The sequence below is a fragment of the Aristolochia californica genome, unplaced genomic scaffold, assembly GCF_029961685.1.
Source record: "Aristolochia californica isolate CCGP_79_NKW_82.1479 unplaced genomic scaffold, dmAriCali1.0.hap1 SCAF_3, whole genome shotgun sequence".
NCBI lineage: Eukaryota > Viridiplantae > Streptophyta > Magnoliopsida > Piperales > Aristolochiaceae > Aristolochia > Aristolochia californica.
Window position 1 is genome coordinate 42,770,551 of NW_027181992.1, and position 72,089 is coordinate 42,842,639.

General features: G+C 37.9%; 1 protein-coding gene and 1 long non-coding RNA gene across 3 annotated transcripts; one reads left to right on the plus strand and one right to left on the minus strand.

Annotated features, from left to right (window-relative positions):
- Positions 1 to 30,303: 30,303 nt before the first annotated feature.
- Positions 30,304 to 31,209, minus strand: LOC137960508 (uncharacterized). Its single transcript, XR_011114177.1, has 2 exons — positions 30,849 to 31,209; positions 30,304 to 30,749 (listed from the first exon to the last, which is right to left on the minus strand). It is a non-coding gene; the product is annotated as an uncharacterized lncRNA (long non-coding RNA).
- Positions 31,210 to 65,308: 34,099 nt separating this feature from the next.
- Positions 65,309 to 67,051, plus strand: LOC137960133 (LRR receptor-like serine/threonine-protein kinase ERECTA). 2 transcript variants are annotated; one of them, XM_068807636.1, is made up of 2 exons: positions 65,309 to 65,562; positions 65,696 to 67,051. In XM_068807636.1, the coding sequence occupies exon 2, from the start codon at positions 65,712 to 65,714 to the stop codon at positions 66,774 to 66,776; it is 1,065 nt and encodes a 354-aa protein (XP_068663737.1). In that variant the 5' UTR covers positions 65,309 to 65,562; positions 65,696 to 65,711; the 3' UTR covers positions 66,777 to 67,051. The 2 variants fall into 2 exon arrangements, with proteins under 2 accessions (XP_068663737.1, XP_068663736.1); XM_068807635.1 differs by having other exon boundaries at positions 65,309 to 67,051.
- The last annotated feature ends 5,038 nt before the right edge of the window (positions 67,052 to 72,089 follow it).

Here is a 72,089-nt window from a genome sequence, read left to right on the forward strand (position 1 = left end):
CTCGACTCGACTCTCAAATTGAAATTTGAAAGCCATCGGTTTCAAAGCTCACGTCGGTGTTAACTCCGCAGGCAGACCTGCCATGACAAGAAGTTAGAAGCGCTGCTGTTTCCCAATTTCGAGTTCAATAATGGCAGCCATGACAGGGAAGGCTCCAATAATCGTCCAATCTCCGATCCCACAACTGAACCTTGTTTGCATGTCTATCCTGTTATATGTCATGATGCTGCTGCTGTTTTGACGTGGGTGACTAATCCACCCTGACGTGAAAAGACGGCGGCTCCACAGCCACCGGCACTCACAGCAAACTCTTCACAATCAAACGTCCTCAACTTCCAAAGGATCTTGATGTCCAGTGAATCGAGTGGAGATAAATAAATTTGACTTGTGACTCATCTGTGAGGAGGGACCGTTACATGAAATATCACCGACTCGTGCCAAGATGGAGCTGTTGGGTGGACCCATCTCTAATCTGGAATATTCCTGTCTAAAATTCGCTATATGGCCCCACCTACAAAGAGATTTGGCCCTTTGTAGGCTAACCTAGAGAGGTCTCTTGATCCTTCATCGAAACCCATGTCCCATTATCACTTGGGCTCACTCGGTACAATAAGTAAACAATGTCGATCTACAACAATTCGGTTTTGTGAAAAGTTTGGTTTTCTTCTTTTCTATTTCTTTTCTTCTACTTATGAATCTATGATTTTGAGGCTACAGAGAGAAATTCCTTCTCAATGTTCAATTTTGTGAAAGGTTTGGTTTTCTTCTTTTATGTTTCTTTTCTTCTTTACGGTGTTGCTTTACTATGTTTTATTCATAACTAAACTTAGCGCATGTATTGTGATTGTGCTTGACTTATGATTAAACTTAGCGCATGTATGATGTATCGATGCTTTGATTAAACTTAGCGCATGTATGATGTATCGATGCTTTAATTAAACTTACCATATATATGATGTATTGATGCTCTGACTAACTAAGCCTGTGTATGATGTATCGATACTCTAATTAAACTTAGCATGTTTATCATCTTTTAAACTTAGCACTTGATGCACATCTCTTAGTTGGACCTCTGACTTTGAAAGCTTGCTTTATCTTCTTCAGTGGTAGCTTCCAATTGTTAAAATAGGACATCTAAAAGCATAAAAGAAAGACCAATCAAGAATCATTCAACCCATAAGAAAGATGTTGATTTTATAAACTTTTGGTATTAGGCTCAATTGCATTCTTTAAAATTTCCCTATTGAAGCAAGGTCACTACACAATACTGGATATGCCAAAACCGCGCTCCCATTCAACAGGTCTTTTTATGCTTACATTAAAATAATAAAGGTAATGGAACCAAAGCACCTAACGTTTTATTTCATGAGATTTTTTAGTGGCACAATATATTAATCAGAAGGAAGAAGAAAATATTTTTCACCATATACAAAGATGGAGACGAGCTCAATTTATAGCTTACAAAGAGAGTAACCAAAGAGAAGATAAACATTACAAGATAAGCAATACAGTGAGGATAAGAGTTATCCTAGAGATACTTATCCTTTAAGATTATGTTATCCTTTATATCTATATTGGCCCTACAAGATGGAACTCCAAGAGGAGAGTCTAATCTTGGTCTTCAAGAGGAGGAAGAGTGTCCGCAGAAACTGTTTGGTGAGATCATCAGCCAACTCATCAACAAAGGAGACATTAGTAACCCGAAGAACGCCATTCTAAACTTGTTCGCGAATGAAGTGGTAATCCAAAGCAACATGTTTTATGCGAGAGTGAAATACTAGATTGGAGCACAAATTTATAGCACCGACATTGTCACAATAAAGCATTGGTTGTTGTGGAAAAAACACCAAGTTTAGTGAGAAGGTAGTAGACCCAACGAATCTCAACTATAACAATAGAGTGATATTCTGCCTCAATAGAGGAGCGAGCCACAATAGGATAATACCATGATCCAAAGTCCCACTAATCACTTGATAACATCCCGATGGTCAATAGTAGGGCAATGCATAAACTAAGACAACTTATTTACTGCATGGGCGATGTCAGGGCGCATAAGACACAAGTATTGGAGACTACCAATAACAATTCAATATTTAGATGGATCAAAGAGTGTCGTGCTAGAATGAAATATGAGTGTAGATGTTGTGGCAAGAGGCGTAGTTATAGGCTTTGTATTTGTTATGCGTGTGCGAGTAAGTAGATAAAAAATATATCAGCGTTGAGACAAAAGTAAGCTGCAAGAATGAGAAACAACTTCAATATTGAGAAAGTAAGTCAAGGAACCAAGATCTTTAAGTGAACAGTGTTGACCTAAAAGGTGGATGAACGTTACAATAGTTTGATCATTGTCTCCTATAATAATGATGTTACCCACATACACCAGAATATACAGCATAGGTGTACCTGTGTGAGAGATAAATAGAGAGGAGTCTGCATGAGAGTTGGTAAAGCAAGAGATGATAAAAAAAACTGGTGCAACTCATGATACCAACCATGTGGGGCTTGCTTGAGACTGTAGATAGCCTTACGAAGTTTGCATACATGGTGGGGATCATCATGATTAATGAAGGTTAGTGATTGTACCATAAAAACATCCTCAGACAGGGTACCTTAGAGAAATGCATTATTGACATCAAGTTGCTAAAGTTACCAGCCACGACTTATGGCAGGGCTAAGAACAATGCCAATAGTGGTAGGCTTGACAATGAGACTAAAGGTGTCATGATAATCAACCCCACGACGCTGATGAAATCCTTTGGAAACTAAGGGAGCCTTGTACCAGTCAATAGAGCCATCAAATAGACATTTAGAATGAAAAATCCATTTGCAACCAACCAGATTCTGTGAGGGATCTGAGGGAACAAGTTCCAATGTCCCATTCCAAACAAGAGCATCATACTCATCGGACATAGCCTGACGCCATATGGGATTGTTGAGAGCTTGAGTCATATTTTCAGGTTCACAATCGACTGATGTAGGAAGCTTGGCTATGAGGTTTAATTTTTGGATGGGCTTGTAAATATTGTTCTTGGATCTAGTGACAATAACACAATGAGGGGAGGAAGTAGGTAAAGATGATGGGTGTGGGTCGGCCGATGAGGGAGGTGTTTGAGTGGGGTTTAGAGTTGGAGTGGGATTAGGTGCTAGGTCTTGAATGGAGCTTGCAGAGGGCACAAGAATCGAAGTTGTGGGTGATGTGTCGATGACAGAAAGTAAGGACACAGAGGAACACTAGTGGGAGAGTGAGTCAAACGAAGGACGATCGAGGTGAGACTGAAATTTAGTGAAGGGGAAGATAGACTCAAGTAATTTAACATGATGTGAAGCATAATGACAAGAGATAGTGGGTTCAAGACATAAATAGGCACTTTGAGTGATAGAGTACCCAAGAAAGACACAAGGAGAGAAACATGAAGTGAGTTTGAGAGAGGAGTATGGCCTGAGCCACAGATAACAGAGAAAACCAAAACTTCGGAGTTTAGAGTAGTTAGAAGTAGTGCCAAAAAAATTGTCATTTGGGAAAAGAAGATTAAATGTGTGAGTAGGTAGACGGTTTATGAGATAGACAATAGTGGAGACTAGTAAAATAGAGGTATGATGCATGAGAAAGAAGAGACATACCTATTTCGACAATATAACGAGGTGAGACTAAAGTATAGTGAAGGGGAAGATAGACTCAAGTAATTTAACATGATGTGAAGCATATAGATAAGAGGTAGTGGGTTCAAGACATAAATAGGCACTTTGAGTGATAGAGGACCCAAGAAAGACACAAGGAGAGAAACATGAAGTGAGTTTGTGGGAGGAGTATGGTCTGAGCCATAGGTAACAGAGACAACCAAAACTTCGGAGTTTAGAGTAGTTAGAAGGAGTGCCAAAAAAATTGGCGTATGGGGAAAGAAGATTAAGCGTGTGAGTAGGTAGATGGTTGATGAGATAGACAGCAGTGGAGACTAGTAAAATAGAGGTATGATGCATGAGAAAGAAGAAACATACCTGTTTCAACAATATAACGAGGTGAGACTGAAGTGTAGAGAAGGGGAAGATAAACTCACGTAATTTAACATGATGTGAAGCATAAAGACAAGAGGTAGTAGGTTCAAGACATAAATAGGCACTTTGAGTGATAGAGTACCCAAGAAAGACACAAGGAGAGAAACATGAAGTGAGTTTGTGGGAGGAGTGTGGCCTGAGCCACAGATAACAGAGACAACCAAAACTTCAGAGTTTAGAGTAGTTAGAAGGAGTGCCAAAAAATTTGGCGTATGGGGAAAGAAGATTAAGCATGTGAGTAGGTAGACGGTTGATGAGATAGACAGCAGTGGAGACTAGTAAAATAGAGTAATGATGCATGAGAAAGAAGCGCCATACCTGTTTTGACAATATAACGATGATGTTGTTCAAAAATATCCATTGTATTCGGGTGTATGTGGAGGGGACGCGAGAAGAGAAAAGGGGAAATAGCTCTCCCCCCCCCCCCCCAGCGCCCTAGTAATAGAGTGTTTTAATCCATTTACCAAAGAAGTTTCAACAAGATATTTAAATAAGACAAATGTATCAAACATATGAGATTTTTATTTGAGAGGGTAAAACCGGATATACTTTGTAAAGTGATCAATAAAAATGACACAATATTTGATATCATCAATAGAATAAATAGGAAAAGTTCAAACGTCCGAAAAAAATAATCTCAAAAGGGGAAGAAGAGACAAGAGGAGTGGGAGAATGATAATTTGTGACTCTTAGTGCATTGACAAGAATTGTGATTGAAAGTAAATTTCAGATGAGGCCATAAATCTAACTGAAAAGTAGAAACAATGTGCCTTAGAATTGGAGAGGATGGATGACCTAAGCGATGATGTCATGCAGACAAAGTGGTCTTGACACTGGAAAAAGGCTACTAATGGTGAAGATTGGGTTGAGGATGACATCCACTTGTATACACCATTCTTAGTTTGACCTAGTAAAAGCGTTGCCCTCGTGCGAAAATCCTTCACAAGAAAATAAGCAGGTAAAAATTCAATAGAAGTATGATTAGATTGATAGAACTGAGAGATAGAAATAAAATTCTTTTGCATAATAGGAACATATAGAATATTATTTCAAAAATGTGTGGGAGGGTGTAGAGAGATATTTAGAACCAGTATGAATAATAGAGAGACCCGTGTCATTACCAATCACAATGTCTTCAGTGTCGTCATAAGGAGTGTGAACAAAGAGCTTACTCAAGTCGGTTGTAACATGGTGCGATGAGCCACTATCCAGGAGTCAAGAAGAATCAGCATAAGAGGTGGTGGTTGCAAGATGTGATTGTAGTAGTCATTGTGCCGAATGGCGTGGTTGCCATTGAAGAGTTGAGTGAGCAGTTGGCAATGGTGACAATTGTGGATACATCTGACAAAAGACAGGACATTGTAAAACAATGTGTCCCAGGACACCGGTGGCAGCGTCCGAGGTAGGTTCTGGACCGGGGTTGACCCTCAGCCATGAGCACAAACTGGAAAACAAGGAAAGAATAAGTTCATGTTGACAAGTTGGAAGACCATCAAGACAAATATGTTGGACCTCATAAATCAAACTAGAACTTGCAGAGTTGTCGAAGTAGATGGGAGGGCAGTGTCGCTCTTCTTTTTTCGCATGTGTGAGAATCAAACATAGGGTTCACTCGGAAGATGCGTGCATCGTTTGGTTTTGCCCATTGGTGGAGTCTCACTGGGACTGTGAGAGGAAGGCATCGAAAGCTTAGTTGGTGGGTCAATAGCAGTCGACGGTGGCTTTTGGAGGCTCCACCTCTTTGATACCATTTTTAATAATCAAAAGGAAGAAGAAAATATTTTTCAGTGTATACATTGATGGAGACAAACTCAATTTATAGCATACAGAGATAGTAACCAAAGAGAAAATAAATATTACAAGATAAGCATTACAATGAGGATAAGAATTATCCTGGAGATATGTATTCTTTAAGATTACATTTTATCCTTTATCTCCAATGTTCATCTTCTAATCCTTTTTTTTAATATTTTTTCTCTTATCTCAAACCCTCTATACCATTAGCTATTTGGTCCTCCATAAAAGGAGAGAAAGTTAAATTTTAAGGAAAAACAAAGTAAATTTTTTATAAGAGAATAAAATGGAATCTTAGCACAATTAATTCTTTTTTCAACAGAACCTAGTTTTTTCTTATAGGACATTCATCTAAGGTGAAACTCATTGAATGCTTTTGAACTTGCATTTAACTTGTTTTGTAATTTATCTTTTCTTTCTCAACTATCAATTCAGTGAAGCCATATATGAGATTTTAAAGAAAAAAATTTGAATACCTAATAAGTAGCTTACTTTCTTGTACTTGAGAAGCTAAGTGTTACAGGGCTTTTAGTTGGGTGATTGTTGAATTTATGGAAAAGAGAAATACTTCATTGACTTATTATAATCAAAGTACATGGACCTCTATTTATAATAGAGGAAGGTAGTAGAGTCCAATTATAATAAAACTACCTTTGTCCCAATTACACCCAAACTCTAATACTTAAGGATAAGCCTTAGCATAATTAAATAACTCAATATAAATAAAAACAAGCATAACTCAAACTAGAACTCTTCTAGGATATGACCATAAGATAAAGATGCCAACTCGTGGTTATCTTTGTGAGTCCTTGATCTTCCTACTAGCTTGTCGTAATCATGGTGGGTCTTACTTCTTATGTCCTAGGGCCCATCTTGTGGTCTTCCTTGGTCGTGTGAGCTTGGGCCTATCTTCTAACAGTGATCACATAGTGTCCTTGTGAAAGAATTTTTTTAAATCTAATCCTTTCCTAAGATTTATGTCTTCTACCTGTCTTAGCTCCTGTAACTTAGCCTTCAGAGTATAAATCTAATCTAATGTTGTTGTCAGCTTCTTTTGTTGTCAACATTAATAAAAAAAGGATACTAACAAACACCTAATCAATGTTTATCAATAAGCTATAGAACATATTGTTACGATATGTTAAAATATATATTAAATGTAATTTATGTTCATAATTGTTGTATACTTTGGGTTATGTATATAGGGTTATTAGATTAGGATTAATGGGATGGGTGGTATTGTATTGAGCCCATGGGCCATTTTGTAACAGGAAAACCTAAATCTTAAATACATAATGAAAGGGGGAATAACCCCAACGGAAACATTTTTCCTTCGTCGCTCGTGTTCTTCGTGTTTGCTGTGAAACCAGAGAGCTCAACGCTCTCTCTCATTGGTGTTTTGGATTGTTCCGTCAGTCCCGTGAGTTTCATTAGATCATTCGTTCCAGTTAGATCATTTATTTGTCATGGTATCAGAGCTAGATTTGTCCAAAGATTGACCGCCCGAAGCATTTCTGTCCGACGACTCTGTTTTCGGCAGCGCTTTCGAGGGTTGTCGAAAAATCTCGTCGGGCGGTTTCGTTGCCGGGAAGGAGGTTCTCGCCAGAAAGGGGAAACGAAAGGGGCTTTTTCGGGGGTTGTCAGAAAATCTTGTAGGAGCTCGGAACTTTTGTCAGAAAAGCTCCACCGGCGGTTCCGTTGCCGGAGAAGCTACAACGGGTGGTTCCGTTGTCGGGATGGGGGTTCTCAACGGGAAACACACCGGAAGGGGAAAAGAAAGGTACGATTTTTTTTCCCGTCTGTTCGATTAAGAGGAATTTTTTGGCATAAGGTTGTTATGCAATTTGAGAAACTTTGGGAGCTGATTTGTAATTTCTTAAGGTTTTGGGGTCAATTTAGAATTTCTGATATTTTGGGGCCAAATCTAGAATTTCGGAAAGTGTGGGAGTATATTTAGAATTTCTGAAGGTGTGGGGGGTGTATTTCGAATTTCTGAAGGTGTGGTGGTATATTTCGAATTTCTGATAATTTGGGGGCAAATCTTGAATTTTTGAAAGTGTAGGGGTCAATTTGGAATTTCCAAAAAGTGAGAGTATACTTGGAATTTCTTTTGATATTACGGGGGCAAATCTTGTATTTCTTTTGCTAGATCTGATCTTATCATGTCAACAGACAAGTTAGATTTCTATCCTATTCGGTTCACGGGCAAGAACTACGGTGCTTGAGAATTTCAATTCCGGTTATTCATTCAAGGAAAGGGTTTATGGGGACATATTGATGGAAGTGATCCAGCATCTGGCGATGCTGATGCATTGTCAAAATGGATCATCCTGGATGCTAGAGTCATGACTTGGATACTTGGATCCATTGAGCCTCACCTAGTCCTTAATCTGGGGCCCTACAAAACTGCAGTATGTGGAATTACCTCCACAAGGTTTATTGTCAAACCAGCATGGCCCGTTGATTTCAAGTTGAATATGAAATGGCAAATTTCACCCAAGGCAGTCGTTCCATTGAAGAATATTTCTCGGGCTTCCAAAATCTATGGGCTGACTACACTGACATTGTTTATGAGGATGTTCCTGCTGCTGCTCTCTCTACTGTGCAAGCCGTGCATGAAACCAGTAAAATGGATCAATTCTTGATGAAGCTCCATCCAAAATTTGAGGTTGCTCGATCACATCTGATGAATCGTCATCCAGTGCCGTCACTAGATGCTTGTTTGGGTGAACTTCTCCTGGAGGAGCAGCGGCTTGCTACTCAAGCTGACATGGAACCTCGAGTTCAGGCTGATATCTCGGCTCCTGTAGCTTATGTAGCACAAGGAAGAAATAATGGTCGGGACACCAGTTCTGTTCAGTGCTTCCACTGCAAGGCTTATGATCACTTTGTTCGGGACTGCCCCAAGAGGTCATGTTGCTACTGCAAGAAGCCCGATCATCACATCGCCATTTGTCCTACACGTCCTGAAAGGAGGAGGAATACCGCTTATCATGCCTCCACCGGTACTTCTAGTTTTGCAGCATTGCCGCCAGTTCAACCACACTCACTCCTGAAATGGTGCAACAAATGATCATATCTGTCGTTTCTACATTTGGTATCTCAGGTAAGCAGAAACTCTCTACTCACTCATGGTATTTTGATTCTGGTGCTTCTAACCACATGACCAACAATGTTGTATCTCTTTCGAATGTCCGAAAGTATGATGGCAACCTGCACATCAACACTGCTGATGGCAACACTCGCCTATCAGTGCTATTGGTGATCTCTCTCTGTCATTAGCTGATGTCTTTGTGTCTCCTGACCTCTCAACAAACCTTCTGTCTGTTGGTCAATAGGTCGATAAAAACTGTACTGTTCAGTTTTCTCGCTCTGGCTATGTTGTGTAGGATCAAGCGTCAGGGAAGGTAATCGCGAAGGGGCCTAAAGTGGGCAGGCTATTTCCACTTAAAGTCTTTTTATCCATTGTTATTCCACGTTCTCCTATACTTTCTTTTGCTTGTAATGTTGTTAGATCTGGCACTAAGATGTGGCATAGACGTTTAGGCCACCCAAACTCGGTTGAATTCCTTACATTATTTAAATTGGGTTTATTAGACAATCAAGACTGCACTTCTCATGATACTTATTTTGACTGTTCATCATGTAAACTTGGCAAAAGTAAAACTTTACCATTTCCGCATCATGCCTCACATGTCTCCCACTATTTTGACCTTATTCATAGTGATGTCTAGGGCATTGCTCCTGTTGTTTTGCATGCACAAATTACGTACTTTGTCACCTTTATTCATGACTTTAGTCAATTTACATGGGTCTACTTCTTACGGTCTAAATATGAAATTTTGTCATTTTTAAGAGGTTTCTTGCACTCATTGAAACATAGTTTTTTACTCACCTTAAAGTACTACGTTCTGACTTTGGAGGTGAGTACATGTCGGATGAATTCCAGGAATTCTTCAAAGCAAAGACATTATCTCTCAACGTTCTTGTCATTCGACACCCCAACAAAATGGTGTTGCTTAGCGCAAAAATCATCACCTTCTTGATATGCTCTGCACCCTTCTCATTGAATCATCCGGTCCTCCTAGGTTTTGGTGTGAAGCTCTCTCTACCTTCGTTCATTTAATCAACTGCATGCCCTCGCCTATCTTGCATCATGTCTCTCCCTTCATTAAATTATTTGGTTATTCTCCATCCTACACTGATCTTCGGACGTTCGGTTGTGTTTGTTTTGTGCATTTACCTGATCATGAACGGCATAAACTTTAGCCCAATCAGTTATGTGTGCATTTTTTGGGTATTCCAGTTCTCAAAAGGGCTATGTCTGCTATGATCCCCTGGCGCGCCGAGTCTGTGTTTCTCGGAATGTGGTCTTCTTTGAAAATCAATATTTCTTTCCATCTCAAGTTACTCTACCGTCTGCCTCTCTATCTAGTTTGTTGAGCTTTGATGAGCCTCACCCCACTGCCTCGTTGCCCTCTCCTCATCCTGACATGGCGCTTACTCCTGATTCTCCCTCTGCTCCTGCTCTATCCCTGTTCGTAGATCCACGCGTCATTCTTACCCTCCTGCCCGGTATGGTTTTCCATCCCCTGTATCTCTGGTAGCTACTTTGTCTTCTATTTCCATTCATTCTAGCTATAAACAGGCTATGACACATGAATGTTGGCAAAAGGCAATGCAAACTGAACTCCAAGCTCTAGAGGAGAATCACACTTGGGACATTGTGGCTTGCCCCCCTACTATTCGGGCTCTTAGAAGTAAGTGAGTCTTCTCTGTCAAGCTGCGGTTAGATGGATCATTGGATCGGTACAAAACCCGCAATGTGCGCCTGGGGAATAGGCAGAAATATGGGATTCATTATGAGGAAACTTTTGCCCCAGTTGCCAAGATGACTACAGTTTGTACTATCTTAGCCATTGCAGCATCTCAATCCTGGCTACTGCATCAGGTGGATGTGAAGAATTTCTGTTTCCACAGTGATCTGCAGGAAGATATCTACATAAAGCTTCCCTCAGGTATGTCTACATCCTCTCCTGATCTTGTCTGCAAGCGACATCGTCCTTTGTATAGGCTTAAACAAGCCCCTCGGGTTGGTTTGAGAAGTTTCGCGGCACACTCATCCTCCACCGATTTACCCAGAGTCAGTATGATTCATCTCTCTTCTATCATAAGTCTATCGTGGGCATGGTCATTCTCTTGGTTTATGTGGGTGACATCATCATTATTGGCACTGACTCTTGACTGATTACCAAGCTTCAAAAGGTGTTGCATGTCACTTTTCATATGAAGGATCTTGGACAACTCACATACTTTTTAGGGCTAGAGGTACATCACACACCCAAAGGTATTTTCTTAAACTAGCATAAGTATATTCAAGATTTTATTACTCTCGCTGGGTTGGAGGACACATCTTCGGTGTCTACCCCTGTGGAGGTCGATGTTAAATATCGGAAAGATGAAGGGACTCTCCTTGATGATCCGACTATCTATCGATGACTAGTCAGGAGTCTCATATACTTGACTACTACTCGCCCGGACATTTCCTATGTTGTTCATAAGGTCATTCGGTTTATGTCATCTCCTCAGCACCTTCATCTTGCAGTAGTTCGGCGCATCATCCGTTATCTACGCGTCTCCCCTGCTCATGGGTTATTCTTTCCTACCAACTCCGCTCTACGTCTGGTTGCCTACAGTGATACTGATTGGGCAGGGTGCCCCGTGTTACGGTTCCGGATCTGACACAAGAATTCTTTGGGAGGATCTGGGGTCTGCCACGAGTTACGAGTCTTCCATGCATTACTGTAGGGATAGTAGGAAGACATGGGGAAGACGAAAATGAAAGATCAAGCCTAAGGGAAGCTTGAAAACCCTAGAGCTCGTTGAGGAGAACTCTAAGCCTCTTTATGCTAGATTTAACCTAATTCTTAATACTTCAATGCTTGTATTTCTTATTACTCTTACCCCTTAAATAGGGTTCACCCAATTAGGGTTTACAATAAAATATTCTAAAAATACCCCTATAAATACAATATTTCAAAAATACCCCAATAAATAAAATATTCCAAAAATACCCCTATGGCCTAAAACTGAAATAAAATATGAAGTAAATTAAAGAAAACACTAAAATAATAATTTTATTGCGTGTATAACATTACACCGCCTTGGAAGACAAGCTTGTCCTCAAGCTCGGAAGTAGTGTCTATATGCCGACGTCTCCACCAGTGCCAAAGTAGCATCCGCGATAGCTATGACCCCCCCTCTGTTTGCCTTTTTTTTTTTTTTTTTTTTTTTTTTTGGGCCGGTCCGAGTTAACCTGGGTTGACACAGTTCAGGAACCCCGGTCCGGCGTGCGACTCAGCAGACCGGGCCTATTAAATTTTCCTAAGTTAGAAAAATTTAATCTGGACTCGTCTTCTTCCTTCGGCAGCTCCAGAACTTTGCGGCCAGCGGATCCTTTCCTCACGGCACCGACGAAGGCCGGCGACGGACGTCTCCTTCCTCTCTCCCGGCACAAACATAGTCGCCTGATTCTCCGGTGGCGAATTGCAGCCCGTCGGGGCTTCGCCGCCTAGATAGTTTCTGAGACAGAGGGCTCTCAGAAACTTGTGAATCGTCGTTGCTTAGCCTCCCGGAACCGAGATCCCTTGCGAAAAAGTCGCTTACGGCGCCGACGAACTATCCTGCTTCACCGGTGGCGACGAGAAGCCCATTGGGGTTTTGCCGCTAGGAGCATTGCCAAGACAGAGGACCTCTGTTTCTCAGCCCCTAGGAATAGAGACGCCTTGCGGAATCTCCTGTTTCTCCGGTGACGAAAAGAAGTCCGCTGAGGCGTCGCCGCTTGGAATTTTTTCGAGACAGAGGGCTCTCGAAAAGTTCGCCGACGGACCCGAGGGACGCGACTGAGTCGCCTGCTACTCTGGTGGCGAATCACACCCCTTGGAGGCGAATCGTAGCCCTTGGAGGCATTTCAGGAGTTTTGAGCTTGCTCGGAGATTTTGAGTGCCGTCGGAATTTCCAGTGCCGCCGTTTTTGGAATTTCGGAATCCCCAAATTCTGATGTCGTCGCCACTGGAGTTCCTGGCCCTTGGCCTTTCTGCTCGTCCGAGAGCTGCCTCTTCTACACATATGCCGTAATCGGAGATTTCAGGTCGTATGACCTTTTTGCGGGAGCAAGTGGCTCCCTTGCCGAACGTTCAATGGAATATTCATACCATGCTCTAATTTCTCCCAGTTATTTGCATGTTTTTTTCATTGAATCGCATACCTTGTCCAGAATAATAATTTCTTTTTGGGATAGAGAATAACCCATTGTGTTCCTACTCTGATACCAGTTGTTACGGTCCCTGATCTGACACAAGGATTCTTTGGGAGGATCTGGGGTCTGCCACGGGTTACGAGTCTTCCATGCATTACTGTAGGGATAGTAGGAAGACATGGGGAAGACGAAAACGAAAGATCAATCCTAAGGGAAGCTTGAAAACCCTAGAGCTTGTTGAGGAGAACTTTAAGCCTCTTTACGCTAGATTTAACCTAATTCTTAATACTTCAATGCTTGTATTTCTCATTACTCTTACCCCTTAAATAGGGTTCACCCTATTAGGGTTTACAATAAAATATTCTAAAAATACCCCTATAAATAAATTATTCCAAAAATACCCCTATGGCTTAAAACTGAAATAAAATAAATTAAATTAAAAAAACACTAAAATAATAATGTTATTGAGTACATAACACCCCGATACCTATTGCTCTACTACAGGCTGGTGTATGTTTTAGGGGAAGCACTCATTTCTTGGAAATGTAAGAAATAAGATCGGGTGTCCACGTCATCTACCAAGGCCGAGTATCGTGTTATGTCTACTGCGTGTTCTAAAGTTATTTGGCTCCGCGGTCTTCTTGCTAAACTCCAGTTTCCTCAGCCCTCATCTACACCGCTTTATGAAGATAATACAAGTGCTATCCAGATTGCAGCCAATCCGATTTTTCATGATCGTACCAAGCATATTGAGGTTGACTGTCACTCCATCCGCGACACTTTGGAGCGCCGGGTAATATCTCTTTCGTACATTTCTTCGGATCTTCAAGTGGCCAATGTCTTCACCAAAGCATTGTCTCAATCCCGACATATTTTTTTGGTTGGCAAATTGTTGCTGGTTGACTCACCATCATCAATTTGAGGGGGGATGTTAGGATATGTTAAAATGTATATTAAATGTAATTTATGTTCATAATTATTGTATACGTTGGGTTATGTACATAGGGTTATTAGATTAGGCTTAATGGGATGAGTGGTATTGTATTGGGCCCATGGGCCATTTTGTAACAGGAAAACCTAAATCTTAAATACATAATAAAATGGGGAAAAACCCCAACGGAAACATTTTCCTTCGTCGCTCATGTTCTTCGTGTTCGCCGTGAAACCAAAGAGCTCAACGTTCTCTCTCGTTGGTGTTTTGGATTGTTCCTTCAGTCCCATGAGTTTCATTAGATCGTTCGTTCCCATCAGATCGTTTATTTGTCACATATTTCCTAAAACTTCCTTTATTCTCTGATTTGTGAGAATTTGATTTGAGCTAAACTAAAACAAAGGAGCTAAAGTCATCAAAAGATGATGGGACAAGGAACTATACAGTCTCATGTTGGAGGCTCATGATGTCTCTAATTTAATATGAGATTCTACATCTTGTGTAAGATGCACTCAATCAACCTATATTGAAATTGTGGACTCCTTTATGGATCCATGTTATCACATCATAAGGTAGCTTAGAAGGGTTTCATGTGAGATATAAGGTCCCACAATAAAAGTGGTGGACCTCTAATTTTCATAAGGGTCAGTCCATCTCCCATATAAGACTCACACTTAAACATGGGTCTATTATTTTAGTTGAGTAGTAGAATTAGTACATCTCCCAGAGTGAATCAACACAGAAACTCTCCAGGTAAATCATGAAATTTGTTGATAATTAATATATATATATATATATATATATATATATATAAAAATCATTATAAACAAAAAGACAGAGAATAAACTACATATATTTGGAATTGTCTTTGTTGTTCATATTGCTATTTTTAGTTATGTTTTTATTGGTATTTTATTTTTTGTAGAAGTAGCGAGTAGGAATGTCAACATCATCTAATCATTTGACATCTATAGTTAACACTAGTTCTAGTGTGGCCACATATAATGCATCAACTCCACTAGAGTATTGTCCCCCTCACACTACTAATGCATTGGAAGGGAGCCTAGATGAATGAGGAAGAAGGTGATTCTATCCAAAGTGTTAAATTTATGGAAAAGAGAAATACTTCATTAACTTATTATAATCAGAGTACATGAACCTCTATTTATAATAGAGGAAGGTAGTAGAGTCCAATTATAATAAAACTACCTTTGTCCCAATTATACCCAAACTCTAAGACTTAAAGATAAGCTCTAGCATAATTAAATAAGTCAATATAGATAAAAGAAAAACATAACTCAAACTAGAACTCTTCTAGAACGTGACCATAAGATAAAGATGTTTTTGTGAGTCCTTCTTTATCGTCCAACTTATGTGATAAGGATGTTAGCTCGTGGTAATCATGGTGGGTCATACTTCTTATAGGCTTGGGCCCATCTTATGGGTCTTCCTTGGTCGTGTGGGCTAGAGCCCATCTTCCAACACTCCCCCTCAAGCTGGGGGTGATAAAATATCATGAACTCCTAGTTTGCTGCAAATGATGTATAAAATCTTTGTATAAAATGGCACATCTTCCAATATGCCTTCATCTTCCAACACTCCCCCTCACGTTGTTGCGTCCTTCCATGAGGCCCTATTGGCATAATATAAGTGAGAGTAAAAATCACTCCTAATCGGTAAGACATTGCTCCATACTCCAGTCCTAATGCTGGATGTAGGTCACACTTCGTCTTCTGTAGGTAGTGTGTCTATTGGCATTGCTCTGAAATGTCCACCTCCATGTCCCTCCACAGGACAACGACTCTCAAGTGGTAGGAGTAATAAAAGCTATTATAGGGGGGCTGGTGGGTTTATTTATAATGGTGTCCCAATTCGAACATCGACTCTCATGGTATCCCAACTGTGATATTTTTTAGAGTTAAATTAATCATGTTGTCCCAATCTAGGCCCCGAATCTCATGATGTCCCAATTGTGATATTTTTTTAGAGTCAAATAAATTATGGTGTGAGAAAAATTACTAAGGCCACCTCTTCTTCAATAATAATGTCTCATCCAAAGAGACATAATAGCAGCAACTATAATGTAACACAACCATCTTCCAACACATATAACAAGAATAAAATTAATTAACCTTGTAGAAGGACGATATAAATATTTTTTCTTACTTGCATAAGCTTCATCTTTTGTGCTCCCCCTTTCTTGAATATTTTGGTCACATAAACGTATCCACAACATATGGAATAAAATACCTCTTTCTTGTACGTCTTCTACTTCCCCCTCAAGGTAGGAGGTAACGGCAGTGATCCCAACTTGAACCAAATATCATAGATGTAGCAATAAGTCCAAATAATAGAGATGTATAAATAAGCCCTCAAACCAGGGAGAAGTGAGATATTTTTCTGATATATCAACTCAAAAAGTGACGCAAAATAATGCGCATAAATTCAGATTTTTCAATGCAACAGAATACATTTGATTCTTCCAATGCGAATATATATTTAAATATAGATCAGATAGATATGGAGTTTTCTCCTTCTAAAACTAGACTTAAATACCTTTCATCCAAGTATAGCTTCTCTTCATAAAATATAATTATCAGAAGATAAATAATCTGATAGATTTCGGTCTCTATCATCTGGCCGAACTAAGCATTTTTTCTCCTTTTTTTCCAGTATGACCATTGACTCTTCCAAGATCAATATCTCCTTATAAAAAATTCAGATCGAGAATTGGTTGATTAAAATAGACTTACATATCTTTCATTTGATATATAATTTTCCATATAAAGTTTGGTTCTTGATAGCATAAAATACTTCGGAAGTTGAAGCGTACTGCTGTTGCACGAACCTTTTTTCAACCTGACCTTCGATACTTCAAATATCGATTTCTCTTTGTAGATAAATCCGATTGAAAATTGGTTGAATATATAAGAGAATAGACTTACATATATTTATTTTTATTTATATATATATATATATCTCCATATCAAGTCGCATTCTTGATGGCATAAAATATTTCGGAATTTGAAGCTATATGCTGCTACTCGAATCTCTTTTGCAATCTGACTTTTGCTCATTCAAATATAGATTTCTTTTTGAACATAACTCCGATTGAAAAAAAATTCCTAGGAAAGTAAACTCAAATATATTTTTGTCAATATATAATTTGCAATATGGAAATCTCAATATGGAGGTGAAAAATACAAAGCAAACTACGGGTGTTGGGACTGAAAAAAATAACTACGAATCTAGACTTAACGTTTAGGATTTAGAGAAAAGAATTTCATTATCTCTGTGGGTTGACCAAGTCAACTCACAGAACCTGCTTTGATACCATGTTAAATTTATGAAAAAGAGAAACACTTCATTGACTTCATTAACTTATTATAATCAGAGTACATGAACCTCTATTTATAATAGAGGAAGGTAGTAGAGTCCAATTACAACAAAACTACCTTTATCCCAATTACACCCAAACTCTAACACTTAAAGATAAGCTCTAGCATAATTAAATAACTCGATATAGATAAAAGACAAACATAACTCAACTAAAAATCTCATAGGACGTGACCATAAAATAAAGATGTCTTTGTGAGTCCTTCTTGATCTTCCAACTTATGTGATAAGTATGCCAGCTCGTGGTAATTATGGTGGGTCCTACTTCTTATGGGCTTGGGCCCATATTGTAGGTCTTCCTTGGTTGTATTGCCTATCTTATCATACTCTTAGATATGTGGGTTTTCCTTGATCGTGTGGGCTGGAGCCCATCTTCCAACACAAAGTACAAAAAGACAAAAAAAAAAGGCCTCATGTGTGGTTGGAATTCAAAGAAATTTCACTTCTAGATGGTACAAAAAGGTTCAATGTGTCCATTGTAAATCCAATTTGAGTATTATTAATAATAGAGTGACCTTACATATGAGTCAAAATGTGAAACATTGTCTTAGTAGAAAAGTGACAATACTAAAGCAAAAATCATATACTGTTAACTAGTGGTGTCTAATGATGATCACAATTCATTTGACCTTCCTTTTATTGATTTTGGAGGCAAACATGATCAAACTAAAATGAGCACGCTTATTACTCATTAGATTCTTATGTATGAGCATCCCCAAATATAGATTGTAGAAAAATATCCCATAAGACTATTAAGAAGGAGTGTGTGGAGGTGTATGAGGTAGAGAAAAAAAATTAAAAACTTTATTGAAAGAAATCAACAATATTAGTCTTACTACGAAACTTTGGAAATTTAAAAATCATAAAATCGAATATATAGTTATTACTGGGCATTTCATTGATATTAATCGGAAGCTACAAAATGAGTCATTGAGTTTTGTGCATGTTCCTCCTCCTTGTTGTGGTGTTAACATAGTAGATGTTATTTACAAGTGTTTGAAATATTGGAAAATTGGAAATAAATTATTTAGTATCTCAATTGATAATATTGCATATAATAATGTTTGCTTGAAAGTTTTGAAAATGATTTTTCAAGAAATAGGAAATTTGTTTATGGTGGGAAGTTGTTTCATGTGCATTGTTGTGCTCATTTTTTAAATTAATTAGTCCAAAATGGTCTTTGTGAACTTAAGGATATCATTGAGAATGTATGTGAGAGTGTCAAATTCATTAATCAGTCTGAGGCAAGACTTGGTACTTTTTTTTAAAATTTTACAACAATTACAGTTAGGTACAAAAAGGTTGGTCATTGATTATCCAACTTGTTGGAACTCTATTTATGACATGTTGTCTTATGCATTAAAATTCATAGATACATTTCTTATATTTCACGATAAAGAGCCAACTTATGATTGTTTACCATTTTTTTATGAATTAGAAAAGGTTGAAATTTGTGCCAGATTCTAGAAGTTTTTAATGCAATCACTAATATCATTTATTGGAGTGCACCCTACCTCTAATTTGCACCAGAGTGAGATTTGGAGTAAAATAAGTTTTAAATTTTCATTAGAATTTGGTTAATAAAATGAAAGAGAAATTTGAGAAGTTATGGGCTGAATGCAATTTGTTGATAGTTGTTGTTTCAGTTTTGGATCCAAGGGTCAAATTAAGACTAATTAAAATGTGTTTTCTAGATATATGTTTTGAGGTGGAAGCTAGAATGAATATAAACTTAGTTTGTCAGACCTTATTTAAAATTTATGATGAATATATAGTCATGTGTCATATGAAAATTAGTCATGAAGAGACCATTGAGATATATTTTGAGGTGGACGCTAGAATGAATCTAAACTTAGTTTGTTAGACCTTATTTAAAATTTATGATGAATATATAGCCATGTGTAATATGAAAATTAGTAATGAAGATACCATTGAGATATATTTTGAGGTGGAATCTAGAATGAATATAAATTTAGTTTGTCGGACCTTATTTAAAATTTATGATGAATATATAGCCATGTGTAATATAAAATTAGTAATGAAGAACCCGTTTCGTGTGTTAGTTCTTCAGGTGTTTCCACAAGTTGTAGGTCACATTCTTCATTAATTTCAGGTTTGTCAAAGTTGATGACTTATGTGAAACAAGTGGAAGTAGTGAATTCACAAAAGTCAAAATTGGATAATTATCTTGAAGAAGGTGTGTATATTTGTGAGGAAATTTCACAATATGATTTTGATATTTTAGAATGGTGAAAAGTGGGTAACTTAAAATTTCAAGTATTATCTAAAATGATAGTAGAAATTCTTGCAATTTTCATATCTATAGTAACCTCAAAGTTTACCTTTAGTGTTGGTGGTAGAATAATAGACTCATTTCGTTCTTCTTTGGCACCAAATACAGTTCAAGCTTTGATTTGTCAGGGTGATTGGATTTAGAGGTTGAGGTCAAGTGAGCACTTTCAGTCTTATCCCACTGTTGCCTCTCTTCCTCTTGCACACAGTGATATATTAGCTCATTTAGGGACCATTTGTCCTTCTGATTATTATAACTCACTTTGAATTACCCAAAGTGTGTAGGAAGAGATATCAAAACCAAGTGCACGAGCACGTCTTCAAATAGCTCCATCTTAAATGACTTGAGTTTTGATGCGAGATGAGATATCTCCATGATGTACTCCCTTATGTTCCAATTGACCTTATACTTCATAGAAACGAGTTTAGCCAACAGGCTACTCGCCTCTGACTTTTAGTTCGTGGCAAAATATTGCTCAATTTCCTCAAGGAGTTTCTTGGCGCTTTTGCTCTCAGTAATAGAGCCCCAAAACACCTCCAGAATGGAGCGTTTCATGATAATCAAGCACATTCGGTTAGAGCGTCCCACTTCTCAATTTTAACCTCATTGAGGTTTTTCAAAGTAGAAGTGGGTTGCTCCGCCCGAAGTGCAAGATCCAAATCCATACAATTGAGAACAAATTTTACAGTATCTTTCCATGCATTAAAGTTTGTCCCGCTCAGTATTGGAATGTTACTTATTTGAGCAGTAACATTCGTAGCAGTAACAACAGAAACTGTATATAGAACAAAATAAACAAGCATACTCACATTAGCTAGCATTTCATATAAAGAAAAAGAAGATATGTACAAACAATCCAAATTGGGGACCCATCTCAAGAAACATAGTACAACATTAATTCCTAATATTTGGATAGCAAAATTAAATGTAAGTGGTACTCTCACCGCAATGATCAAATACTGACAATCAGTTCTATCAAACAACAACTTTTCTTTGGATAGACTATTGTTCACATGAAAATTCTTTATAATTGTCACACATTTATCATCACAGGCATTTTGTTGATTTGGCAAAACTGTGTCTTCCTTTGGGCCGAACACAATTTGCATAAATAACTTCACACAAACATCCATGTATTTTTAGTAAAATTAATCTGCACTACAGAGTTTACTTTGGCAACATGTGGCTTCAATCAATTTGATTAAAATACTAGACCAATTGCATAAAAAATAATAGGAATTTTCATAATTGAAAAATCAACTTAAATATGCACATTATACAACTATATGTGCATGCATAAATATTCATATGAACGAAAATTGCATAAAAAAACAGATTCAGTAATTTATGCAATTTAATATATATAATATTTTTATCCAATGATAACACACGAATGCGAGCTACCATACTAGTTATATGCGCTAACTGAAAAGCTTGCACGCGGGTTCGAATCTCCACGGGCGCAAAAATTCGATTTTGAGAACCAAGTCGGCTCGGTCCTCTCTCAGGTGAGCCGGCTCAACCCGTCTGAGTTGACCCCGAACCGCCCAATTTGACCCTTAATGTCTGAGTCGCGCCAACCTGACCGACTCGTCTCAACCAGCCCGATACTCCGCAACTGGTCCGAGTCCACTTGTAATTTATATCAAACGTAACCTAAGTTTCAATTTTTTTTCTTTCCTACGTGCACTGGAGGTCGTCTTCAACCTCCAGCCATGTGCAGAGGGACGGCTTCGGTTTCCACCGGTGGCCCTTTGTCGGGCATTGGACTTCCGTCTGACGTCGGTCGCAGGCGTTGTTGTCGACCTTTCTTTCGCGCTGCAGTGCACCCCTCTGTCTTCAATGCTATAGCGCGCCCAACAGGTGCCTCAATGTTTCCAACGGCACTACGACGTTTCCCATTGGACGTTGTAGCACGCCCAACGGATGTTGCAGCGTTTCCCAACGACCATTGTAGTGAATAAGCAGTAGCGTGTCCAATGGGCGGCGCTTCGCCGAACGGGCGCTGTAGCGTTTGCAAAGTGCCCGACTAGCGTTGCAGTGCGCCCAACAGGCAGCGCTTTGCCAAACGGGTGCTGCAGTGTAGGCTTCCTCCGTCACCCCACTTTCCCGTCGGACGGCGTTGCAACATTTCCCAACGGATGCTACAACGCGGGCTTCTTCTGTCGTCCCCCTTCCGGCCGGGAGTTGTTGCAGAGTTTCCCAATGGATGCTACAATGTGCGCAGAGCGGGGGGAGGAAAGGCTCTTTGGCTTCCACTGTCGAACGTCAAACAAAGCACAACCCCTAGAAGAGTTCCATGGAGAAAGTCGATTTTTTTGTACAGCGTTGGCGCTCTGTGCGTCGCTATCCACGGAATTAGTAAAAAAATCCTAATAATCTAACGGTAATGAACCTAACTCTGATACCACTTGTTAGAAAGCCATAATCTTAAATCCTAACCGATAATTTACATCATGCTAGAATATTAGGATTCGGGATAAATACCTAGATCCATTCGAAACGACCACCTACTATTGCGGAATTCTGCGGCAATCGATACGAACGAATGATTGGTTTTGTGATCTTCCTCAACTAAATATCCTTAGTTATTCAATAGGACCTTCATCTCTCTTCTGGATGGGGAGAAGGAAAACTGTGTGTGATTTAGTCTCTTGGGACCATAACCATAATGTGTCTCCTTATATAGGGTTCCCATAATTCCCTCTGGTATCTACTCAGTTGGCCCATATTCATGACCCGTATTCCTTAATGGGTTTAAAAAAATTAGATCACTTAATTTCGTCTTATTTCATTAAATAATAAATATGTTGCCCAAATTAGAATAGGAAACACGAGTTTCCTAACATAGATAACAATAATCAACACATTCAAGTGATAGACAATAGATATAATCAACTTTTACCATGAGATAGAATACATTGTTTATCAACACATTCAAGCGATAGTCAGTAGATTAGTGTTGGGATATGAAGGAAAGCTTACAATAGACCTCCTCTAATAGAGATACTCTTGACTGATTGCTTCACTATCAAGTGGGTGATACCTTGCATGGCATTTGATATGAAATAAGTGAATAGTTGTTGAACTCTTCTAGGGTGGTAATTGTTTTTCTATGAGGTTGTCTTGTGAATATTTTTGTCGTAGATGTTGTAGGTAGATAACATTGCAAAGGTGCAGTGTTTTGTGCATGTTAGTGATCGTATTTAATCTTATTGTACAAGTTTTGTGCTTCACTGACTGGGAATTATCATGTATGGAAAGTCTCTTCCACTGGATATAGGCCACTTATGACACTTGAATTGGAAGACAATTGTGATGAGTTAAGGTGGGGATCCGGTGTGTGCTTGTCCTACTATTTCTGGTAAGCCATAAAGGATTTCATTTAAACATACGAAGAAGAGATCTTGTGCTCAAACAACATGACAATTGTGAATTTAAAAAAAAAAACTTAGGTATTTCGGGTAACTCAATTCCTCTGAGTTGAACAATTGACTCGGCCTTCCATGCCATTGTAAACAGAATGCCGCATAAGCTTAAGAGTTCAGAGGTGGCAGCTTAATGGCCGGGGTATGATGTGTATGTGTAATTCCCAATAGGAAATCAAACACATTATGAGTGGCAAGTAGGTGGGGGTGGCATTAAGTTGAGCCAAGTTTGAATCTGCAAAGGTTTGAGCTCGGGTTGCTTTGAATACTTTTAACTCGACTTTGAGCCTAAAATTGGATTCGAGTTGGGAGCTTAAGAATTTTAATCGAGCTTGAATTGGAGTTCTAGTTGTGTTCGAGTTTTTACCTATATTTTAAACTCTGAGGAAAATATAAGTCAAATAAGTTGTACTTGAATTCTGCAAAAAAATTGTGCATGAACTCTATATAAAATAGTACATAAATTTTTGCATAAACTCTGCATAAAATTGTTAATAAACTATACATAAAATTATGCATGAATATTGCTAATAATAATAATAATAAAATAAATGAAATATCAATATCAAATTTATGAACACCCAAAAAAATTATAAAAATAAAATTTGGATTATTAGACAAAAATTATGAACCAAATATTAAATTTTAACTGGTTTTAAGAAACGAAACTCTTTCCTAAAAAATCAAAATGAAAAAAAAAAACTCCATCTCTTTCCCTTTGTGCTAGAAAACAATATGTCAAGTCCCTATTCGGATGTTCCCTCAAAGCAAAATTTCCACCTATGACAAAAACAAAAGAATAAAATTTATTTATCTGATAAAAAATACTCTTCTATTGCTAATTATTGTATGTAATGAAAAATATTAAAATTACCAAGATGAGAAAATGATGAAATATCATGTAACTGGTAGCATTATCTCCACATGTTTCTTCTCTGGTTGCAATCATTAAATAAAACTAAAATATTCACAAGAAAAATATGAGAATGAATAAGTATCCAATATTAGTTCACCTTTTGATTTTTCTTGACCCCATGATGAAACAGAAGAAGCAGGCTGAGAAGTTTACCTGCTACTTCTACAAGAAGTCGGGACATATGAAGAAGGATTGTCCCAAGTACGCCGCTTGACATGTAAACAAGGGTATGTCTCTAACTTTAGTTTATTTTGAAGTTAATTTAGCTTTTGTACCTAAATATACTTGGTGGGTGGATTCTGGTGCTACTACTCACATAAGTATGTCTTTGTAGGGTTGCCTGTGGAGCCGACCGCCAAGTGATGCTGAAAAATTCATCTTTATGGGTGACGGTAATAAAGTTGTGGTAGAGGCTATAGGAACTTTCAAATTACAATTAAACACTGGATTTTATTTGGATTATTTAAGACATTTGTTGTACCTTCTTTTAGGCAGCATTTTATTTCTATTTCCATTTTGGACAAATCAGGTTTTTCTTGTTCTTTTGGAAATAATAAAGTTAGTCTCTAACAAAATTCAAATTTTGTTGGTTCCGGTCCCTTAATTGATAATATGTATATGCTTGATCTTGTTAGTTCCTATAGAGAAATACTACAAATAAGTTCACGTGGTACGAAGCAAAAATTAAGTGAGAATTCCACCACATTAGGGCACAAACTTTTAGGACACATCTCTAAACAAAGAATTCAAAAGCTTGTGTCGGATGGAATTCTTGAACCCCTAGATACTACAAACTTCCAAGTTTGTGTTGAGTGCATCAAGGAGAAATAAAGAAATGTTAGAAAATTAGGGGTCGAAAGAGGTACAAATGTCTTAGAACATATACATACAAATATTTGTGGTTCATTCCCTATTACTTCATGGAATGGACAATAGTACTTCATTACGTTCATAGAGGATTACTCTAAATTCGGTTACCTATATTTAATACATGAGAAGTCACAATCCCTGGACATCTTCAAGTCTTTCAAAGCTGAAGTTGAACTTCAACTTGGAAAAAAAAATAAAGGTTGTCAAATCCGACCGTGGTGGTAAATACTACGGAAGGTATGATGGATCGGGAGAACAACGTCTAGGACTCTTCGCAATTTTCCTCAAAGAGTGTGGAGTTGTTCCGCAATACACCATGCCGGGAAAACCCAGCATGAACGATGTTGCAGAGCGACGAAACCGAACTCTTAAGGATATGGTAAGGAGTATGATCAATCATTCCTCCATGCCAAAATCACTTTGGGGAGAACTTTAAAGACCACAGTGTACATCCTTAACAGGGTACCGAGCAAAGCAGTTGCCAAAAACCCCTTATGAGATTTTGGACAAGAAAGAAGCCTAACATTAGGCACTTGCACATTTGGGGTTGTCGGGAAGGCTTTACTTAAAGGGAAGGCACAGACTATAAAGAGGCTTTCTCTCTGGTATCTTTAAAAGACTCTTTTAGAATAATAATGGAACTAGTGGCTCCTTTAGATCTCGTATCGATATCAAAACTGCGTTTCTCAATGGAGACATTGACGAGACGATTTATATGGTATAACCAGAAAACTTTGTATTTGGTGATCCAAAGCCTATGGTCCGTAAATTAAAGAAATCCATCTATGGTCTCAAATAGGCTTCCTGTCAATGGTATCACAAGTTCCATCAAGTCATCACCTCGTACGGTTTTGAAGCGAATGTTGTTGATAACGGTGTATATCATAAGTTCAGTGGGAGTAAATACATCTTCCTGATATTATATGTCAATGACATTTTGCTCACTAGTAGCGATATAGGGTTACTGCATGAAACCAAGAAGTTTCTAATGCAGAAATTAGAGATGAAAGATCTTGGTGATGCCTCTTTTGTATTAGGTATACAGATACTTAGAGATCATTCTCAAGGTAAGCTTAGGTTGTCACAAAAGAGTTATCTCGATAAGGTTTTGAGCAGATTCGACATGAAAGATAGTAAACCAGGAGACACACTCGTTGCTAAAGGAAACAAGTTTAGTCTCAAACAGTGCCTTAATAATGATCTTGAAAGAAAAGAGATACAAAAAATTCCCTATGCATCAGTAATAGTGAGTTTAATGTACACTCAAGTTTGTACTCGTCCCGACATAGCATTTATAGTAGGAATTCTGGGTAGCTATTTGAATGATCCGAGTATGCAACATTGGAAGGCAGCCAAACGCGTGATGCGTTATTTGAGGAGAACAAAAGATTACATACTCACTAATCGAAAATCAGGCAGTTTAGAGATCATTGGGTTCTCTGACTCTGACTTTGCTGGATGCCACAATAGCAAACACTCTACATCAGGCTACATCTTTATGTTGGGTGAAGGAGTTATCTCATAGAAATCTGCTAAACAGACTCTCATAGCTTCTTCAACCATAGGTGTGGAGTTCATTGCTTGTTTTGAGGCGTCCAACCACAAAATATGGTTACAAAACTGTCACTGGGCTACGAGTGGTAGATGACATTGACAAGTCATTAAAGATTTATTGTGACAATAACTCGGTAGTACTTTATTCCAACAACAACAGAAGCTCGACAAAGTCGAAATTTATCACCATCAAGTTTCTAGTTGTTAAGAAAGAGTTCAGGATAAACAGATTTCTACAAAAACATATAGGGACAGACTCTATGCAAGTAAACCCATTAACCAAATGTTTAACGCCTAAGGTCTTTCACATATGGGCTTTATTTCTGAGGATACTTGGGTTTAGTGGGAGTCATTTTTGTACTATATTTTGCTTTAGACATTGACTTATTCGATTTTTTACATAATAAAATTGATTGTTTATTATTCTATTTCTGAACTTGTTTGTGTTTTTCTATGTGCAATGTCCGCATTGCATTAAGGATTTTGGAAATATCTCACTAAAGACTAAAGAATGACCAGTTGAAAATAGGCATGTCCGAGTTCACATTGCATGTAATTTCCTTGCTACTCATCCATATTTGATCTATGTCATTGAGTGTATTAATATGGTGATCATCATGGTTTAGTTACGACTGTATTGTGATGAAAGTTGCGGTTGTTCCATTATTAATATATAAGATAGTTCCATTATTAATAGTATACAGATGCGCGCCTAAAGAATTTTTGGTATAATTATTTCAAGAATGGTATATAACCCAAGACGGAAATTGTTAAGAAACTCACATTTTCTACTTTAATTTAGGCAACATATTTAATATTCAATTATATTTAATATTTAATAGAATGGGCTAAAATTAAGTGATCTAATTTGTTAAACCCATTAAAGAATATGGGTCAACTGAGTAGATACCATAGAGAATTATGGGAACCCTGTATAAAGAAACATTATAGTTATGGTCTCCAAGAAACTAAATCACATAGTTTCCCTTCTCCCCATCCGACAGAGAAATGAAGGTCTCGTTGAGGAACTAAGGAGATTTAATTGAAGAAGATTACAAAACCAATCATTCATTCGTATCGATTGCCGCAAAATTCCGCAATAGTAGGTGATCGTTTGGAATGGATCCAGGTATTTATCCTGAATCATAATATTTTGGCATGATGTAAATTTTGGATTAGGATTTAAGATTACAGTTTTCTAACAATCTCATCAGTAAAGTTGCCCAATGCTAACTGACATCCCGAACAAGTTAATAAGCACTTGATTGAACTCAAAAGAGCAACAGAAACACTTGATAAGAAAGCTAAAAACGAGTACAAGCTAAAATGGTTAATTACAAAAACATACTTAACAGAACTAATCTGGCAACTAGTTAAATGCACTTTAGATTATAGTAAAGATGCTTTTGTCATTATTTTAATGAAAGCTTGTAACGCTTTTTCAGCACCAACTAAGATGAATAATAGGTTCACAATAGCTTTTTGCATTTAGCCCCATCTACAATTTCGTCTTTCAGTAATTCCCCAATGAGCATGCTAATGACATAAAAGAAGACTGCAACTGCCCAAAAGTGAAAGATCTATCAATAAGTAACCAACTAACCAAATTCCTCAAAACGTTTTCAATCGACATGAAAAGAAATTAACATTCATTGGCAACTTCTCACCAGCCTCAATTGACAGAAGTTCCTCGGTCTCAAACATACACTAACATTTTACAACTTTACTCTTGCATCACAAATAAATTTTCTTCTTAGAGTTGTACATCCACTTTTACAAGATGAGGATAAAAAGGAACCAGCATAAATAAAATAAAAAAACACTTCAAAAAATCTTATAGAAACTCTTCAGAAAGAACTATGCTGCCCTACCAAGAAGCATCTGGAGTGAATGTAACCTGAGATAACTGCCATCTACGGACTCAGGTTAATCTGAAAGCAGCAAATTATTCACAAAGCTTGAACTAACACAGTTTCCGAAAGATGCATATGAGATGACCTCAAGCAAGCTAAAACTTGTGAAGGAATCATGTTACAGCTTTTAATGTCTCTACCTACTTTAAAATTGGAGCTTTACGCTGTTGGATTCCTCACAACTTTGTCTGTAAAATTTGCATAGTAAAGAGTCCACAAAATTGCCCATAGACACTTCAAGTGCTAGTCCAAAGAGATAATAAACCTTTTCCAACAGACTTTAATATTGATTTTTTATTGAAAAGAACAAAGTGTCAGAAAGTGTACCTGGAGCAACTAATTCAGTTCCTACACCCACAACGTACATATGAACTCTACTAATTATAGCAAGAAATAAGTTCGTCACATGAATTTGTATCAGAAAAGTGCGGTTTTTAGATTTTTCTGAGAAAGTGAAGAACTCCCATTGCCTCAATGTACAAATTTTTGTCAGACAAAATATCAAATCTTTCCTAAATACACACACACAACTAGAGGAAGAAAAATAAATAAATAAAAACCACATGCTTAGCTAACGAGCACTTTATAAAGCTAAACTGAGCAGCCCAAGCTCAGGAACACTCAATAAGTTAATGAAGAGGACCACAAGCATTGAGAACCTAATAAATCTATATGAGGATAGGTGACAGACAATTTATGAGGTCTGAGGTGCATAAGTCAGCCACCACTTGACAAAGATGGCGGAGGAGCTGACTTTCAATCAAGGCGACTCTACTCCAGTGATGGATGAAACATATATCAGAACTTTGTCGATTCTAACAATTTGATCTTCTGCATTCCTTTTTGGTCCATACAAACTTAGGACCAGAGCTAAGTGCCCTGCACAAAGTCTTAAAGATCTACATTAATAAGTTTTCTGAACCCCTCGACCATCTGCCTATTGTCATCAGTTGGACTTAGGGGAAGAAATCCACATGCCCAACCCATCATCCCCTAGCCCCCCTCCCAAACCCACCAACTAGATCAAATATATCTCCCACCACCTCTTGGATGCACCTCTTGAAGTGCCAGTGAGTGGTACCTCCCAAAAACGCCTTGTCGATTGAACCAGCTAGACCCGCTTCCTTTTCCCATTGCGAGGTAGTTTACTTCCTTACTTCAGATTGCATTTTCCTTTTCTCTCTTACTCGTTTACTCCATGGGGAGCAATCAGCTTTCTAATGGCTATCAACCAGTTTACTTTTACACAGAAAAATAAGAGAATCAAGTTCTACATAACACCTATACCAAACTATGAGAAGCCCCACTCACAAAATCAAAATGATCAAGCCGACTCTTTTTGCATGTCTAAAATAAGCACAGGGAACTAAATTTCCAACCCAATCTAGAAAGATTCTCACTTCCCTTGCAAGCCACCTCAACCTAAGAAAAATTTCTCCTAGCCATGAATCATTTTGTGACCAGCTTTTGGCTTCCAACTATGTTTACTCTTTGATTCATATGATTCAACTAAAAAGTTTTAGAAAAAAAATTAGATAGCTCAAAATACTACTTGTGGAACATTAAGGCTAGAAAACAAGGACCAACTAACTTATTCAGCATTGACTCAGAATCAAACGGCCACCAAGAGCTGAATAAGAAATGCACCCTATTCAAGCAGATTACATCTTACCAAGTCATGCTAAAGACAGCTTCCTACTTATGAAGAAACATGACTTACAACTTACTGCAGTCATCATACCTCTTGCACTCAGGTTTTATTACCAAGCATCCACGAGCCATGCTTACCAAGGATCGGACAATAGCAAACAAACAAACAAAATAAAAAATAAGACTACTCTAACCAACAATTATCATTCTTAAGCCAACTACTAACATTGCCCAATCAGCCAAAAAGGGAGAAAAAAAGAACCTCAATGTTCGTCAACTTCTTTTCCAAGTTTTGAGTTCGTCACGGCTAAGGTCGAGCTAATCCACTCAAAACCACTAAAATTACATTATATCAAACAATCTCATATAGGATTGTTATAAAGACACTAGAGTTACAACTTAATAAACAATTAAATAAAAAATCCAAAAAATAAAAATAAAAGTCTTCTTGATTACTATATTCACGAAGTTAGATCTAGACCATTACACAACAGAAAGCGCGGATCGAACTCTGCGAAGCAGCAAGCAGAGATTTCGCAAGGATACACGGCATAAGAACTTATCAACGCTCAAACCTCAAAATCCGTCGATTAACTGACTTCCCACTGCGCCGTTCGTCAATAAGGCCCCGGTCGGACTCGTCGTTGACCCAGCCAACCGATCTTTGAGCATCAAGGACAGTTTGCCAAAGTCCTACTCAAAGGGGAACAAAAAGAGAAAAAGAACAGAAGATGAAACCCACTATATAATCAATTTGGGGAAAGGAGTCGGAAAGAAGAAAATTTGACAGACCTTCTTTTACCGTCCGTTTATTTTCTCTGATCTCCTGAATGGTAGCAGATAGCTTCCAGTAAAGAGGCCGACCGAAGTAGAAAGCGACGAGGAGGATGATGAGTAGGAGAAGGACACGAAAAGTAATTCTACCCGTAGTAGAAGCCATTAGTGAAGGTTCACTCCTCCGGTCTAGCAAGTGTTTGTTTTCGTGAAAGTCAGAGACTTTTGCTTTGTTTTCATCCTGTCGTGGGAGTGGGGTGTAGGATGAGAAATTGGTGGCGGGAAAGAAGCGAAGTCGGCTCGCTTGGGACTCGGTAGAAGAGAAGCGCTCTCGCCGCTCCTAGGACCGGTTCTTGTAAACCGAAATGCGATTTTGCGACTTGAGTTGGGAATACTGATAGCCATTGCAGCAATTGCTTGCGCCTCTTAAGGTATGTTTGGAACCTTATAAATAAATTAAAATTAAATTAAATTTATTATAAATTAAAATAAATTTAAATTTAAAATTAAAATTAATATAAATTTAAAATTTAAATTAATTTAAATTAATTTAAATTTAAAAGTAAAAGTAAAAGTAAAAGTAAAAGGAAAAGGAAAAGTAAAAGTAAAAGTAAAAGTAAAAGTAAAAGTAAAAGTAAAATTAAAATTAAAATTAAATTAAAATTAAATTAAAATTAAAATTAAAATTAACCCCTATTATTCCAAAAAATAGTTAATAAAAATAAGATAATAATTAATTCTTTTTTTCACTAACTATTTTTAGGAATAAAAATAACCAAATTTTCTTTTTGTTTCTATAGTGTTCCAAACAAACCATTAAACTCAATCAACTGGTGTGATGAAGGGGCTAAGGGAATTGAACTTTTGGTTAGATATTTAGTGGAAGGAGAGTCCAAACTCCTAAGCTATGTGAAGCTGAGTTGATCATCTTATTATTAGGGATCAAAAAGGGCTCCGAGTTTGGCATCATATATAATGAAGCACTTGAGGTGATTCATTTCATTAAGTGCCCCTCTCAACCCATTGATAAACCCATTAGTCTCATCTTCGATGTGTATAAGCACCTCTTGGTTAACTAGTTGAGCCTACACAAAAAGCTGCAAAGTCTAAGGGGGCGTTAATGCACCTTTGAAATGAATGAACTAGGGAAAGTGAAACGAAAGTTAATTACTTTTTTTGTGTCAGTATGTTCAATGGAAAGTACAGTGGAAAGTATTTTATTGTGTTAGTGTGTACAATAGGAAATGAAATGAAAACAAGAGAATGAGTTTATCCATAAAATACTCTAATAAATGTAACTTTAGACAATAGTTGTATTTAACTTTTTAATTAAAAATAAGTTAAATAATTTCAAATTTAAAAATAAATATAAAAAATAACATACCTAAACAAACATGGTGATTTTTACAATGTCTAGATACTCAATCAAATTCTGACTTTTAGAATATCTTAATTATCACTAATAAATTAGTAATTTAATATAATATTAAAAATAATTAACATAATAATAATTAATTAGGACATTTTATTAATAAAATAAGATATATTTTAGTTTAGTCTAAATTAATACAATAATTACAAGTTAACATAAAAATTAAAAATTAAATTAATTATAAAATATACAATACTTAAACAAAAATGTTTACTTTCTAGATATTTGATCAAATTCTCACTTTTACAATATCTTAATTATCATGCTTAAATTAATAATTTAATATAGTATTAAAAGTCATGAATATAATAAATAAATAAATAGGGTATTTTATTAATAAAACAAGATAAATTGCAGTGTAGTACAAATTAATAAAATAATTACAAAAATTCAATTATTTATGACATGGTTTGGTTGTGAAAGAGTGGGCGGCAAGAGAAGAGGAAAGCAGCATGGCGACAGCGGAGGGCCAAGCAACAACGAGAGGTTGAGCTAGAGGGAGGGGCACAACGGTGAGGTCGAGGGCGAAGGCGAGGTCGAGCTGCCATGAGAGGGATATAGAGAGGGAGTGGAAGTGAAATAAGAGGGTAAATCTCGTGGTTGATTTTAGGTAAGTGAGAGTGAATTCAAAGTAGAATTTTATTTGACATGGCTCCATTATTCCAAGTAGGATTCCTAACTTAACACAGCCATACTTGTACTTGCAAATGATACACTGTGACGATGATTCCTTTGACAACGTACAAGACGTTAATGCTCTCTTTGGCCCTATTAGTGCCCAGCGTAAGTGAAATGTATTTCACTTACGCTGGGTAAAAGGAGCCAAAAGCCGTTAGTGCCCATCGTAAGTGCAGGGGGAAAGTAAAATACAAATGTAATTCACTTTCCCCCATTTTAGGCATAATGGGAGGGAAAGTGAATTTAGAGGGGTCGAGCTCTAAATTCACTTTCCCTCCCTCAATTACAACGGGTTCGGGCTGTCAAGAAGGAAGGCTCTGTCGAACGAAGGTTTCGAAGAAAAAAAAATTATCTCTCGCTCGCGACCGACCTTCGGCGATTTCAATTGCCCTCGGCACTCGACTCCCTTCCTCTCGCCGTTCCCAACACCGATGACCTTCGGCGACATCTCTCCCCTCTCTGCAATCTCTCCGGCTCCTTCCTCGCACACGACCGTTAGCGATTTCAATCGCCCCCTCTGCGACCTCTCCCCGGCACTTGACTCTCTTCCTCTCGTCATCCCCAGCACCGACGACCATCGGCGACTTCCCCTCTCTGCAACCTCTCTAGCTCGATTCAGAAGAAAGTAGGATAAAATTTTCTTCTTATTCATCAATGGTTAATTAGTCTTGTAGGTCTTTGTTTAGAGCATTAGCTATTAAAAATCATTATTAGTATTCAATAAAAGCAATATATTTTACATAGTCAAGCATGTATGGGGGTATGTCTCTGATTTGCAATAACCTGGTTCACGTCCATGGTTGGCTTGACTGAACAGGGAATAAGAAGTTTCGCTGTGGTAACTTTTGTTTACTATATAAGTACTGATGCTTCATTTGTTGTGGAAATGAGCGTGTTTGTGGTGGAGAATATTATGAAGATAACAATGAAAGTGAAAATGAAGACAGTGATAGTAGTGATGATGTGGACACTCAAAGAAGTACTCAGAGGAAGTCTGTAGTACAATCTGTAAGAGCATCATATTATCGAGATGTTTTAGCAATTCAGATGTGGGGAAATTATTGACTATTATGTTTTAATGCCACTAAATATTTTTTGTGTTGTATTTTGTATGTATAGATGTAATTTTTTATATTAAAAAGGTGATTGAGTTGTATTTGTATTATTTTTATTTTCATTATTATGATGTTTGTGTAGTACGCTATGTAGTACGATATTTGTATAATTATTTCATATTTAGATATTACAAAATTAAAATTTAATTAAAATTTTAATAATATAAAATAAATATTTGTTTAATTATTATATTTAATATATTTTATTTATTAACTGAAATTAATTTAATTTTTTGAAAACCATATATATCGAAATATTTTATTTAATAAATAATTTATCTGCACTTTACACCACACTTTTCATTGTGCACACTAACACAAACAAGTACTTTACACTGTACTCTACATTGTGCACACTAACACAAACAAGTACTTTACACTGCACTTTCCATTGCGCACACTAACACAAACAAATACTTTACTTTCCCTCTCACTTTCCCTAGGGAAAGTACTTCACTTTCCCTTCCACTTCACTTACATTGTGCACTAACCCCCCCTTTGTAGTCTAAAAAATGTTTAATATGAAGACAGGAAAGATAAAGATTTTACTCCATTTCTTCTTCATATAGGAAGATTCTTGAGAACATGGTTAGAATTCTCTCTCACCCCTCCATTACATGGAAACTAATTGTATGTCCCCTTTGCCCCTACTTCTACCCCATCCCAGAATCTACTTCCCTAAATTGAACCATGCCAACCCCAGCCTTCCCCAAACCCCTTTATTCTCCTTCTACCAAATCTGGAACGCCCTAAATCCATTTTTCTTGACCCTTGATTTCTCCTCCAAACAAGCAACCTTTGCTTCTCTAAATTCGTCCTCCCCTTGAATCTCCGACCTCAGACAAACAACTTATCCCCAGTAAGCAGTTTTTCTCTCCTTTCACTCTCTTTTTTACTCATTCTCCTTTACACCGGTTCATATTGTTTATTATTTCTTTGCTTATATACTTCCTCTTTCCCTATCTCTCTCACTTCTCTACAATGGATTTCATCTCTCTTGTTGTTGTTTTTTGTTGACAAAAAAGGATCCGGTTGCAACTACTTGTTGTCTCCCTCCCTTGTGCTCATACTCCCACTCCCACTCCCTCTTCCTCTTCCCCTTCCCCTTCCCCACCTCTCGCCCTTCATAAGTGTTATGAAAAAACCAATGACAATAAAGAGACAGGTAATCACACGATACAAAATTTTACGTGGTTCGGCAAATTGCCTACGTCCACAGGAGCTGCAGAGGATTTTTATTTCTTCAATCAGAGGAATCATAATACAAGTGGGACCAATATCTTTCTTTTCACCTTTTACACAGCCAGCAAAGACCCTTCTCTGTAGCGTCGACCAGTAGAGAGCCTTCTCTGCACCGTCGACCAACAGAGCCCGTTCTCTGCAGAAATGGTGCCGTCCTGCTTAGCCTCCTCTACCGGCAATGACAAGGCACAGTAGCCTCTCTTCCGGTAACACACAACAACCTTTCTTCTAGCAACAGCGAGGCACAATAGCCTCTCTTCCAGCCACGGCGAGAACGGTCCCGAGCTGCTATTTCTAGGCAGCAACAGTGACGACCTCGCTCTATCGGTCTTTCGGCGACTACCTCGCTCTTCCGGCGGCAACTTGAGTCCCGCGTTGCTGTATTTCCAGCAACAGCGTCAAAGCCCCGATTTTCTCTTTTGCTCTCTGTTTCACGAAGACACACCACGAAGAGAGAAAAGGAAATCGAACGGTGGGGGATTTTAATTTTCCCTTGAGTGTAGCCTACACCAAAGGGCAAATTATAATCACGAATGCCCTTCATGTCCTGCTCACATGTGTGGACCAGACTCCACCGTGCTCAACAATACTCCCACTTGGAGACTGGTACACCCACTGTATCACCCTCTTCCTCAAACATGATATCCACTACCTGTGCAACTCACTGCTCTCGTCATCATGCTAGAAGACCAACTGAAGTTGCGCACAACTTCAGTTTCTCAAGTGTAACACCCTTTGTCAACATATCAACAGGGTTCTTACTTCCACAAATTTTCTCAAGTACCAATTGTCCATCATCTAACAATGATCGTATAAAATGATACCTAATCTGAATGTGTTTTGTCCTGGAATGAAGTGTTGGGTTCTTGGCAAGGAATATGGCACTCTGACTATCGCTGTAGAGAGTGCCATTCTGATTTTTCTTGCCCAATTCCTCCAAGAAGCCCTGTAGCCAGATCATCTCCTTTGCAGCTTTTGATGCTACAATGTACTCAGCTTTTGTGGTAGACAAAGAAACTGTTTTCTGTAGATTTGAACCACATGAAACTACAGTACCACCCAGAGTGTAAACAAACCTTGTTGTACTTTTTCTGCTATCAATATCTCCAGCTAGATCCGCATCAACATAGCCCCTTATCTCTAAGCTCTTTCCTGAGAAACACAAGCACGTATCTGAGGAGCCTTTTAAGTACCTCAGAATCCACTTCACAGCTTCCCAATGTTGTTTTCCTGGGTTACTCATGTATCTACTCACAACTCCCACTGCATGGGCAATATCCTGTCTAGTGCAAACCATAGCATACATAAGTGAACCAATGGCTGAGGCATAAGGAACCTTACTCATGTAATCTAGTTCCTCCTCTAACTTAGGTGACTGATCCTTGCTGAGTCTGAAGTGACTGCCCAAGGGTGTGCCAACTGGTTTGGCCTTATCCATATTGAACTTGCTGAGTACCTTTTTCACATACTCAGCCTGCGAGAGACTCAACGCGCCTCTGACTCTTGTCCCTGACAATTCTCATACCAAGGATTTGCTTCGCAGCTCCCAAATCCTTCATTGCAAAGTGCTTTGACATCTGCTTCTTCAGATTATTGATCTCATCAATACTAGCCCCTGCAATAAGCATGTCATCCACATACAGTAACAGAATGATATAAGAATTGTCAAAATACCTGACATAGCAACAGTGATCTGCCTGACATCTGATGTAACCTGCACTGGACATAAAGCTGTCAAATTTCTTGTACCACTGTCTAGGAGTTTGCTTCAGGCCATACAAGCTCTTCTTCAGTCTGCAAACTAAACCTTCCTTTCCCTGTACTACAAACCCCTTAGGTTGGTGCATGTAGATGTTTTCTTCAAGGTCTCCATGAAGAAAAGTTGTTTTCACATCTAACTGCTCAAGAAATAAATCTTCAGTAGCAACCATGGACAGTACTAACTTGATGGTTGTGATCTTCACCACGGGAGAGAAAATCTCAGAGTAATCAATACCCTGCTTCTGCTGAAAGCCCTTTACAACAAGTCTAGCCTTGTACCTCTTACTGCCATCATGCTCAGTTTTCACCCGGTACACCCACTTGTTGTGTAATGCCCTCTTCCTTGGTGGAAGTTCAGTCAACTCCCATGTCTGATTTTCTAACAAGGAATCCATGTCTTCCTTCATTGCCAACTCCCACTTGCTAGAATTTTCATCTTGCAAGGTTTCTTCATAACCCTGCGGTTCTCTACCATCTGTCAGCAGAATATAATTCAAAATAGGTGAGAAATGCTGTGGAGGCCGAATAGTCCTAACTGACTTGCGAACTGCAGCTACAGGAGTGGACGGCTCTGGATCTGACTAAGGAATAATAGGAGTGGGTGCACTGGACCCACTCTCCCCGTTACTCGCATCTCTGCACTGCACTGTGGCCTCTGGTAGGTCATCCAATCTCACGAACTCGGACTCCTGAGGAGCTGCTTCAGCAACTGTACTGGACTTGTCCTTGTATACAATCTTCTCATTGAAAATCACATTCCTGCTTCTTATAATCTTTCGACCCTGATCATCCCAGAAACGATAGCCAAATACATCATCTCCATAGCCAATAAAATAACATTTCTTTGACTTGGCCTCAAGTTTACTACGAGCATCAGAATCAACAAGAACATAAGAAAGACAACCAAAAAGTTTAAGATGAGAAAATTTGACCTCTTTCCCGCTCCAGGCCTCCTCTGGCAATCCACACTCCAACGGAACTGATGGTCCTCTGTTGATCAAGTAAACTGTAGTACTGACTGCATCTACCCAGAAAGTAGGTGGTAATCCAGTGTGAAACCTCATGCTTCTAGCACGCTCATTGATGGTTATGTTCATACGTTCAGCAACTCCGTTTTGTTGTGGTGCCCCAGGAATGGTCTTCTCCATTCTGATACCTTGAGCTGCACAATATTCTTTGAACCCACCATCAATATACTCACCGCCATTATCAGACCTCAAACATTTCAGTTTCAAGTCTGTCTCTGTTTCAACCATGGCCTTCCAAATTTGAACACATTGAATACCTCAGATTTATGCTTCAAAAAATAAACCCATACCTTCCTACTATGATCATCAATGAACTTGACATAGTAACGAGAACCTCCAAGGGATGCCACTGGGGAAGGTCCCCACACATCTGTGTGCACAAGGTCCAGTTTTTCTTTCTTCAGTGTTCTGCCACCCTTCAAAAAACTGACCTTCTTCTGTTTCCCCATAATGCAACTCTCACACATACTGAGATCAACTGATTTCAGTTCTGGTAGCTTGCCTCTGGACAGCAGTTCTGTCATGCCCCTCTGACTCATATGGCCAAGCCTGCAATGCCATAAATCTGTTGTGCTTTCTGCAACGGTAGTAGCAATAGTATTAATCAAACCAGTAGTCGAATAGAGTGTACCGGTTTTCTTACCCCGAGCCAGTACCGATGCTCCTTTGGTGACCTTCCAGGTGTTATCTGAGAACTCCACTGAATGGCCACAGTCATCAAGCTGCCCAATAGAAATGAGGTTCTTCTTCAATTCAGGAATGTGCCTGACCTTTTGCAAGGTCCATTTGTTCTTTTTAGGGAGTGCAATGTCAATGTCTCCCATCCCCACCACGTTCAAGGCCTCTCCATCGGCCACATATACCTTTCCAAAGTCACTTGCAACATAGTTTTGCATTATCTCGTGATGGTAGGATGTATGGAATGAGGCCCCTGAATCCAGTATCCAGTCATCAACTGGACTATGAACTGCAAGCAATAGTGCATCTTGTACTTCTTCAGTTACTACATTTGCACTATCATCCTCGATTTTCTTAGGGATTTTACAGTTTCTCTTTAAGTCGCCAACTTTGCCACAGTTTTAGCAAGTTGCCTGCTGACCAGGCCTTGACTTACTCTTGCCCCTGTACTTTGACTTTGATTTGTTTCTGTTTGAGTTCCTGTCATGTGATCTCCCCCGAGAATCAACATTCAATGCGGAACTCGAACCCGAAGTCTCACCTGAATCCCTCCTGCGTACCTCCTCAACCAAAATCAAATCATGAATATCATCATATTTCAACTTTGATTTACCGGCAGAATTACTCACAGCCATTCCCATGGCTTCCCAACAATTTGGCAATGAAGCCAATAGTATCAATGCACGTATCTCATCATCAAATTCAATTTCAACAAATGACAATTGATTTGTGATAGTATTAAAAGCATTCAGATGTTGTAACAGATGTACCTTCTACCATCTTCAAATTGAATAACTTTTTCATCAAATAAACTTTGTTATTCGCTAAAGGCTTTTTGTACATATCTGACAAGACCTCTAAGAGACCCATAGTCGTCTTCACCTTACTGACGTTGTGTGCAACGGATCTCGACAGGGTTAGCCGAATAATCCCCAGAACCTATTGATCCAATTGATTCCAATCGTCTTCCTCCATTTTTTCCGGTTTCTTCCCCAACAGTGGAAGATGGAGTTTTCTCCCATGGAGGTAGTCCTCTATCTGCATCCTCCAGAATCCATAGTCCTTGCCATCGAACTTCGCGATCCCCGATACCTTCACTTCGTCTCCAACCATCATTTTTCCCTCAGCCAAACCTTTGCTCTGATACCAGTTGTTATGAAAAAACCAATGACAATAAAGAGACAGTTAATCACACGACACAAAATTTTACGTGATTCGGAAAATTGCCTACGTCCACGGGAGCTGTAGAGGATTTTTATTTCTTCAATCAGATGAATCACAATACAAGTGGGACCAGTATCTTTCTTTTCACCTTTTACACAGCCAGTAGAGACCCTTCTCTGTAGCATCGACCAGCAAAGATCCTTCTCTGCAGCGTCGACCAACAGAGCCCGTTCTCTGCAGAAATGGTGTCATCCTTCTCAGCCTCCTCTTCCGACAACGACGAGGCACATCAGCCTCTCTTCCGGCAACACACAACAGCCTTTCTTCCGGCAACGGCAAGGCACAACAGCCTCTCTTCCAGCAACGGCGAGAACGGTCTCGAGCTACTGTTTTTGGGCAACAACAGTGACGACCTCGCTCTTCTGGTGGAAGCTTGAGTACCGCGTTGCTGTAATTCCAGCAACAGCGTCAAAGCCCCGATTTTCTCTTTTGCTCTCTGTTTCACGAAGACACACCACGAAGAGAGAAAAGGAAATCAAACGGAGGGAGATTTTAATTTTCCCTTGAGTGTAGCCTACGCCAAAGGGCAAATTAAAATCATGAATGCCCTTCATGTCCTACTCGCACATGTGGACCAGACTCCACCATGCTCAACAATAAGAACTCAAGATCAACTCTAGAACCCAAACAACCTACTATCAACTTCCATTAGTTTGTTGTGGGGAAATACTCTCGTAGTTGATTGAATGTATTATTTCTATCCTGTTCTTATGTTGTATGCTTTAAAATCTTCATTATATTTATTTCATAGATGGGATGCCTTCTGGTAGTTAGTTTGGTGATTGAGATAGTCCAATTGATTTGCATGTTTAATAGTGAAAGAGTAATGCTAAATACTATTGGTTTTGAGTATGGTGAGTTGAGGACATGAGTTTTTGGATTCTTCATTTGCTCACTTGATAATTTGACTATTTTTCCAACATATTATATATTTTTTCCATTGGAGGCTTTCCCTATAGCCATGTCCTACGATTGTGTCTCGATCTCCTACGAGCGAAATCAGAGGAAAATATATAGCATGATTAGCTGCATTTGTTGTTGTCTAAATTTATGTATCTACTATTTTTTTTCAAGCTCATCTTCTTTAAACAAACACTAGTTTTAACTTAAACTACTTGAATTTTTTAAAAGTTATTAAAGGTACCATTCCTTTAGTGTTTGCCTTCTTGCTCTTTGTAGTGGAGAAGACAACCAGCTTAGTCCTTGTTAGAAGATATGATGTAATTAGGGTGTCATTTATGTAATTAGTTTAAATTTATTGTCTCTTCTTCACTCTTATTAGAGTGAAGGGTATACTTGTAATATTGGTAGTTTTGATACCTATAAATATACCTTATGGGGGAGGGTTTGGATTAAGTCCATAACCTCTTCTTCTTCCTGTTTTCTCCCGATGAGTGTCTTCCTCTTTTTCTCCATGAGCTAAGTCCATGGAGTCCTGAAAATCAAAAGTCCTATTGGAAATAGCCTCCTATTAGATATTTGAAATTTTCCTTATATACCTCTCATTAAAATGTTAAAAAATTCCTAATATCTATCAATAAAATGTTGATGGCTTTTATCTTGGATACTTGTTATACTTCATTGTTTCATACATTTGTATAGAAACATAAAAAATCTAACATATGACAATCAACATGTTAATATAGGCTAGCCCTTTGCAAAGAAGGCTATTTGTGAATAGTTCTAAATGAGTATCTAGGCTAGAAGTTAAATATCATTAGTAGTCGTCTTAGTAGCACTTCTGTTTCTCTTGATGAAATTTTTTATGTCTCCAGCTCCATGTCTATCTCTTGGTGTCACACTCCAATAAGTTCTTTGGTTAGGGAGAGTGTGTTTCTAGGCAACATCTTGTTGTTGCTAATATCTTTTCTATTTGATTTTTTTCTTTTCTATTGATTTAATTTCTCCTTTCTTAGATTTGCATTAAGCAAAACTCTTTTCACACTGTTTAAAAAGACCAATTATTCCAATGCATGAAAAGGTTGTCGAGATTTTTTTTTATTCTTCTAAATTTGAATAACTATTGAACATAAGAGAATGTTTATGATAGGACACTTGTCTACCTTAATTCTAAAGCTTCTCAATTGCCAATCGAAGCTTCATTTAGTTTATTAATTGTAAAATCACTTTCTTGATACTGCTAGTCTAAGTCACCTCTTCATTTTCCATAGTAGTGGCTCAACAGCAACTATTCCTATCTGTGAAAAGGCTGTTATGAGAAGATTTTGAACATTTATTGGGGTTATTTGCTTCCAGGTTCTTCTTTTTGGTACACCTTTTATATATTCTTTGATCTTTATCTTCGAATTCTTGTTACTCTGAAAATTTTCAAATCTTGCTTGTACTAAAAATTTTGTGTATTGTTGGTCAAGAGAAAATGCATCAATAGCTTTAAATCAAATTTGTGCTACTTTGAACATGTTATCTTGATTTTCCTACGGCTAGTTTCTACCATCCCATTTTATTTTTTTTTGCGTTTATGACCTCTCTCATGTTAAGGTTTTCTTGTTCCTGATTTCTTAAACTCTTCAGCTTTCGGCACTTCTTAAAAACTGAAATGTGTGAATGAAAGAGAGATGATGTCAAGGTTCACAATGGAAAGTTGCCAAGCTTCTCACTAAGTAATTTACCTAATTTGAACCAAAGGGGAAAGGAGTTCGGTTATTTGGATACAGTTATCTTACAAAACCAGGTTACCTGAAAAAACAAGAAGTTTGGTGGGGATGGCTGACAACCCTATCTTTCTCTTCAATGTTCAAATTGTCATTGAAAGTGGGACTAGTGTGACATCATTAAATTTTGTTCTTACTTAATAGATTTTAATTTACTCTTATGGTTGACAATTAATCTTGAGGGTTGACATTCTTTAGATATTATATAATGCCACCATAGATAGTTGTTTCTTTTACATATTTCTTATCAGCACTAATTGCACACTTCACCTTTAAATATAAGCATAATTATCTATATATTCCTTATGTTTAAGTAATGTTTGTTTTTTTCATGTATAATAAGGTCGCATGTGTTTAGGTTAGTTTGTGATTTACTCTACCCTGAATTCCTGATATGTAAATTATTTATATATATTATTATAAGTTATTACAAGGTGGACCTTAATATCTATACACACACACATCCATCCATTCAAATGATATACAAGACAACCTAAAAAAACCTAAGAACCTCATCCTCATTTGAATATTTTCCCTCTATCTCATTGTTAGAAGATGGTCTCAAGCCCACGTCCCAAGCCCACACGACCAAGGAAGCCCACAAGTCTAAGTGTGTGGAAGATGGGTTCAAGTCCATAAGACCAAGGAAGGTTCACACATCCAATAGAGGTGGAAGACGGGCTCAAGGCCCATGGACCTAGGAGAAAGCCCACACAAGTGATGATATTATGGTAAATAATGAGTCATCACATAAAGATGACAGTGATGTAATTAGTTTAAGTTTTAAGGCCATAATTGTAATATTGTAGGATTATTAATCTATAAATTGAGTTCAGGGGAAGGGTTAGGACACAAATCCATAACTTTTTTCTTCTTCTTGTTTTCTCCCAATATGTTATCTACCTTTTTCTCCATGAGCTACAACATGGTATCAGAGCATTGATTTTCAAGACTCGTAACTATGGTTTTCAGAATTTTAGAAACCCACTATATTTTCTCATATTGATGATTCATTTTTTTTTAATAGTTGGTGAAACTTCCTTTTTAAATTTGTTGCTCGTTTTCTCCTTTATCAAAAAAATCAAAAGGTGGAATTATGGTGATTTTTTTTATTTCCTCTAGTGAGCTTGGTGAAAGGTGCTTGATAATACCATGTCAAGTTCCGACATGGGTCTCTTGACTGAGCTCAACTCGGTTGCAACTCGGTCATGGAGGAGCTTCTGCGCGGAAGGGTTGCCCAGGAGGAAAGTAATGGGCAAATAGCTTATGGGGCTTCTAACCTTCATCGGGTTGCTTCCATCATTCCTTCCGCTTGCCCCCTACGAAGATGATGATGTTCAAAGACATTACATGGCTTTGTGGAGGAAATAAAACCATGTCTTCGACTACGTAAAATTCCAGTTTTATGCATACGATAAAGAGACGATTGTGTCCAAATTCTTGAGCTATTTCAACACGCAAAGTTGCAACTACGACGAACGTAAGGTATTGGCCACTTTCATCAATGATGGAAGCAGTGGTTTCTCTCTGCAAGTGGTAGGCACAAGAGCCAGAGGAAGCTTCATGGAATCTATCTGGTCTGTAGATGACTCAAAAGGAAAATGGTTTCGAATATTAACGATGATCACAAACCTTTCTGGTCTCTGGCCCTTCAAGTTTCTGCACTTGATTATGTTTGTTACCTCGATCATCACAAATCTCTTCTCCGCGTTACTTTGATCAGGCGGGGCCGGTCTTCTCTCTGTCCCACAAATTTGTCTGTTCTCTGCTCAATAATGGAAGTTCTCTGCTTAGACTGTATTGTCATCTTGTCCAGAATCTATTGAAGGATCAGGCACCACCACTGTTTCCGGAGTTGTTTCTTATTTTGGAAAATTTATCTGCCATTACTGTTGTTGATTTTGCGTTGTTGTCCATGCCGTTAATCTTTGGATTATTTCTCAGTTCCATCATACTATTTGGTGCAACTTCCTTATTTAGTGATGGACTATCTGCAAATTATTTTATGGGTCCTTTTTAAGGATTATTTGGTTCGTGTTATATGGGCCCAGGCCCATTTCAACTACTGCTATTGTGTCTCTTTGGTTGAGACATTATTATTGAAGGACTTCTCAATTGTTGATTGTTGTCATCGTTGGTTATTCTAATGAAGAAAAAAGCACATGGTAACCCCAGAATATTATCTTCCGGGTAATTTACCTGTTACACTCCCTTAATTGCAACTTTACTCCTACCATTTGAGAGTCGGTGCTTTGTGGAGGGACATCGTGATGGAGAAGTTTATAACTACACTTTTTGAGTAATGCCTATATACCCACTACCTACAAAGGATAGGAGTGTGTCCAACATCCTGCATGAATCAAGTCTATTATTCACCCAAGAGGTGTTTTTTTTAGCTACTTTGAGAAGGTGGGTAGACTCTATGCCCCACAGTAGGTCTACTGTTCTACTTGTGAAATTGAGCATAAAATATTTTTGACTATGACCATTTGACTAGGGTATGGAGGGATGTCTTATAGCTAGGAGTGATTTTATTCTCTCTTATATTATGTTAGTTGGGTCTTAAGAGACCACCAGTTTGAGGGGGGTGTTGGAAGATATGGTGGACTACCACTTTATGTACGAAGATTCTATATACTATTTGCAGCAAGTTGGGTGTTCATGATGTTCTCTCACCTCCAGCTTAAGCCCAAGCCCGCACAATTAAGGGAGGCCACAAGTCCAAGTGTATAAAAGATGGGCTCAAGGCCCACATACTAAGGAGAAGGCCCACACAAGTGATGGCATTATGGTAAATAATGAGTGATCTTATAAAGATGTTATTGATGTAATTAGTTTAAGTTTTAGGGGTATAATTATAATATTGTAGGATTATAAATCTATAAATTGAGTTCACGGGAAGGGTTAGGACACAAGTCCATAACCTCTTTCTTCCTCCTGTTTTCACCCAATATTTTGTCTCCCCTTTTGTTCATGAGCTAAATCCATGGAGTCTTGAAAATCACCACATGTTGTAATTGTAAGAATAGTTGATTTTGCTTACAATGAACATACTTCAAATCTGTTAAAAAAAAAAATTCATGTTATTAAGAATTAAGAATTATACATGGGCAAAAACAACTTTTAGGTTTGACTAATTTATGTTTGATTTTCAAGTTTGCTAGTAGATTTGTTATCTTATGCTTGTAGGAGAAAAAAAATGAGAATTATGCACTAACCAAAAACATTGGGCAATTTACTATCTTAGAGGAAATAAAAACCAGAAAATTTACCATGTCATTACACTTAATCCAAATAAAAAATTTACAATGTGAAAATAAGAACAATGTCCTTATCTTAATTTTTGTACATCTTTTATGTGTTCTTTCATGTTTGTCTTCAATTTTTTGTTTATTTGAAATAACATAGTTTAAACACTATTGTTAAAATAGTACCTATTAATAGTTTAACATAGTCCTTTGTATGTAACTAATACAATAGTATATTCTATAGAAGTATACTCTATGGATGCTAGTGAGTAAGGGGCATCTAATAATAGTCTATTGGACTCTATTCTCCAATATGCTTTCACTTGATGTATTGATGGAAATACCTACCATATTGTTTTCAGTGATATAGTAATTATATGGTACCAACTTAGTTGATATTATAGTACATAGTGATGTGTTAACTTAGTTTTTTGTATGTAAGTAACTTAGTTTTTGCTGCACTTTTTTTACAAGGTAATTAAAGGCAATGAATCATAATAAACCTAATAGTAACATAGGTAGATTATCAGTGATTCTATGTTTTCTATGTATGCTATTACTTAGGTTGTGTTTAAGATTTAAGTTTTTTTTTTTTTTTTGTATCTTACTGGCATGATGGCAAAATACAAGAGGTCGAGTAGCACTTGGGGGGATAACTCAATCCCCAACCCCTTCCCATGCTCCATCCAGCCCCGTCTATTGTTGATTCTATAGCTTGGATTCATCCAGTTCATAGTTCCTGAGTGGCCTAGTCAACCAAGAGTAGTGACAATCCTTTAACTTTACACTATGGTTTAACTATCACTTAGTCAACTTGCATTGTCATCAATGACATTTTCATTTGTTTTATATTCACAATGCACATAGGGGCAAACGAAGGTAGTTGTGGCACCTAGTTGTGGTTCCTCAAGGATCCACAAGTTTGTTTTAGAGTGTCCATTGCCATTTGTGTGCATGGATGCTATAAACAAACTCCATTTGGTCACTTAAGCAAGATAGCCCTCATTGAGCTACGTAGTTCTAATTGGGGTGTTGGCCGCTATGGAGTTATGGTGGGGACCCAATTCATGCCCTTCAAGCTAGAGGATGTGGCCATGGTACTAGGCTTGAAATGCCATGGCATATCCATAGACCTTCACGGGGATTTCAGAGTTAACTATATGGAAGATATATAACCAAGTAACAAAAATATAAAATTTAAAAAGAACATTGATGTAAGATGTTGGATATCTAGAATGAGAACATCATTGAGTGATTAAGTCAGACCAAACTCTTTGCTTTAAGGAAAATTTGGTTAAAAACTCGAATTTTAGGAGAAAATGAAACTCAATTCTTGTCAATGTCTAGAGAGATAATAGGAGAGAAAATAGGGGGGAGAAGAAATTTTTATAGAACTGACTGTTGGTACTTTTGATATCAATATCTCCCAAAATATAGCTCAAATTTACAAATAGTTTATTGCTAAAGAAATTAAACTCGAAGAACTTTCACTTGATACCTAATTTGACATAAAAATATTTGTTTTTTAATCTTTTATGACCTCTTGATTTTCTTTGTTTTTAAGGTTGGCCCTTTCCGACTCCAATATGAATATCTCCTTAAATATATATCAAATTGACATGAAATATTCTCCTTCTGAAACTAGACTTCAATAATTTTCATCCAAGTATAACTTCTCTTCTTCTTTCAGGCAAAAGAACCTGATAGATTTTGGATTCTGTAATCTGGCCGATCTAAGTTCTCTTTCTTCTTTGGCATGGTTGACCATTGAGCCTTGTGAGATTGATATCTATGTCTAGAAAACTCAGAATGAGAATTAGTTAGATAGGTAAGCAAATAAACTTACTGATTTTTATTTTGATATATAATTCTCCGTTTAAAGTCTCATTCTTGAAGGAATAAAATGGCTCAAAAGTTGAAACTTTCTGCTGTTGTTCGAACCCTTTTTGTAGTCTGACCTTTGCAACTTCAAATATCGATTTCTCTTTGTTGGAAAACATCAATTGCCAAAATAAGTTTTGTATTGGAAAGTAGACTCAAAGATCCTTTTGTCCATATACAATTTGTAATAACTAAATTCAGTATGGAGATGCAAACACCAAAAAACATACTGGTACTGGAACATTAAAGAAAAAAATATATAAAATAAGAACTTAAACTACTTGGGATGATAAATCAGAAAATGATCACATTATCTCAATGGGTTGACAGAGTTAACTCACAGAACCTGTTTGCCATGATACTATGTTGAATTTCGAGAAAAGTAAAATAATTCATTGACTTGATGTAATTTGAGTACAATGAGTCTCTATTGATAATATAGGAAACAAGTATAATCCATATATAATTAAACTATCCTTATCCCAGTTACACCAAAAGTTAAACACTAAAATATGAAACATATAGCAATTGAACAACTAATTATAAATAGAAGACTTACATAACTAAAACACCTTCAATTGAGGCACTTCTATGAGATTTTCTTCCACAAGACTCTTCCTAGACTCTACTATATTAATTATGGTTTTGTAAGACTTCTTACTATGAGAGTCATGTAAGACTCTAATATATTTGCTCTTCAACACTCCCACAAAGGCAATGAATGGGTTAACCCCTTAAAACCTCTATGGGATCAATGACAAAGATACAGTTAACCTCAATAACATGACTTGACCTCCAGGTTATGTTACATATACGACCTCTATCTTTTTTGTAATGTTAGAATCTTTTCAAATTCAAAAATGTTAAGTGTAAGTTGTTGGCCCAAGTGACTTCTTAAGAGATAAGTGAGTTGAGATTCTAAATTAAAACTTTGATGCTTATATGTAAAGTTAAAATAAAACAGTTAATAAAATCACATATCACAATAGAAAATAATTTTTTTCTCGATGTTCTCCTATTGGTAATCACCCTCCAAGAACTAGTGTTCGGAAAATTTTCACTAATAAGCTCTACAAGCTGAAATTTACACAAAATATATTCTAACTCTCTTTTAAGCTTGCGTAATGCTCAAGAACATGATATAAATCTCTCCCTGCTACTTTCATGTTAAATTACAGCTCTAACAAGCTTTCTTTTATAGATGTCAAGTTCTAGAATAACCTTGATAAGAAAAATAAAAGATACAACAAGAAAAAGAAAAGTTATACCCTTCAGATATGGAGATATAACTTTCTCGTAGTGGTTTCCAAGTCCTCAATCTTTTGAAGTACAAGAATAGAGCTATTGGAGTTGGAAATGCTAGGATCCACATTGATTTTAAGAGAGGAAGAATTTTTTTGAAAGAGTATAACTCTTATTTTAAAAAAAAAAAAAAAAGGATTTGTGAAGAACTTTTAACTAAATTGGTTGTTGAATGCAATAAATTGTCAATAAATGCCCACATTACTCTCCTAGACGTGTTTGGAGGTGTATTTATAAGTTTTCTAGCCAAATAATCATTTTTGGCCATCTTCAAAAAGCTACAAAAGTATTGATATATCACTAAAAAGATATGATCGATCAACCATGTGTAATGGATTAATTTTTTAGTTCTTTGGGCTTGTTGATCGATCATGCCATCGATCATTTGAATTTTAAACTTCTCAAAAAAGTATTTGTTGATAATTCAATCCAAGCAAGTTGAGCGATCATGTTTTATAGAGTTGGTTGTGTAATTTTCAAGATGATCGGTCATAGTATAGGGTATGATCGATTGTTCTTTATAAATCATAGCGGCAACTCTTGGGATGATCAACCATAATGCAAGGTATGATCACCCATGCTTTATGTGCTCTACCAAATTGCATTCTGTATGTGGGAATGATTGATCATGCTTTACACGGGAATTAAAAAAAAACATTTTAAGTATATTGATAACTTGGTTAGTAGATTTTACAAGTCCAAAAACATTTTACTGCATCAATTAAACATGGTTTTGAAAAATAAAATGCCCTAAATCTCCAATGCCCATGTGTACCTTAAAATCAGAGTTTGGTGGTTGTCCATATACATGGCTAGAGCTCTTGAGATATTTCTAGACAACTTAGACTTTAGCCTTCAAATCTTCAATTTTTTCTTTCAGGTGTCTCGTCAAGATAATTTGACATGTCATAAAGGTCTAGGTCTTGTCTTGAATTTGTTAATTCTTTGTACACACCTTATTATTGTGTCTCTTGAAGGAATTACATATGGAGTACTTGATTTGCATATATTAGTACAAATGCAGTTATATTTTGTTATCATCAAAATATGAATGAAAGTCAACTTAGGTCAACAATCTCTCCATTTTTTATTATGACAAAACCTAACTCCAAACAAACAAAAATACATGAATCAATGAGTTGCTTAATTGCTCCCCGTTAGATTTATGTATAGTTTTGATATTTAAATTTAGTTTTTCTTTGTCCATTTTTTTGTAATGAATAAAAAAGATTTGCAAATGAGAAATAAAATATTAGCACTCAAGATAATGGCTCAATCTTTTATTCATACAATAAGTATGTACATTTGACAAAATATGACCATAAAAAATATATAATAAGAACGAAAAGCAAGTTCAATCCTAGGTCAAAAAGATGCTAATAAGATCAAGGCTAATGCTCAACCAGTGGTAGTGGAGGCTGACGTGACAAAGAGATGAAGTTGATGGAGTGAAGGAGGATTTGAAGCTCTTATTGGCCTACTTTGAGTTTGACTTGGGTAGATTGAATGTGGATGAGAGTTTCCTTCATGTTTGGATATGTTGTCTTCAATCTGAGTGAGATGATCGAAGCTAGAGGAGTTAGCATTCCTCTTTCTCCTCACAAACAATTAATGATTTCCTTATTCTCTATCAAGACTAGCCTCATCTCCCAAGAGTTCATATTCATTAACTGCTTTTCCCTTCGAGTTCTTGGACAGTCATCTTCCTCCGGCTTTCTTGAATATAAAATTGCTAACCTTTAACTCATCAATAGGCATTTTTTGAGGCAAGTACAATGATCTCATCCTGCTTGAGGGCAATGTTGTGGTGCTCCAAAATCATAGTGAAGACTTGTCCAAATGGGAGGCCATCTGCCCTAACGTTGTTCGTTACGTCTATCATCTGTAGGAATATGAAATTTGTAAAATTGAAAGGGAGTCATTTGGTCAAGGTCCAGAGCCATAAAGTGTCGCAAGTAGTTAGTCTACAAAAGGTGCCCTTCCTTGAATTGAGCATGTGTGTCATGATTTCCATGAAGAGTTGGAGCTCCATGAAGAGTTGGAGCTGCATGCTAAGGTCCTTGATCTTAATGTCATAGGTGCTTCCTATGGTTTGCCTTATAACCAAACTCATGGCATCCGTGATGGATGGAGGATGCTCTTCCTCCAAACCTTGGGGCCAGCATTCTTTGATGTAGTGCCTCAGCCCATCTATGAAGTATACCTAAGATTTCATTGAACTCAGTGGTGACCAAAGAGATGGAAGTCTTTTGGACATAGGATTTGAGCTTTAAGACTTCATGTTTGAGATCTTCTACCTCAAGGTTATTGTCAAACACTTTTATCATGTTTGGTAGATGAGTAGCTTACTCTCCAGGAGAGTGCAGTGGGAGCCAAAAATATTTGTAAAATAGGAGGTTACCTCATATTTGTAAAATCTGAAGTCCAACCATGTGGGTTCAACCATGCTTCTATCAAGGAATTGTTTGACGTAGCGGCTTCGTCGTGCCTTGGTGTGGAAATGACCGTGCCAATCCGGCTCTTCTGATTATTATTCTTTCGATTGTGGAGCTTTTTCCTTGTGTGATGTCCTCTTTGTAGGAACCATGGTGAAAAGGGAAAGGATGTGAGGGAAAAGATGAAAAATTCCTTTACAAGGAAGAGGAAAGGAATAGGGTGCATAAGCACATAAATGGGTATTGTTGCGGTGGATGAAGTCCCAAATGCGTGAAAAATCTCTTCAATAGAGGTTGGAAGTGGATAATTTGGAGGGATTGAGAGTTTGAGAAGGGAAAATGAAGTCCAAACCTATTTTAAATAGGGTAATTCCGTGATTTATCGATCAATCAATTTGCATTAGTTGACCAATGTCTTAAGTTGATCAATCATGCAACTTGCATGAATCTATTATGCCATATAAGACATGACCAAATTGTGATTTTTCTCCTCATGTTACATTTCTTGCATAATTTATGTGAGATATGCTTTCTAGATCTTATGGAAATTCAGTTAAATGGATGGAGGGTTGGTCGCGCCCAGTTCTCCTCGTAATATAGAGAATTGATCAAATCCTAACATTATTGTGAAAAATGTCTGCTAATTGATTTTCAATAGGAACAAATTCAACTTAGATCACCTTGGTTTGAACCAACTCTCATGAAGTGGTGTAAGATTTTTATGTGTTTTGACCATGAGTAATGAACCAGGTTCTTACTTAGGGGGGTTAGTCCACAATGAACTTGAATTGAAGTAAAGAATTGAATTGAACTAAAATGAATTGATTCAACTTCAACTCATGTTTGGGTGTTAGTGTAGACGAGTTCAAGTGGCTGGAAGACATATTCCAATGTTAGTGCCACCAAATGAAAAGTATGATATAAAGAAGAGAATAAGTAACATTTTATAATATATTCAAATAGAATATATACCTAAACATATAATTAACCAAAATAAACATGGTTACTACACTTATAAGTGATTTAACGTGTAGTATTAGAATATATTAATATTCTAATTAATCAAAAACTATATTATATTACATAATGATTATAGTTTATTATAAATTAAAACAATAATTATGTGTGACTAGAATAAATTATTAAAATTAATAAAAAAAATTAAAAAATAACATAAGAGAATATAATAAATAAACCTTATGGTTTAATTAATTATAGAAATTGGATAATTAAAATAATTAATGATTACAGTTTATTATAAATAATATGCTAATTACGTGTGACTAGAATAAATTATACAAAATTAATAAAAATTAAAAATAACATAAGTTAATATAATAAATAAATAAACTATTTTGTAATAACTTAAGATATAGTTTAACATTAAAACTCACTATTTTAATACATAATGAAAAAATATAATAAATAAATAAATATATTAATTTATCAATAACATAATATATATTTTACATATTATTAATTAATAATATATTAAAAAATAAAACTATTGGTTTAATTTTTCCTAACTTAGGAAAAATTAAACCTTCTTCTTCCTTAGCGCGCGTCGTCTTCCACAGCGGCGGGCCAACGGGCAACGCCGACAGAGGCGGCGCTCCGACGGTATGCCGAGAGGGAGAAAAGAGGGAGGCCGAGAGAGAGAAGAAGTCGGGAAGCCGAGAGGCTTTGCGACAGAGGCTCGACCTCCTGTGCGTAGCAGAGCCTCTCGGCCTCCCGTGCTCTGCAATGGAGGTCGCGAAGGAGAGGAGAGGGAGGTCGTGCGTCGCAGAGCCTCTCGGCCTCCCGTGCTTTGCGACGGAGGTTGAGAGGGAGAGGAGAGGGAGGCCGACGGGGGAGGAGGGAGAAAAAAAACCTTTGTCGAAGGATCGCGAGGGGGGGGGGGGGGGGGGTGCGGCGGCAGCACAACGCGCATGGCGCGAGGAAAGTGGATGATTCGCAAAATAGGTAGGAATCAGCTTTCCCCCGTTTTTGCCTGAACGAATGAAACGGTGTAATCTCACTTCAATTCAATTCTTTTTACACTAACGCCATTTTTTAATGAACTCGATAATGCGGGGGGAATTCATTCCACTTCATTGTGGACTAACCCCCTCCCCCCCCCCCGGGTATATTGCACTCATGTTGTCGCAATAGATAGGAATTTCACTTTACTATAAACCATAGTCCTCTAATTGTTGTTTCATCCACAAAAGTTGAGCATAACAACTTCCAACTCAATATATTCCAAAGTGGTAGACAAAGCTATGGAATGTAATTTCTTGGAAAACCAAGAGACAAGAATGTTTCCAAGTATTTGACAACTACCACCATTACTCTTTTGATCAATTATGCATCCAACAAAATCAGCGTCTGAGTACCCAATTAAGTTTATGGAAGAGACACTTGAGTACAAAAGTCCTAGGTTTCCTGTTCCAGATATATTGGGAAATTCTTTTCACGACCACAAAGTGTGATTACCTAGAGTAGGAATGAAATCAAGCACATAGGTAATACCGTAAAACATAATGCCCAGTCTACTAGTTAAGAGGTAGAATAGAGACCCTATCATACTTCTATATAATTTCTAATCTATGTGTCTACTCTAGTTGTATGCATCCAATTTGAAGGATGAACTCATGGGTGTGCTAATTGACTTAAGATTTTTAATATTAAATCTATTTAGCAATCCTTTTGTATACTTGGAGTGATTTATAAATGTTTCATTTTCAGTTTGCATCACTAGTTGTCCAAAGAAGAAAGTGAGTTCACCCATTAAACTCATTTCAAATCCATTCTTCATTACTTTAGAGAATGCTTCACATAATAAGGTGTTAGTAAAGCTAGATATGATATCATCCACATAGATTTGGACAATGATTATCTTTTGATTGTGACTCTTGGTGAACATGGTCTTGTCCATGTTATCGTAAGGGATTGTTTCAAACCATATAGGGATTTGCACAATTTATACATGTGATTTGACTTGTTCAGGCCTTCAAAGCCCCTAGGTTGCTCTACAAATACTTTTTCTTGAATGTACCTATTTAGAAATGCATTTTTCACATTCATTCAGTACAACTTGAAGTGGTTGTGAGAAACATAGGATAATAGGATTCTAATTACCTCTAATCTCTCCACAGGTGTATAGGTTCCTTCAAAGTCTATTATTTCTTCTTGGTTATACCCTTTGACAACAAACCTAGCTTTGTTTCTCATAGTTTTATTTTCTCCATAAATTTATTCTTAAGAGCCTATTTAGTTCCAATCTCTTGTTGATCTTACTAGAGTTCAGACTTGATTTCTTTCAAATTAATTAAGTTCCTTTCGCATTGTCATAATCCAAAAATCATCATTTTCAACCTCGACAAAGCACTTGGCCTCTAATTGAGAAACCAAGGCACTATTTTCCATGTATTCATGAGTTGTTCTTATAGTTGCAATTTTCTTGAGGGATCACCAATTATTTGATCTCAAGGGTGACCCCCTACACACGTGGGTGTCTTTTAATATTCCCCATCAAGCAAGTGTTTGTAACTTCACTCTGTAAATAATCTTGTTCAAAATACTGGTGTGGCTAAAAAAAAAACTATGATATTGTGTGGCTTAAAAAAATAATTGATTGTCTTGTTTTGATTCATCTTGTTCTTATTCACATCTTGATTATAGTCTTCATCTTATTTTCATCTTTTTTACCACATTACCTGAATATTCTAGTCACGTAATATTTGATTACCGCAACATAGAATTCTTTATTGTTGGTTATTTCTTTCTTATACTTTTTCTTCTTCTTCCTCTACTTTGTCTTTTTTTCTTTATCAAGAAATCCAACATGCACTAAATAATGGTGAGAAAATAAAAATCACTTGTAACACAATGACAACACTCCAACTCCAATTTGAAATGGCCGCCCAAATTTAAAGGCGATCTAACCCGTTTTAGGGCAGTGAAAAGAGTCTCTTCACTTTTTAAGGGTGGCTCAAAATACTATATGGGTATACCAGTTGGATAAAAAAGAATTGAATTAAGCCGGATGTTGTATGCACTCCTAATCTTTGCAGGTAGTGGGTCTATAAGCATTACTCTAAATTGATTTTAAAAAACACAATTTGAAGAAAGTACTTTGAGGAAAAATTGTATAAATAAAAAAATAGCAACTCACATATTTCAAACTCAAAGAGGCACACAATACAACTCTTCATACTTCTAAGTAAGATGGAGGTGTTTTTAGATTATTAGATGGATCAAAAGTGACCAGGTTTGACTCAAGAGGGAGATAAAAAAAATTACAATGGACATGATGATTGAGGAAACTTAAAAAAAACTCCAATAAGAAAGTTTGAGATTGAACATAATAATGAAAACTTTATATACATAGAATTTTCATATAAGGCAATTACATTTTAATACAACTTGACTAATTTGGAAAGAAAATATTCAAGAGAGAAATTCTAGAATAAGGGAGATTTAGTACACTAATATTTGGAATTTAGAATGAGGGAACAAGACTTTTTAATTCAAAAGTTTGAGACTTTGTCAAAAAAAGAACTAAACTAATAAAGGGAAAATTTTCTTGTAAGAAAACTAATGTAATATGAGATCAAAGAACAAAACTCTTAAGGAAGAAAATATACTAAAGATGGTAAAATCTTGACTAGAATTTGAAAAAAATAAGATATACAACCAAGATTAACAACTCAAAAAGTGAAGAAAAAAATAACATAAATTCGGACTTTCGCATGCAATAGGCTACTAGGATGACATTTGATTCTTCCAAGGTCGATATCTCTCTAGAAAGTTCGGATTAAGAAGTGGTTTATTGGGAAAAGAAGTAGACTCATAGAGCTTTATTTTGAGATAAAAATCTCTATATTAATTCCCAGTCATGTCGGTATAAACCATTCAAAAAGTTGAGGCCTACTTCTTTTTCTTCTTTTTTCTTCTTCTTATAGAGGAAGGATAGGAAAAGAGAGAAGAGTGGAACTCTAGTTCTTGGAGAGAGGAGAGAGGAGCTCGTGGTAGAGAGAGAGAGAGAGAGAAAGAGAAAGAGAGAGAGAGAGAGAGAGAGAGAGAGAAATTCCAAAAAGGGAATGAGGCTCAAGAGGCTAGAGTTTGATGATCTTCCCTATGCCCATTAGGTTGTATTTATAGTTGTAGAAATATATTTACAATATCAATAATGCCTTTAGGGCTATACCTCTTAAGAGAAAAAGGACATAAAAAAATAAACATCAACTTGTATAATTACAAAATCATGTCACCTCTTATTAAAGAGTTGTCTTATTTACCATAATATCACCCTATACACAGGGATGCCTTTTAACAATATTGAACATGAAGGGGGAGCCAGAAACTCTATTTAGTTGAATCAAAGTCACAAAAAGTTGACTTATGATTGAATTTGTGCCATTTGAGGATGATTTGGGTAAATAGAGAAATCATTAGTACAAACCTTTGAGGTAGTCTGCCTCAAAGCATGCAAGATTGAGTCAACAAAAACACCAACTTATGCCTTAGCTAGTGATACTTTAGAACGGGTTTCAGTCATGTAACCAATGATTTGAAGCTCAAGATGTTTTCACCACACCAGCTAGGGAGAATAACTCGGCAACACTGTCAAATTGAACCAAAACAAATGCCCACACCAGTAAAAAAAGTTAGGAAGCCACCTACCTCGAAATTTCAAGTCAAAGCAATGAAGGATGAAACTAATTGTATGGCAATATTGAAGGTAAAAAGGGAGCCAAAGTTCGCCCTAATTAACGTCACGAAATATTGACTTATGTCATCTCAAACTGATTTTGTAAAAATAAGCTCTCTACATCCAACCTGAAAAGCCGTAGGAAATTGAAGGTGTTGCTGCCGTCGGGTAATATTTTAACGACTTGGAGCAGGCATATCTCTCTGGAAACCCAGTTTTGGTGTTTTTGGTACACATCCCTTACGCACTGCAACATACGAATTCACCTTTATGGGCTGTGTTAACTGCGCCGTAGCCATTTACGGCTGTGCCGCCTATCCTGAGTCCATCCGGGTATCACCGGTCGAGGAAGAAGTAGGAAATATTGTCGCTCGGAACTCTGAGCATAAGAAGATTCCTCGTTCGATCGGTTTCTCTAGGCGCCAATCTTTAAACCTGTTGAGACAGTTAGCATGACCACGTACCGGACGCTGGCAAAACCAACCCAGATCCTCTGCTGTACCACTACGAGGACGCCACCTTCCAAGACATCCTCTTCGATGCCGACGCCACCCGGGTCCGCACCGATAATTGCTTCAGCCATCCACTTCGGAATGACAGGAATCTTGGTGAAGAAAAGGCACGAGACAGCACATCATCGTTGGCGCTGCCATCGACCTCTCCGGCAAAGACAACGTGATCGATGTTGCTATCTTCTCCCCAACCACGGGAATGATCTTTAACAAGCAGGCGAACGTCTTGACAAGTCTCTACTGCTACAACAAGAACCTTCTTCGGTGGCGCCAGAGTTCTTATCAAAGTGGCCGAATTGGGTCAGACGAGGATGTCCAACAGCTACCCGCCTATAGTCAAAAATATCATAAATGTCAACGGTTGGGATTCTATGATGGAGGAACTTAATACCCTTCAAAAATATAAATAGTGTCAATGGTTGGGATTCCATGACGGAGGAACTTAATACCCCATAAAAAATATCAAATGTCAACGGTTGGAATTCCATGACGGAAGAACTTAATACCCCGTCAAAAATATCAAATGTCAACGGTTAGGACACCATGACGGAGGAACTTATTATTACATCTATGTTATACACCCCCCCTCCCCCCCCCCCCCCCCCCCCCCCCCCCTCTCCTGAATTGGCCAGTTGGGCCTCATGGAAGATGGCACCAGCATGAGGGGGAGTGTTGGAAGATAGGGCCCAAACTCACACGACCAAGGAAGGCCTACATATCTAAGCATATTATAAGAAGGGTTACACGACCAAGGAAGACCCACATATCTAAGAGTATTCTAAGATGGACCTAAGCACATAAGAAGTAGGACCCACCATGATTACTACAAGCTGGCATCCTTATCACATAAGTTGGAATATCAAGAAGGACTCACAAAGATAACCACAAGCTAGTTGGAAGATTAAGAATGACTCAAAAAGATAACTACGAGTTGACATCTTTATCTTATGGTCACGTCCTAGAACAGTTCTAGTTTGAGTTATGTTTATCTTTAATTTATATTGAGTTATTTAATTATGCTAAGGCTTATCCTTAAATATTAGAGTTTGGGTGTAATCGGGACAAATGTAGTTTTATTGTAATTGCACTCTACTACCTTCCTCTATTATAAATAGAGGTTCATATACTCTGATTATAATAATTCAATGAAATATTTCTCTTTTCCAAAAATTCAACATGGTATCAGAGCATGTTCTGTGAGTTGACGTGGTCAACCCATAGAGGTAATGAGATTCTCTTTTATGATCTATCATATTTAGCAGTTAGGGTTTGTAGTTAATTTTTTTTTCAGACCCAACACCCATTAGGGTTTTATGGTTTTCACACCTATAATGAGTGATTCATATTGAAAACTTTATATTGACGAAAAGATATTCGAGTCTAATTTCGAAATAAAAAATGAATTCTTCAAATTAAAGTTATCTACAAAGAGAAAACGATATTTAAAGCAACAAATGTCAGATTACAAAAGAGGTTCGAGCAGCAACAGAAATATTCAACTTCCAAGGTATTGTTTGCTATCAAGAAAGACACTTAATATGGGGAATTAAATATCAAAAGAAATATCTGTAAGTCTATTTTCTTACCTATTCAACCAATTTTTTATCTGATTTATCTATAAATAAAAATTGATATTTAAAGCAACAGAGGTCAGAGTGCAAAAGATGTTCGAGCAGCAGTAGAAAGCTTCAACTTCCGTGGTATTTTATTCTATCAAAAATGAGACTTTATATGGAGAATTAAATATCAAAAGAAATATTTGTAAGTCTATTTTCTTACCTATTCAACCAATTCTTGGTCTGAGATTTTTATAAGGAGATATTGATCTTGGAAGAGTCAATGGTCATACAGGAAAAGAAAAGGAGAAACAGTACTTAATTCAGCCAGATGATAGAGACCGAAATATATCAGATTATTTATCTTCTGATAATTATATTTTATGAAGAGAATTTATATTTGGATGAAAGGTATTTAAGTCTAGTTTCAAAAGGAGAATATTTCATGTCAATCTGATATATATTTAAAGATATATTAGCATTGGAAGAATCAAAGGCCATGTTGGTATCCTATTGCATTGAAAAATCCGAATTCAAGCCAATTGTTTTGCATCACTATTGAGTTTCTATATCAGAAAAATATCTCACTTCTCCCTGGTTTAAAGGCTTATTACTATATCTATGTTATTTGGGTTTTATTGTTGTATTTATGATATTTGGTTCAAGTTGGGATCACTCCCAGCTTTAGGGGGAGAAGTAGAAGAAGTACATGAAAGAGATATTTTATTCCAGAAGTTGTGGATAAAGTTTATGTGACCAAAATATTCAAGAAAGAGGGAGCACAAATGAAGCTTGTGTATCTAAAAAAAAATATATATCGGATTATTTCATGGGTTCTTTTACAAAGTTTATTATTTGGTTCGTATTATATATGTTGGAAGATGGCCGTGTTATATTCAGTTGCATCTATTACATCTCTTTGCGGACATTATTATTGAAGAAGAGGTAGCCTCATACCATTATTTATTTGGCCCCCTCAAAAATATAAAAAATGTCAAAGGTTGGGATTCCATGATGGAGGAACTTAATACTCCGTCAAAACTATCAAAAATGACAATGGTTGGGATTCCATGATGGAGGAACTTAATACCCCTTCAAAAATATCAAATGTCAATAGTTGGGATTCCATGATGGAGGAACTTAATAACCCGTCAAAATATTAAAAATGTCAACGGTTGATTTTCCATGACGGAGGAACTTAATACCCCGTAAAAAATATCAAATGTCAACAGTTGGGACACCATGACAGAGGAACTTATTATTACATTTATGTCATACGCCCCCCCCCCCCCCCCCCCCCCCCCCCCCCCCCCCCTCCCCCTGAATTAGCCAATTGGGCCTCATGGAAGAGGGCACCAGCATGAACAGGAGTGTTGGAAGATTAGAGGACTGTCATTTCATACAAAAAGATTTTATACATCATTTGCAACAAGTTGGGAGTTCTTGATGTTATCTCACCCCCAGCTTGAGGGGGAGTGTTGGAAGATAGGGCCCAAACCCACATGACCAAGGAAGACCCACATATCTAAGAGTATTGTAAGATGGTCCTAAACATATAAGAAGTAGGACCCACCATGATTACTTCGGGTTGGCATCCTTATCACATAAGTTGGAAGATCAAGAAAGACTCACAAAGATAACCACAAACTAGTTGGAAGATCAAGAAGGACTCACAAAGATAACTACAAGCTAGCATCTTTATCATATGGTCACGTCCTAGAAGAGTTCTAGTCTGAGTTATGTTTGTCTTTTATTTATATTGAGTTATTTCATTATGCTAAGGTTTATCCTTAAGTGTTAGAGTTTGGGTGTAATTGGTGACAAAGGTAGTTTTATTGTAATTGGACTCTACTACCTTCCTCTATTATAAATAGAGGTTCATGTACTCTGACTATAATAAGTCAATGAATAAGTTAATGAGGTATTTCTCTTTTCCATATATTCAACATTTTGTAGACACATAATTGGCAATAGGATATTTTGATCTTTGTTCCTTCACTTCAAGTGAATATCTATTCAATGGTTTGCCCTGATTGCACCTGATAGGTAATTCATACCCAATAGGCGTAACCACATCATTAGAATTTTGATGTATGACAGGAGTACTTACCTCAATGATATTCTTAGGATATGAGTTGCCAACAGGAGTATCCACATCATTCGAATATTGAGGTGTGATAGGAGTACTTACCTCAATGATATTCTCAGGAGATGGATCATTGGATAATAAGGGGAGGAGGGGTACTGCTTCATCAACTTCTAAACATGTCTTCTCTGGACTTGGTACCACAATGGTTGCTATATCAGTGTCCTTGAATCAATCAAATGTCATCCAATTCAGCTCTTCTTCTCGTGTTTCTCCCTAAAGAGAAGAATTGGATGTAATGAACGAGTAGAAAGTTTCAAATTCAAGGAACATGACATCTATAGCTATATATGTTCGCCAAGTAGTTGGATCAGAGTAGCGTTACCCTTTTTTATGAACCACATATCCCAAAAATAGACATCGAATGACACAAAAATCAAGTTTCTAGTGCTGGTTTTTGTGGAGATTAACAAATACAACGCAACCAAATTTTTGAGGAGGGAACATTATCACCAATGGTACTAAAACATAGTTTGACAGGACCTATAGGGGAGTCTTAAACTCAAGAATTTTGGAAGGCATGTGGTTAATGAGGTGGATAGCCGTTGTTACAGCATTAAGCCAATGATGGTTAGCCACTTGAGCCCCAAGCAAAAGAGCCCAAGCTGTTTCAAGAAAATGGTGATTTTTTCTCTCTACAATACCATTTTTCTAAGTCTAGCGGTATGAGGTTTCATGAAACAGTCCATGGTGTTAGAACTGATGATTCACATATTCTCCACCACTATCAGATCGAAGAATTTGAATGTTGGCGAAGAACTGAGTTTAGATCATCTTATGAAAAGATTAAAAGGTATGAAAGACCTCATCCTTGTGTTTCAACAAGTAAAACCAAGTCATTTGTGTGTCGTCATCAACAAATATGACAAACCAGCGGACACCGAACCTAGCATCTTTGGGGGAAGGACCCTACACATCAAAGTGAATGAAAGATAATTAACTCGATGAATTTTAGCTAGAATGCAAGTCTCACAATTAAAATCCAGAACTGTCAAATTCGAAAATAGATCGGGAAGCGTATGTTTCAATTACCCAAATGAAGGATGGCTTAACCGTCGGTACAACAACCAAATTGGTTCCACTTTGAAGTCGCTCGAGTGCCGCATGTGATATGCATGGTGTACACTAAAATCTTCCATGTAATAGAGCCCCCTCCCCTTAGTTCCACACCCAATGATCTCCTTGGTGAGAATATCCTGAATAAGACAAAATGTAGGGTAAATAAGAACAACACAATTAATGTTGTCGATAACTTTACTCACTGATAGTAACTTGTGAGAAAGATAAGGCACTAGTAGTGTATTAGATAATGGTAGAGTTGGTGATAACATCATTGTTCTGGCCCTGTTACTAAAGAGATAACTCCATTAGCATTGGCAATGCTAGTTCGTCGAGGAGTAGAGTGCATAGAAAAATCATTTGCATCAAATGTCATATGGTCTATTACTCTAGAATCAAGTATCAACGCTCTACAATCATCCTCTCTAGTACATCCGAGGAGTGTAACCTGGGTCCACATCCGTCTGAGGAGGTTGAGGGAGATCGCCTTTCAAATACCCCAACTTGTCTTTGCCTAAGATATATATCTTGACAACTTAGGACAGGCTAAGTTTGGTCCGAGTTGAGTTCAATTTGACTCGGCTTTGAGTCCGATCCGAGTCTTAGTCAGATTCCTGGTCCGGTTCGAGTCACTGTGTTGACCCGATTTTGAGCTCAGTCCGAGATTAAAATCCCACTAACTAACTTTGGGTGCATTTTAATTTCAAAACCAAGTCATCGTCTCCGTGAACGTCGTTGACAGAGGAGGAGAGGTCTCAGATGGCGAGGTTGGTAGCCAAGTCTGTCGTCTCCAAGCCGGTGTTCCGTGCGGTTTGCTTTGTGACAAAAACACGAACCAGTAGTGTTCGCGCAGAGATACCTTCTTCGGTGTCGGTGGTGTTCGCGCCAAAGAGGCACCAAGCACAGGAATTCCATAGTTGGAATTTTCTCCGCCTTCTGTATTCCCTGCGTCAATGGTGTTCTCATCGAAGAAACATCAGGCACATAAATCTCAATACTTGGAATTTTCTCCCTGCATCGTCTCCAAATCCGATTTCTGGTTTAAACCAGCTCTAATACCATGTAGACTTTTAGTAAAAAAATTCTTTTTTATTCAATACATTTCATCTATTTACAACCGTATTTATATACAAAAATTATAGTTAGATTTAATTCTGGTCTCTCGGATCATCTCCAAAGTTGGGGTTACTAAGGACTTCTTCCTCTGTTTTTTATGGATCTGGAAGAAGTCCTCCTCTAGAGGATCTCACGTACGGATTTGGAAGAAGTCATCCTTTGGAGGATCTCACGTACGGATCTAGAAGAAGTCCTCCTCTGGAGGATCTCACGTATGGATCTGGAAGAAGTCCTCCTCTGGAAGATCTCACGCCAACATGATGATCGTTGAAAACTTGTTCACCTATGCTGGAAGGGGTGTTCCCATCATCCAAAGTTTAACACGTTTTACAAGTTTCAATGAAAATCCAAGACAACATTATGCATTGAGAACGTGAGAGTACAAATTGTATTGAAACAAATGTTTCTTGAGATTAACTTATTGGTGTCAGCTAAATTGCAATATAAATCCAGCCATGGTAAAAAAAATGTTTCTTATATCATTGATCAACAATTAAGATTTAGGATTCTAATTCCTAAATTAAATTCATGGAGATCGAATATAAGGAGCAATGAATTGCGCTATCCTAAATCGCATCATCTGTCTCTCTCATTCAGGTGGGCTCTTGATCGTGGTAGACCAGGATTCCGGCCGGCGGTGTCGAATAAACGATTCACAAATAGGTGAAAAAGAACCAGAGTGTTGTCCCCAACCCTCAGCTTGCGAATGAATTCATCCGCCATCGGCCGTATATTGTTAAACCTGCTGCCTGGCCAAGTGCAACGTCCCAACATTCTCTGTTAACACTAGGCCAGGATGGGAATGTTAGTTAGCACAGTGAGGGGCTTCGAAGTGATTGCCCTGCAGTTTATACGGCTTCAAAGATGGGAGACGAGACCAGACACTCGGATTAGAACAAGTTCCTTTCAAGCAATAGTTTGACCCTCAGACGTTTGCTCGAGTTTTTGCTGTTTTTTTATCTTCTCGCCTGAAGAGTGTGACTCACTGTCGAAGTGGAACTCCGGTTGGCCGGACGATCTTTCGAAGTTTCAGCCGACTGCAGATGAACCCGACTATTACTGGACCAAAAAATACTCAAATTACTCTATTAAGTTCAAAGCAAGAAAGGAAAAAACGAGACCAGAAATTGAGTCAAAGAACGAAGACCACAACTGGGTCACGAAATCCTTCCATTCAAAGTCACAAAATCAGAACCTTTCACGAATCTTCTGTTTCTTTCTGGGTAAGTTTCGATCAATTTGCTTCTGGTCAGAGGAGACCGTTGATTCACGGAAAAGAAGCTACGAGATATGGAAGAGAAAGGAATAAAAAAAGCAGAATGCCCGAAAGGAACAGCTTAGCTGGCCCTTGCTTCCTTAAGCCCAACCAAAGTCTAACTGACGGTCACAGTAGCTTACTTGGCATCAATTAAATGACGTGGCAGCTTATTCAACATTAGGTTTCTCGGTGACATTTATGGTGGTTCTCCGCCTCTGCGCACCACCGTCAGTTTCACGCGGTCCTCGTCTCGACTCCAGATTGGTGAGCTGTTGCGCGAGCCTCAGCCTCGGAGTTCCACGTAGGCACGGAATACCGTTTGATCTCACCAGCCTCGCCCCGTAGAAACAAATAAACGGGCAATTAAAAAGGGGCAAAACCCCGAGGACAAAAATAAAAAAATCGAACCGCTTTTGTGGCAGTGGAGAAGAGAGTGTTGGTAGTCATTCAGCCTTGCCTCAGAAGCCAAAATAATGAAAAGCGAGCAAAGAGAAGAAAAGAGGAGCAGACGCAGAGCTAAGCTTCTTCGTCCTTCCTGTGCTCTCTCCGCCATTAAAACCCTCACATTTCACACGAGAAAAGAAAAGCAGAAGTTTTGCTGTCACTCACGGAAAAGCAACAAAAGAGGCAAAATCTCACTCCTTTAAAGAGTCTCTCCGACGGGTTTCCCTCCACAAACTCGGGAGTGTCTGAGGTAGGAGGGGTTCATTCAAGGAAGCCATGGAAACCGCTTCCAAGACACTTCTTATGTTGCTGCTTCTCTGCAATCATTTGATCGTATTTGCAATGCTTGACCCGCTTGATTTCCTCGCTTTACAATCTATTAGGAAATCGCTCGACGACATGCCCGGTTCAACGTTTTTTTCTCAGTGGGATTTCACTTCCGACCCCTGCAATTTCCCTGGCGTGTACTGCGTCGCTGACAAGGTGATTGCCCTAAACCTCGGTGATCCTAGAGCCGGTTCGCCAGGTCTCACTGGCCGTCTTGACCCCGCCATTGGTAAGCTCTCTGCCCTCACTGAACTCTCCGTCGTCCCCGGGCGTATCTTCGGCGTGCTCCCTGAAACCATATCACATTGTCGGAACCTTCGCTTCCTCGCCATCAGTAAAAATTTCCTGCACGGCGGAATTCCAACGTCCTTTTCCAACCTACGGTCACTCCAAACTCTGGATCTCAGCTACAATCTTTTGACCGGTTCCATTCCTCGGTCCCTTGGGGAAACTCCTTCGTTTTCGAACGTAATCCTCTGCCATAACCGTCTCTCCGGCTCCATTCCTCCCCTCATTGCTCCTAATCTCATTCGCCTCGACCTCAAACACAACGATCTCTCCGGTACAATTTCTCCCAATTCTCTTCCTCCGTCATTACAATACCTTTCGCTTTCGTACAACCGCCTGACCGGACCAGTCGACCGCCTCTTACCTCGACTCGGTCGCTTGAACTACCTAGACTTGAGCGTGAACCGTTTCACAGGCATTATACCAGGCTGCGTCTTCTCCTTCCCCATTTCTTCTCTTCAGTTACAGCGGAATCAGTTCACTGGGCCGGTGCTACCCCCGGCACAGGTTACGATCTCCACCGTCGATCTCAGCTACAATCGCCTATCCGGACAAATATCGCCGTTATTTTCATCTGTCCAGAATCTTTACCTAAACAACAACAAGTTCACAGGGCAGGTTCCGGGGACTTTTGTGGACGGATTACTCTCGGCCGGGATTCAGATACTGTATTTGCAGCATAATTTTTTGACGGGGATTGAGATTAAACCGACGGCCGAAATACCCTTAAGCAGTTCGCTCTGTCTGCAGTATAACTGTATGGTCCCGCCGGTGCAGACGCCTTGCCCTCTGAAAGCAGGGAAGCAGAAGACGAGGCCTACGACTCAGTGTATCGAGTGGCGAGGCTAATGAGCAGAAATTTGGATGGCTTATGAATATTTATTCTTTATTTTTATTTTGATGAGTGAATTCTGTATAATGTTCTATTATATTTGGGTCCAAAACAAGGGGGAAAGAATTCTCGTCAATAATGTCTGATTTGTGTCTGTAGATAAATTGATGGGAGTCGTGCAGAAGGTGAAGAAGGCGACATTTTCTTGTTTTGATATTTTGGATGCTCAGTCAATACCTTTGTTGGTTGTTGGGTTTTGTTATGTATCTACAGAAATTCTCTGTTTTCGTGTTTGCAGAATCTGGAATTTCATGATCACAAAATTTAGGAAAAACAAAGAAATAAAACGGATCAAGAATCAATAGAGGTAGCCATGGCTGAGTGGATGAGAAATTACCAAGGCTGATCAAAGATGAAGCATTGAGTTGTGACGAGGGGACCATCTAATCCCATTCCTCAGAAGTAATAATGTCTCTTTATCTTTTTTAGCATGGGACTGTGAGAGGCTTATCATTTCGCAGTCGCACAAGGAGATAGGTCGTCTTCCATGCAACCACGACGCCATTACTGTTTCAGGAAATAGCCACTTATATTTCTTAATCTCTTGCCTTGTAAGCTTCGAGCGAAAGAAAGAGAAAAGACCGATAGTTAGTTCCATTACTTGGTTGAGCTTCGATGAGGACAATTTGCTGCAAAGTGAACAGTGGTCTCTCTACCTTTCATGTTCCTTCTTGGAAACTGCAGAGCCTGGAGCTGTGGATATAATACTTGGGTAGTGCCTGTCTTGATTCGAGAGAAGGCGAATCTCGTTCTCCTCGGCCTTCTTTTAATATGAGCTTGGTCGTTTTGTTCTTTGGCCTTTATTCACTTTGGCCTTTGACAAGAAGAGCCCCATACTCGCACGAAGGTGCCGACTGGAACGTGAGATGTTCTCTAGTGGGGAAACAAACAAACAAGTAGAAGGCATTGACCTCTGGAATCTGCAGGTTGTTCTCAACAACTACCGAAGACCCAAGACCACGATACCCTTTTTCTTGTCCCATCTTCAGGTCTACTTTCGTCTGAGATTTATCTGATCTTGATTCTTAATCAAGACTGATATTCAATTCAGGAGACGCGACAAAACCAGAAAGAGGAACAAAACTGAAACAGAATGTAGTAAAATAGTTACACTGTAAACCTCTTTAATCGGCCACCGAGAGGTTTTGTAAACAGAGACACGCGTTCTGCTGCTGAGAATCATGGAAAGGGCAAGACTCTGTCTTGATTTACCAAGCCTCGAAAGGAAAGCAGAGAACGTGGCACCCAAAGTTTGTCTTCATGGAAGAACACCTGTTGTAATGGGGCCCTATATGGCAGTTGCCCTTTAGGAGACAAAATTAATTCTTGGTTCGTGGGTCCAAACCCATTAAATAATTGTAGAAGAAGCCAAGCTAAAACGTTCCAGGAATGTTTGATAAAGACCCACATTTATTTAGGTGCAGGAATCGGAATAAGTGGGTTTGGTAAAATCTTTTTATGTGAGTTAGGATACCACTATGAGAACTTGTGTCTTGTTTTGAAAGGAATATGGGGAAGGAAGAGAAGTGCCCAAAATGGAAGGTAGTTCCCCACTAAGTCTTAAACTATTCTCAAGTTACAACTTGGTTGTTATTTACATCAAAAGAAATAGGCAAAGACATGAGGTGGCATGTGGAGATACGTGTGGAAAAAACAAATGTGTTGAGACATCCGACAAATTTAGAACTTCGGCATAAATTCGACAAAGATTACTCGTTGTTTGATGTAGACTCAATTCGAGAGTCTAAACACATAGGAATCTAATTGTGATGGACACTCATCACCCAATAAAAAAAAGTGAATGGCTGATTGATTCCCAAATTTGTGAGTGATTAGGACAAAATGGGCATTGCCAAGGTAAATGGTAATGCTATTACTATGGGATTATTACTCAATGCCTCGATAAATGAAGTAGTTGATTTAGCTTCATCATGTAAATCGGTGTTGAAAAGTAATTATAGAAGAATCCAACATGACTCTCATAAAAATAAGTCTCGAAAAAAGCATAATTAACATCGGGAGTTCCAATTCCGGTCAAATAAGCAGAGATTCCTCAAACAGAAACTCCTTTTCCATGTCAAAGTTTACCGAGAGTCCTTATTCCGGTCAGTCAGTCGTTGAAAGCTGTGTTTCTAACATGAATAAGTTGATTTTCCATGGCTCATTTTGTTGCTGCAAGTTTCCTGACCTAGGTAGGCTTTCTCTATCCCTATGAACGCCTGGTTTTCTACAACTTCAGTCCGTATTTGAGTTTATGTTTTCGTTTGTTGATTCTTTTCTCTGAAAATCTGGAAGAATAATCACGCTTTGTCATGGAGCCATGCACGTACAACTCTTCTTTACTTTGCTGGAATTTTTTGGTTGTGTTGAAGGTTCTATCTTTGCATGCCGTGATCCACTGAAATTTAAAGGTGTCGTCTCGTTCATCGTCTTCGCCGCCGAGAGCATACTTTACCAGCAGCTCGCCTTTCAAGAAAGTTCTTGTTTCAAACACCATGATGTGTTCCCAATTCAGATTCTGTGAGTGTGCAGGGCGACACTCTCATTGCAGTAGCTTTTGCAGAACAGTCTTTAGAGCAAAACTCTGTTATTAAATTCTCAAGATCACTATGTTTCCAGCAAGTATGCTATTCTTGTTCAGATTGCTAGAGGAATATGAGTGGAGATGGCAAAGCAATCTAGTCTATACCTTGTTTAAGAAGCTTCAGTACTTTCTAGTAAATATATTGCTGGACTACTTTTGATCCACTTTGCATGGTTGGTGTAGCTGCATCATTCTTTATCAATAAAGAATCCTTCTGACTTGGTATACCTCATGAGAACTATTTTTTTAAGAAACACTTCTTTTCCAGACAGGGAGAAGAGTATTTCATGTTGCTTATCTAGATTTTTTTTTGGCAATTTGGTTTGTACTAGTCCAGTCCACGTCAGTATAGTTTGGTTTAGTCTAGTCTGGTCCGATTTGGTCCGTTTGAATCCACATGTTGTCACGCAAAGTCCATTTCTAGGGATACTAAGATTGGTTTTTAGCCAATGAAGATTGAAAACCAAGGTAGAAGTGTTAGTCTCTCATGAATTTCTAAACAACGGTATGAAATTCATTCAATAAGAATTAAACGGAAGCCCAAAATCTTACCTCTATCCATTCGATCAAGTTCCGTAAACTTCACCGGAGTTCTCTGCGTCAGGCTCTTCCCCTCTCTGATCACTCTCTGTGATAGTGTCAACTAAAGGTTTTTTTGAGTGAACGAGATTAGGGACCAAACCTCTATTTATAAGCCAAGCTCCCATCAAGCTTATCGGCTTCTGTAACTACCGATGGGAGGACGTGGATCTTAAACCTCCATGGACGTGGGAACGTGGTCTTCCAAAACGGCACCATGTTCTCCATGAAAGAAGTTGGCCCATCACTTCCGAAACTGAAAGAAAGTTAGACCAACCTCTGTAGTTAACATTGTCCCACTTGGTCCACACTTCTAGTGTAATCTGAATTTCATCGATAATCTAAATTTTAAGTCATAAATACATGAATCATGGCGATAGGTCCTCTGGTAACGAGTATTACCTTCCAAGTATTACTATGTATTTATTTCTTATACTTTATGAATAAACCCGATGTTTATTCTTGGTCCAACACAGATGATTTTCTCAAAATTAAAGTGCACAGAAATATAAGAAAAGTATCACAATAATTAAGAATTTCACTAAAATAACATTATTCATACAATGAAAAATTACATAATGGAACCAAGTCCTATATTCACAACATGATCCTTGAATTTAAACGGTGGCATGCCCTTAGTCAAAGGATCAGCTATCATTAATTCAGTGCTTATGTGCTCAATGACCATTTTATTTTCTTGAATACGTTCTCTTTTGGCCAAATACTTTATGTCGATGTGTTTACTTCGACTTCCACTATTGTTGTTCTTGGCCATAAAAATAGTAGCAGAATTGTCACAATACATTCTCAATGGCCTAAAGATAGAAACCATAATTCTAAGCCCAGAAATGAAACTCTTAAGCCGTACACCATGTGAAGTAGCCTCAAAACCGGAAACTAAGTCGGCTTCCATAGTCGACGTGGTCGTCAAAGTCTGTTTGGCACTCCTCCATGATATTCTTCCATTGGCCATCAAGAAAATGTATCCTGATGTTAATTTGCGGGAATCTATACAGCCAGCAAAGTCAGAATCTGAGTAACCCATGACTTCTAGATTGTTTGTCCGTCTATACATCAGCATGTAGTCTTTGGTTCCTTGAAGGTACCTCATTACTTTCTTTGCAGCTCTCCAGTGGTCTAACCCTAGATTACTCTGATATCGCCCTAACATTCCAACAATAAATGCAATATCAGGTCTTGTGCAGACTTGAAAATACATCTGACTTCCCACAGTAGAATCATATGGAATGTCTTTCATTTGTTCACGTTCAAAGTCGTTCTTCGGGCATTGGTTCAAATTGAACCTATCAACTTTCACAATGGGAGCTACACTTGGTGAATAATCTTTCATCTGAAATCTCTCTAACACTTTATTAATACAGGTTTCCTGAGACAGACCTAAGATACCTTAAAATATGTATCTATAAATCTTAATGTCAATGACATAAGATGTCTCACCCATATCCTTCATATCAAAATTGTTAGAGAGAAATTGTTTCACCTCATGTAGAAAACTTTTATCATTGGTTACTAGCAAAATGTCATCCACATATAAAACAAGAAAATAGATTTTACTCCCACTGACCTTCTGGTATATACATTGATCCATAATGTTTTCTACGAAACCGAATGAAGAAATTACATTATAGAATTTTCAAGTCATTTTCAAGAAACTTTGCATTTATTGATTCCACAATCCCAGTGCTGTGAGATGGACAATAAAATTTGTAACCTTTGGACTTTTCAGCATATCCAATGAAATACCCACTAATGGTCCTTGGTCCAGCTTCTTCTCTTGTAGATTATAAATTCTCACTTCAAACGGGCATCCCCAAACGCACATATGTCGCAAAGTCGGTTTCCAACCTTTCCATAATTCAAATGGAGTTTTAGGAACAACCTTGGTTGGAACTCAGTTTAATATATACATTGTCGTCTTAAGTGCTTCAACTCACAAGGATCTAGGAAGATTGGAGCTACTAAGCATACTACTCCACATCATGTCTAATAATATTCGGTTTCTTCTTTCTGCTACACCATTTTGGTTCGAAGAACCAAGCATGGTATATTGGGCAACAATCCTATGTTCTTGAAGAAACTTTGCAAA

What these genes read in the sequence shown, in the direction of transcription:
- LOC137960133 (XM_068807635.1), top strand. Translation starts at nt 65,589, where the DNA reads ATGGAAACCGCTTCCAAGACACTTCTTATGTTGCTGCTTCTCTGCAAT.